We start from the raw sequence: 72,089 nt of genomic DNA, 5'->3' as shown, positions 1-72,089 counted from the left end.
GAGAGGGAGAGGAGAGGGGAAGAGGAGAGAGGGAGGGAGAGGAGGAGAGAAGAGAGGGAGAGTAGAGGCAGGGAGAGAAGAGAGGGAGAGGAGGAGGGAAAGGAGGAGAGTACAGGCATGGAGAGAGGGAGAGGAGAGAGGGAGGGAGAGGAGAGGAGAGAGGGAGAGTAAGAGGCATGGAGAGAGGGAGAGGAGAGAGGGAGGGAGGAGAAGAGAGGAGAAGGGAGGTGAAGCGAGGCAGATTATTGGATTACCCATCAGGGTTATACATCAGCGGCGCACCTCCAGGATCAGAACACATTCCCGGCGGGTTAAGGTCAGCTATGGGAGAGCATATTTCACAGCCAAGAGGAGTCCCTGTGACACGGGTCATACGTTAGCACAACATCAATGCCCGCCAGTGATGTATGGAGGCCATATTTCACCCGCCCATACAGAAACGCCGCAGCCTGAAGACATCTGCGGGGGAGAAAAAAAAAAAAAACCTCGACTCTGATTTGAATAATTAGGCGCTTTGTATTTGTCTTGTTTTGACACTCTTTTGGTTGGGAACTTGGCTAAGTTAACGGCTCATTGGGGCAGGCAAGTTGCAATGTTTAACAACAAGACTTTGATCATCGATCATCCACAAGCAGCACCATAATTCCTCATCTTGTATTTCTATACAAATGTGTGAATATTGACGATTTATCCTGAAGTTTGAACAAATCCGTTCAAGCATTGCGGATCAACATTTTTGTTTTGTCTTTTCTGTAAAGTTTGCAAAGTTTCTACATTGACTGATGCTGAGTGCCACCTCAGAGCTCCATGGGGTTCTCCTCCTCGTCTGTAAGAACAGTGTGTGTGTGTGTGTGTGTGCATGTGTGTGTGTGCATGTGTGTGTGTGTGTATGTGTGTGTGTGTATGTGTGATTGTGTGTGTGTGTGTGTATGCATGTGTGTGTGATTGTGTGTGTGTGTATGTGTGTGTGTGTGTGTGCATGTGTGTGTGTGTGTGTGTGTGTGTGTGTGTGTGCGTGTTGTGTTCTGATGTCTGACTTTGTCTTCTGTTCTGATGTCACACTGTGTCTCTCCAATGTGATTAAGTGCCCACTTGCCTGTTTAATTACAGCCAAGTAAACACACCTGTTATTCGGGCTGGAGAGTTAGTGTTTGTGTGTGTGTGTGTCAGTGTATGTTTCTAAGTATGTGTGTGTGTGTGTATATGTTTAAACGTTTGTGTGTGTGTGTGTGGAGAGAATGAGTGAGTGAGAGTGCTCCAGTCTTATCATTGGGAGACGGACTCCAGGCAAGTGGCGGAAGTAAACAGGAGAAGGAGGAGAGAATTAAAAGGACAAGCCATTCATTACCAGACTCGGTCTATCTGGGCCACTTTACAGGTTAATCCAACGAGACTGGGACAGGAAATTAATGACAGCGAGAGTCACTTCTGAAATGCATCGCTCTGCTGAGGAGTAATTCTAGCAACACACCTGGATAAGCTAACTCTTGTTGGTGGAGTTGGTGTTAATTCTGTAGACTGAGGAGCCTTGTTAATCTCTCCTATTGCAAATAAAGCCGTCGGGCTCTGAGGAAAAAGGAAAAAGGAACACACACACACACACACAATTGTTGGGAAACTAGCTTATTAGCCATCTACAACACCAGATTTAGATAAGAGGATACATACCCTTCTGTTCTCTGTGTGTGCTATAACCCAGTCTGACACCGTTAGCCTAGCTTAGCTTAGCATCATTCACTGGATTTGATTAAAAAAAATGTACTTAGGCTATGCCTTAAACTGAGGGGAATAGCCTGCAAGTGTAGGTTTTTCTACCAAACACACTGTGTGGAGTTCTGAGGCCTTGTAAGAATCGGGAGTGTGTGAGAACCACTGAACTCTTCACACACACCACATGGATCAGTCCTGTTCTGCTAATCTTGACTTCAGTATGGACCAGTTGTACAGTGTACTTAGATCTGTTTTAACCACAGGGGGGCAGTGTTGCTAAGCATTCTGAAAACCTTAACCGAAAGACCAGTTTCACAATCATTGTAATGTAGAATTATGGGTAACACTCCATTATAAGGTCATGGAGCCTGACAGAACAGCCTCCGGCTCCTCAGCCGATGGTCACGTTCCGCCGCAACATCCGGAACCTGTCTCCAACGCACTTCTCCTCTGTGGTTGCCTCCGGTCTACCTCCACTCAACACCTTCTCCTCTCTGGAGGTTAATGAAGCCACTGACTCGCTCTGCTCCACACTGACCTCGTGTCTAGACGAGCTGTGCCCTCTTACCACAAGGCCAGCTCGATCCAAACATTCTCATCCATGGCTAAATGATACCCTCCGATCGCAGCGCACCAAACTCAGAGCCGCGGAGAGGAAATGGCACAAATCCAAACTAGCTGACGACCTCAAAAACTACCAGACACTCCTGACCTCCTTCTCAGCCAGCATCACTGCTGCTAAGACTGCTTTCTACAATGACAAAATCAACAGCGCTACAGACACTCGAAAACTTTTCTCAACCTTCAAATCGCTACTCAACCCTCAGCTGCCTCCTCCTCCATCCAGCCTTACTGCAGATACCCTCGCCTCATTTTTTACAAACAAAGTGGCGGCAATCAGCAGTCAATTCTCTACATGCCCACTCAACGCATCTGACTCAGATACCGCACTCCTACAACCTCTAGGGACTGCTGGAACATCTTTTTCAGCATTCACGCCTCTCTCCGAGAGTGAAGTGTCCAGACTCCTGACATGCAGCCGTCCTACCACATGCTCGCTGGACCCTATACCTACGAGCCTACTTCAGTCCATCAGCCCGACCATCGCTCCAGCTATCACACATGTGATCAATGCCTCGCTAACCTCCGGCACATTTCCAACAGCGTTCAAAATGGCCCGGGTAACACCGTTACTTAAGAAAGCTTCTCTCAACCCTGCTCAAGTCGAGAACTACCGCCCTGTCTCACTACTGCCTTTCCTATCCAAAGGCATTGAACGAGCAGTCTCCAAACAGGTCTCTGACTTCCTTTCACAGAACAACCTTCTGGATCCAAATCAGTCTGGGTTCAAAAGCGGCCACTCTACCGAAACGGCTCTGCTGTCTGTAACAGAAGCCTTAAAAGAAGCCAGGGCGACCGCTCAATCATCAGTACTCATTCTGCTTGACTTATCGGCTGCCTTTGACACGGTTAATCACCGTATCCTTCTCTCTATACTCGCTGACATGGGAATCTCCGGAGCTGCTCTCTCCTGGTTTGAATCCTACCTCACAGGACGCTCGTTTAACGTATCATGGCTTGGTCAGCTATCTGCACCTCACCATCTCACCACAGGGGTCCCCCAGGGCTCAGTGCTGGGCCCCCTCCTCTTTGCTATCTACACCACCTCCTTGGGACAGATTATCCATTCGCACGGCTTCTCATACCACTGCTATGCAGACGACACACAGCTCTATCTGTCCTTTCCACCTGACGACCCCCTGGTTTCAGCACGGATCTCAGATTGCCTTTCAGACATAGCTACATGGATGAAGGCACACCACCTCCAGCTGAACCTCTCAAAGACTGAACTGCTGGTCATCCCAGCTAAACCTACCATACACCACGACATCAACATCAAATTTGACTGCCTGTCTGTTTCACCGACCAGGACTGCAAGAAATCTAGGAGTTGTTCTCGACAACCAACTAAACTTCTCAGATCATGTTGCCTCAGTCGCCCGGTCATGCCGTTTCGCACTCTACAACATACGGAAAATCAGGACTTACTTGACTCAAGATGCTACCCAACTTCTGGTTCAGGCAATAGTCATCTCACGACTCGACTACTGCAATGCCCTCCTGACAGGTCTCCCAGCCTGCGCAGTGAAACCACTTCAGATGATCCAGAACGCGGCGGCGCGCCTGGTCTACAACCAACCCAAAAGGGCACATGTTACCCCGCTGCTCATCCAGCTACACTGGCTACCTATGGCGGCCCGCATCAAATTCAAGTCTCTAACGCTTGCCTACAAAGTAGTCTCCGGTTCTGCTCCCACCTACTTGAATGCCCTCATACAGACTTACACTACCTCCAGACCGCTGCGCTCCTCTGACGAACGACGTCTAGCTCTACCACCGGTACGCTCAAGCCAATCCAAACTTTTCTCATCTGTTGTTCCTCGTTGGTGGAACACACTGCCAGTTCCTACAAGGGCAGGGACATCCTTTTCCACTTTCAAAAAACTCCTGAAGACCCAGCTCTTTAGAGAACATCTACTCTCATAGCAACACTTACAACAAGTCTTACTGATCCTAGCACTCACCAGCCGTTAAACTGACAAGTAACTGTTAAAATACAGCACTCACCGACGCACTTATTCTTACTGTACTCTAATGTGTTTTTTTTAAACTGTCCTAAAATTGTGAGAATTGTTCTAAAACTTACTGTTTACCATGTTGTTAGTCGCTTTGGTTAAAAAAGCGTCAGCCAAATGTAATGTAATGTAAATGTAATGTAATAAGGTGCCATAATAAATAACAAACTAGTAATTACCTAACCCTTTGTTAATATTTGTTAATTGTTACTAAAATATCTATTTGCCACAAGTTAATAGTGTTTTTATCATTAATAAATATTAGTTGTTTCCACAAAATCTGTATGTTTGAACAAATGTATTAACTAATATTGTATTAATATTTGTTAATAGTTAACTAAATGTCTTTTTGGCACTAATTAACAGTTATTTCTTACATCATTTAAATGTTAAATGTTTACAAACTATATGCAAATATAAAAGTTAATGACATATTATTATTTATCTAGCTTTTCTGATTAGCTTTGTGGAGAATTTATGGTTTATGGCTTTATGGTCTTGTGGGGTGTATAAGGCACCCTACTGCCAGTGGTTGGTTGTGTGAGAGTTTGCACACCTCTTCTTCCACTTCATCCTTATTGGATACCTTTGTGGTTGGCTGTCCTGTAATTGATGACCCTCTGTCTAGTGTTTGAAAGTAGTGTACTCTTTGCCTTTGGAAGTACTATTTGGTTGCTGCTTGAATTTGGTAAAATTCAGGGGGAGGGGGGTGTAACAGAGTTAGAAATGTAGTTTAGTGTTTGTATGTGATTTTCGCCGTAATTAAGCAGCTTTATTGAGATTGGTGTTTTGGAGCCCCCTTTGGAGAAACGGTATACTGCAGCTCTGCTGCGTTTTGTCCTTGTATTGTTACCATAGCCGATCAGAAGCGGTATGCTTTGCATTGGGTAGGTTGACTGTATAAAGCACTCCCCATTTTGTTTTCATTTTGTAACTGTAAAATGTCAACCTGTATTATATTACTTTACATGTATTGTTAGGATTTGGGTGCAATTCTAGCAACTTAGAGAACGTTTATCAATGTTTTCATTATGACCAAGAGTTCATACACACTGAGTCTTACAGTAGGCCTACATGACTAGCTGTAAACTCCGCTAGCAACTTTCCATGCATTTAGTGTAGTTTAGCTTAGTGTGCAGCTGCATGGAAAGTGCAATTCAGTCTAGCAGGAGATGAATGTACATTTAGTTTAGCATTATGTTTATGCATTAACTCCGTATGGTCTACGTCTGTGAGTGTTTAGTGAGTCTCAGAATATTAATTAACTGTTGTCTGTGCACCTGAACATTCCATGTCGCATGTCTCCCTTGCTAGCAGGGCTGACAGTGATGGTATAGGAATCATGCATGTAATATAGCCCATTCAACTACTTCTTTTTATTTTGCTTGTGCAGATGCTGTTTTATGTATGCCAGTGCCTGAAGGCATGTTTTGTTTGAACTTTTCCTAAAGGAATAAATGTGATAAGCCAGTTTTGGTCTCAGTCCCTTCACCGTCTGACGAATAGTTATATATTACTAATATATTAATAAAGCTTAACCAACTTTATTATAAGGGTCCCCCATACTGATAGTTATATATTACTAATATATTAATTAAGCTCAACCAACTTTATTATAAGGGGCCCCACGCTTATAGCTATATACTACTAATATATTAATTAAGCTTAACCAACTTTATTGCAAGTGGTTCCGGCGCCGACAACAGTGGCAGCATGTCAAGGTAGCTCTGTGTTTTTTTCTTGAATTTCCCCTTGGGGATCAATAAAGTATCTATCTATTGTAAGGGTCCTATGGGGAGTGGTTCATATTGGGATAGGCAGAAGCACAGTTTAATAACAATTAGTTAAATCTATAAAGCAAGAAGCGTCTGTGTGTCTGTGGCACGCATATCTCGCTGACCATTTGTCAGACTGATTTCAAACTTGGCAGGTGTCTTGCTATGGGCATGATGAGTAAGTGCTGTGCCAGATTTGACGTTGTTTGAATAAGAAATACAAAAGATATTGTTAAATATATCGGTAAAAGAAGCACATTGGCTTTCGCCGCTAGCCACTCCCCCTCCAACACACCACTGTACTGTAAGCTACCAGTGAGGATAGAAGCAGGGCTTTGGCAGAGCTGGATCAGTGTAGGTAACACGGGTAAAAACGTAACATGTCTGACCTCAACAATAAAGTGAACTCCGCGGATTTTGCAACAACGCGCCAAGACACACAGGTATGCAGTGGCTCTTTAAAATGACGTAAAAATGAACGGACACTTCGAATAGCCCTGGCTACTTTGGACTGTCTTTAAACTTTGAATAAGCAAACGACATTTCCAACCGCAAGTTCTTAAATTGAAACGAGCGATAATGTTTCCGAATTAAAGAACGTCTCAGAATGCCACACATGCAAAGCATAACCAGCGACAAGCAACGAGTGGCAGACAGAGTGTGATGTCATATATGAATAGCCCAGGCTACTTTGGACTGTCTTTAGACTTTGAATAAGCAAACGACAATTCAAACTGCAAGGTCCTAAATTGAAACAAGCGATAATGGTCCCGAATTAAAGAACAATCTCAGAATGCCACACATGCAAAGCATAACCAGCGACAAGCAACGAGTGGCAGACAGAGTGTGATGTCACTTATAGGCCACCAGAGACTGTTTTTGAGTCACACCGTTGCAAATTTCATATGATGCATCATTCCACAAAATGGTTTGTTTTCTCTATCATCAAGTTATTCAAAAGGCTAAGCATATAGCCTTGACTCAAACCAGCTGTTAGGATTATGTAATTTTGTAAAAAATGTCACATGTTTTGTTGATTTGTCTTTTAATCATTCTATGTTGTTTTTCATGTATTTTAATTATTCTGTGTACTTTGTAAACATTTTTAAACTATTGCCCTTTTATACTTAATGTACTATTATTCTTGCTTTTTACCCCTGTGTATAAAATGTGCTATAAATAAACTTGCCTATTACATAACGTTGCTTTCTCTTAGCCCATGTCACTGCCATACGGTTAGGTCAATAAGTATTTGGACCATGACCATATTTTTCTTTAAACTCCATCAGAACCGACCTAAAATGAAGTGATCAAGATATGTTTGAATTGGCTTCTAGGGGTTGAACAAAAATATTGCACTTGAAGTGTAGGAATTACATTTTGATACATGTCATCACCACCAAGTCAAAAGTAAATGTACAAACAAAAATGATCATATACAGTACTGTATATACACGCTTCCTCTTTCCCAACATTTATGAGTAGATGTGATGAAGCTATTCTGTGCACCCTCACCAACATATTAAAGGCTATTTCTTCACTTTCCATGATTTCCTGCCTGCATGTGCCAAGCGAGGCTTTTGAAACAGTGGCGCTTCTACAGCCAAACTGGTTTGATGCTTCGAAGCTTTTGACACACTACTCCACAACGCCATCTGGTGGTCAATAAAAATCCCTACACCAACATTACAGACATGCATGAATTTGCAGAAATGCATGAATACTCAAATACAAATGTTTTTATTTCAGAATATGATTTGTTATGCTGTGCTGGCGCCTAATCGGCTCTTTTTACTGAAGACATCACCAGCTTTGGAAAATATGAACTTTATAAAAATATGAACTTAGTATCTGCCTGCACCCGTCGGACTTGAACCCGCGAACAGTAGGCTATATCCTGGATCGGGAGTCGAGCGTGCAGTCAACCGAGCTAAAAGCTCCTTCATAGGCACTATTCTTGACGTTGTTTAGGCTACTAATGTAGGCTACATATAGCCTAGCATACTGGCTAAAGTTACATTCATGTGGAACAGATGTGCCCGTAAGAGCCTGATATATACTGGCCAGAGCATGAAGATGGGGGATACACAGACTTATGTTAGACATTATGTATATAATTATTTAATGCATTAACAGTTTACCTATTTGGGTGAGTCTGTGCTGTGTTTTGAGACCTGCATGACGTGTCAGTGAGGTAACGAAGCTTCGTTTCAATAGGTCACGTGACAACCTCATTTCAAGATAGGCTCCGAAGCGGTGTTTCGAAGCACTAGTGTTTCGCAAGCTCGAGACGTGTGTCGGGACTGTGTGTCGAGCGACCCATCCCTAGTGTGTTGTCCTGCTTTTGGGTCAATTTAAGTAGCAGCCGTAACAGACCGTGACACACGTAGTGCATGTTCTAAACTCCATAACTACGCCAGCATGGGGAACACATGGTGCATGTTCTAAATTCCATATCTCTCTACGTCATCATGGGGAACATGTAGTGCATGTTCTACATTCTATAACTCTCTACGCCAGCATGGGAATCGTGTAGTGTATGTTCTACACAGTGGTGTAGTCTACGTAGAACGTAGGTATACGCCGTATACCCACCTCAAAATTTTGGTTATTTCAGTATACCCACCTAAAATGTTCAGTGTACCCATATAAAATTCATTTTTCAATATTTAGAATAGCACAGCCACGTTTCATCAACGGCCACTTCTCAAGGAAGCCTTGTAATTTAACAACACAACGAGAATAGACTTTTTACAATATTCATTCGGAGATTGCGGCAGTCAATCTCCCATGGATTCTCCGTCAGTTGTTTCCAGATATGAAACCATGCAGTGTTGACCACTGGCACTGCTTTCTATGGGGACGAATGGCTGAATGTCAGATCACCGCCATGTTTAACCGGTATCACATATTGTCAGCATCAATCAGCCTTCCCCCCGACCCCGAGCTGCCAGGTTAAAGCTGCAGCACAGCAGTGTTCCAGGTTTTTAGTTGGGGACGACGAGGATGGCCAGGCGCAAAGGACAGCTGCAAGACCTTCGGAACTTTTTTAATAAGGTTGCCCGACCTGACGTTTCCGAAGGTAAGTTAAGAGTCAAAAACATCATTCACGCTTTTTATGAGACTTGTATTGCTACCAAGTTACTAGTGATGGCAAACTGAAGCTTTCTGAACCAGTGAAGCTTTTAATTAGCCTAGAAATCTAGACGCACCCTAGCGGCGGCAAATTAATTTGCTCAGCCTGTACGTCTAGTATCGAACCATAGGAATTTCTATAGGCTTAACACCGTGGATGTTCTCCAATCACAGCGCTCTATTTCGTTAGAGAGTCTTAAGGCGGGCTTAACAGGATAACGACATCCTGCGACGGTGAACAACAAGGAAGGTGGCTATGGCGAACGAAGAGCGGTTGTTTGAATCGGCGTTGGCGTCAACTTTGGAGGAGTTGGACTTGTGCTTTTCTTTGAAAGTAGAGCAACACAATGCACTTAAGTCATTCCTTTCGAAGAAGGATGTATTTGCCGTTTTGCCGACCGGATACGGATATGGTCGTAGCGCTGGCCTATTGCATGCCTAGGCAGTTTGAAAGACAATTCTCTGCCCGCCCCTTGGATTAAGCAGGTGAATGATTTGATTCCAGACTATACATTTCAATGATATAGGATGGCCCGCCAGGCTAGCTTTTAATCCAATTGTATCGAAAAAAGGTTCAGTACTCGAAGCTTCAGAACTCTATGAGGACCTCTGCTGGTGAAAGTTAAGGATAGCATTGTGTCACGAAGTGTTTCAGACATTAGCCATGAATGTCTTTGAGTCGAAGATGAATAAATGTTGAGCATGAATTAATAGATAAATAAATGTCATAAATAGGCCTAACTAAGCCTATTTTGTACCCTGTATAAATACAAATGTAATTGTCTTCTCTACAAAAACAATAAAGGTAGTATTTTGGCTGTGAACATTTCTTGTATTTGTAAACAAATACATACATTTAGGAGGGAGATGAATAAAGAATGGGCATGCACATTGTACACACATTTCTGTGATTATATTGAGCATGTAGCCTAGACCAATTGTAATCTGGGTTGTGTTAAAACTGTGATTCAGTACTGCACACGCCTGGACTCGAACCCGCGAAACAGACGCACCTTAGAACGGGAGTCGAGCGTGCTAACAATGGAGCTAAAAGCCCAGGCTCTAAGGTTTCGTGTCAGCAGCACTATTGACTCTGTTGGCTCTCCTTTTTCAACAACCCACAACGGCGCACCCTGTGTTGCGCAACTTTAAAGGGACATTCCACCAGTGGAGACATGAATATGTATTGAAAGTGGGTCATATATGTAGTTGAATAGTAGCATACATTTCTAATTTGGTGCCTAATTTGGTGCTGTTTATAAAGTAAATATCTTGTATGTTTTGGTCGCTTGCTGCCTCGCTAACTCCACTCGTCAGCAACGAGGAAGCAAAGTTAGCAATGTAACGTTAGACAGTTATGAATATCGTGTCCATTGTGTGTTAGCTGCATAAGTTTGCTATTAGCAATGTAAATCCACCATGTTTTACTGTGTTAGTCTAACGTTATTCAAATGTTTAACGTTATTGAACTTACAAGAACAGTTTGTAAGTAGCCTAAATAATATTATCTCTAATCATGGCTGCAGTGGAGGCTAATCGCAAGTAAACGCAGTTTATCCACCACTGAATTTCAGAAATAGTTTATCCAGCTCTTGATAGTTTATCCACCACTCAATACATTCAATGCACTTCCTAATAGTGTGTATGCACTCAGGGAACTATCTACTACTAGTAGCCATACCACTTGTAAACAGTAATCTTCACCATTATCATATATTCTGAATGTCAAAAAAAAAACATCCAGTAGCGCTTTTCCTTACTGCAGTTTAGCCTACCCACCTCTTATTTCACCACTACACCTACAGTATCTTTAGTATATAGACTACTGTCTGATTTAAATTAGTGGAATATAGTTTGAAAAGAAACCTCTTGTTTGTTTTATAGTCACCATGCCCAAGTACACCTGGCCTTGATACCAGTGCCAGCACCCTTGAAGTTGGTGAAACGGATGAAAGGCACTACAAAACAGATGGAAGTGCATTCCACACCATGTGGTCAATGAACATCGATAGACTGACACGGATTGAAAGCGGCATCACTGTGACCATGCTTTTCTAACAGCTGAGGAGCAGAAGAAGAGGATGTGGCTGAAGAAGGACTCGGTGGCATATCAGGACCTGATGTCACTCGTCTTTGATAAAAGGCTTTTGAAAGATCTTCAGAAGATGGCCCTCTTCAAACATACTGGTAAGAACTGACACCCTTTATACCCACATGTTTTGAACATATCCTATTGAACATGTTTAATTAGTACTATATAGTCTCCTTTTCACACAGGGCCACTGGAGATCTTTCACAGAGCTCTCCTGAAGTACCTCCCTAAATGCCAGGCCTTCTCCTACGAGGGAGAGGGCCTACCTCGCCATCATGGAACATAATGAGAACATTGTGGCAAGAGAACAAGCCACCACGGCAACAGGTGTGTTTTCATGTACTCTAAATACTAAAATAACCATAAGTAGCATGTTCACAGCTAACTCAAAATGCATACTTTGCTGAAAAGTTCATTCTATTCCTGTGGAGAGATATCTACTAGTCAAATCTTTATTCAGGCATCTGTGTAATCATTATAATCCTTGTCATTTATAGGAGAACCACGCATCAAGCAGGTCTTCTGCAAAAAGTCAAAGCAATGGATAGTCAAGAAAATCTATAAGCCCACACACCACCAAGTTCATCTAGACACTAATTGAGAAGGTCATAGAAAAAAGACGCAACCCAAACATAACATTCAAGGACTCAACCGCTTCACTCACCCAACCACAACCTCCTTTGCCACCTAAGATTGCCTCTGTCCCAAAGCCGTCAAAGAAAGCTGCAACATCATCATTCAAGAGCCGCTTCTGAGACGTCAGCTCTACATTAACCCATTCCTCACAAATATTTTGTAATATTACCATGTCTTATGTCTGTCTTATATGGTCTTTTGACCTTATCCTTGCACTACCTTACCTGTTTGCACTGCCATTGAGCACCTTACTATACATACTCAATCACAGGGTCAATACCTCTTTTTTATAGTGTGGATAATTTTATTTGTATGTTTTGATGTTCATGACACAATTCTTTCTTTGTGAATTAAAAACAAAATGTCACTCGTGCTCTCCTGTCTGCCTTCAACAAAGTTTAGCATCATAAACTTGGAAGGAGGTAACTGATATGCAACAAGCTTATAAGGCAATGTATACTTGTAATACTTAATAATTTATAGAAATTGTATGACCACCATTCTGTTGTCATCTGAGGCAACAGTAGCTAGGTAGTTCCAGTTTTGAAATGTTGGTCGTTCAATAACTCGAATACACTTGGAGGAACACTACTAAGAAACAACTACAACAACATACATTTTAAGCATTTAATTAAATAACTATAATATACAAACAATACAACTGTTGAATGACTATACACAAACAATGAAACTATAGCTCCTTGAGAGTCCTCCGCTTATTGGTGCCTGCAGTACTGGCCGTCTGGAGCTGTGTATTTCTGGTGGATAGCCAGCACGACACAAGCAGGTAACACGACATGACGACCTCTGCCCAATCTCTCTCCTTGTAGGACCCACTCAAGAAAGTGCCGGTAGGCTGTTAGAAGAAATTGTCTGGACAAAACATTGAGCACAAAGTGAGCGATGGTCTTATAGCCTAGCGTGCCACAGTAGCTAGCATAACTGCAAGCTATTTGTGCAATGAACATGCCACGTTAGCGTGTTAGCAAGATTACTCCTTGACATAGTAACAAAGAAAATAAACTTACTTTACAGAAAGACGTCCATTTGGCCCTGTAGGCTTTGGCTGCCGTTTCCAGTTGACCCTAGGTATTCTAAAGTAGGTCTCCAGGACGCCACTATCCATATGGGGTGCGAAACTCGGGTGATCAACAACACACACGTCCGTGTCATCCTCCGATACCGTGATTTCGCCCAGAAGAAATTGGCATCGCTGGAATTCTCGGCAGCAGACAGACTCTTGTCCATTGGCGCACAGTTAGAGCACAGGCACCACCAATTCGCCCCAGCTCGAGCCATTGCGGGCTCCTCGTCCGCGGCAGGCAGGTCGTCTGTCTCGGCTGTTGTGGCAGCAGCTTCAGCCGCCTCCTGTTCCTCCATAGCCCTCAGCTTCTCGTCGCTATATTGTGGCTCATAAAGATAGCCATATCTTCTTCAAAATCCCAGTCCTCCATATTGCATCCGTCTGCGTATTCGGTACCTTCGGCCATGTTTTCTGCAGGTCTCTGCAGCTCTCAGCCAGTGAATTCAAAAGCACTGGCACTGATCTGTGATAGGTCTGTTAGCGCATTAGGTCCAACCCCCTATGGGCGGGTTTGAAAGGGTGGGAACTAGCGCTTGTAGTCTCAACAGAAATCCACCCCTCTTACACTTCCTCCGACAATGACGCAAAATTACGATTTTTGCATCATTGTGGGAGGAAGTGTAAAGAGGTGAATACGGATTTCTCCCGTCTCAGGGGGAAATGAGAGAGTGTTGCATGACCATTCAAAAGTATGACTGGGTTTCTAACAATGCAAAGCCTAATGCAAATGGGTGGAGTGTTCCTTTAAAGCTTTGAATTAAATTTCGAAGCAGTCACTTGGGTGTGTGGGAAACGAAGCTTCGGACGTCACTGATCACGTGATTATCACAAAAAACGAATCAAGCTCCGATACAAAGCTCCAGGTTCATGTCTTTGATACACGCTTCGAAGCAGGGGGTTCACAGGTAACATCACTACAAGTTACCCTTCTAGGTTGTTTAATTTGTGGACATAACAGTAACACAGTAATAACACAGGCTAGTCATGCTGTAGTCTAGCTTTCGTTCTTCTCTCAATACTAGCAAGCTAACATACTCTGATCCACGTTACCCTACTTAGTTTTAATTTCTGAACGTTTGTTTATCTGGGATTCTTCTTTAGGAATAACTCCTAATCGCCATGACTGTCTGTAAACGGTCTACATGATGTGTACTGTGGCTGTCTGGATTAAGTATCTATCATGAACTTTATTTACTAGCCAGAACCATGCTATCTCCATGGTATGCATGGATGGAGAGATATATTATCTGTACTTATGGGTAATAACATTATCTACCACACTGTTACTGCGATATAATGCCAGATGCAAAAACCTTTAGTGCATGTGATGAGTTTACAAAACAGGCTATATTTCTATTGACCAACATTTAAAAATCATTTTTGTTTGGGCTTGACTTGCTGTAGGCCTACTTGATAGTAACATTTTTGATTGTCATAGATGAAAATGCTTAAAAATTAAAATTGGCCTATTTTTGTCATAGCTTTTAGAGGGCTTTGCATCTGAACTCATATGAAACAGAGTTGTTCATTGTTTTCTCCAGATGGCAGTGGCAGTCAGCAACAAGGTGCAAGGGGAGCTGGAGAGGACCTTGACACTGAGATGGTGGACCAGCAGGAGCAAGCAGGAACTTCAAGAGCTGGAGAGGGTATTTGATGATTATTTACTATTGGTTTTTAAAGTGAATTTATGCTGTCCCTCACGCATGCAAGGGGCAGGTAAGTGCAAATCTGCGACCCCCACAAACATTTTTGTCCCTTAATATCGGTCCCGAGGGGTCGAGTCCCCCAGTTTGGTAACCACTGAGCCCATTACTGGCCAAAATATACAGTATGCCCACCTTAAAAAAGTAGACTACACCACTGGTTTTACATTCTATAACTGTTTACGTCAGCATGGGAATCGTGTAGTGCATGCCCTTACACTTATGTAGTGTACAACATATGTACAGTGCATACGGAAAGTTTTAAGACCCTTTTAAGTTTTCCACATTTTGTTTTGTTTCAGACTTATTTTAAAATGGATTCAATTGTTTGTTTTCCTCATCAATCTGCACACAATATCCCAACACTCTACAAAAAAGCAGGTGTTTGGAGTGTTTTGTAAATTTATTAAAAAAAAAAATAAAAGACTGAAATATTTAATTTACATAAGTTTCAGACCCTTTGTTATGACACTTGCAATTGAGCTCTGGTGTATCCTACTTCTATCAGTGGTCCTTGAGATGCTTCTACAACTTGATTGGAGTCCACCTATGCCTAAATCAATTCATTGGACATTATTAGGAGAAACACACATCTCTCTATATACGGTCTAACAGTTGATGGTGTATGTCAGAGTGAAAACCAAGTCACAAGGTCGAGAGTATTGTCAGTAGACATTCCGAGACAGGGTTGTGTGAAGACACAGATCTTGGGATCTGGGAACATTTCTGCAGCATTGAAAGTGCCCAAGAGCATGGTAGCCTCCATCATTCTCAAATGGAAAAGTTCGGAACAACCAACCGTCTTCCTAGATCTTGCCGCTCAGCCAAACTGAGTAATACGGGACGAAGGGCCTTGGTCAGACAGGTAACCAAGGACCCAATGGACACTATGAATGAGATCCAGATGAGATCTTGAATTTCCCCTTGGGGATCAATAAAGTATCTATCTATCTATCTATCTATCTATCTATCTATCTATCTATCTATCTATCTATCTATAGGCATAACCCCCCCCCCCCTCCAAAATGTTACGTATCGGCATACATGTTTGTATTAATGTATGTGTGCAGCAAAACCATGGAGAGCAAGGCTGAGATATGCTGATGATCATTGCCAGTGCCGCACAAAGAAAATGTCACACTTGGTCGAGAATACATATCTACAAGCTCAACTGAAGAGGTCAAACATCTTCAATTTGCCTTATTCACACGGCAGCCATTGTAAACCCAAAGGTGTACACTTTGGGGTACACTGACTATATAATTTATGCATTTCCGCCACCTACTGGTGAATGCATAGAACACAACAATCCTATGGTTTGTGTACCCTGTAGCCAGGAATGGGCAAAAATACATACCGTATACGTATGTATAAACTTCAGAATACAGCCGCCATGCCATGTATTGAAATAAAATACTATATTTAGTTTAATTTTTTTAATGCTAAACAATATGTTTCTTTTTTTCAACAGAGTATGAAATCTATCATATCACATCTATACACTAGGCAAGTTGATTTAGTAGACAATGTCTGACTGCAACATACTTTCTCTACCTGACAAGGCATTCCATAATCAAATATACTGACCTCCCTGCTACTGACATCACAATATAACCTTGCAGTCTGCCAGATAAAGGTTAGTTTAAAAGTAGCGTATTTTCCGGACTATAAATCACACATTTTTTCATACAAATGTTTGGCTAGTCCTGCGACTTATAGACAGGTGCGACTTATATATCAAAATATATAATTTAACATACTGTTAAATGTAAATTCCTGCTGACTGACATGAATCTCAGCATGGACCAAGGTAACATTACTGTCTACAGCCACAAGAGGGCGCTCAAGGCTTGTGACTCGCTGGCTTGACATGTTAATTTAGCTTATTCATCCCAGAGACCAGGTAGTGAGGGTTGGCCAGAGGTGGAAATCATGAATGCCTACTTACCTTTAGATAGATAGATAGATACTTTATTGATCCCTAGGGGAAATTCAAGAATTTTATGAACTATTCCAGATAATACTGTATCTGACTGTTATGTTGTCTCTGACTTATCTTTGTTTCTTTACAGTTGGTGATGTGTATGGAGACTTGTCTTCTCCTTTCTCTCCATTTCTTTTCTTGTTTTACTTTGCCTTTTGTTTTGTGGTGGATGTGATGTGCAGCACTTGAACAAACTTTGGGGGGAGGGTTTTGATACTTTTTCATCCAGTAAGCAAGATTTTTTTAATTGTATAAAAATTTAATATTTATGTATAAATGTCTTCGATACAGCACATCTTTATATTTGTATGTAGATTTAAGAGACAATGTACTTAATTGCTCTACATGACGTCACTTACCCCTTGATAGCTCAGAACATTAAAGAAGAATTCTGTCGACTTTTCATATAGATCTCGGTCTTTCGTACTGTCGGTATGAAAGAAAAATGAAAACATTCGGTACCTAGCTCGAGTTGCTGCAGCCACAAGGCAGCTACAGTGCTACACTCTGGGGGCATGTTCATTAGCACCCATATTCATGCCCTCAGAGTGTAGCATATGTTCATTAGCACCCATATTCATGCCCTCAGAGTGTAGCAGCGTAGCTAGAATTCTCCTTTAAGGAAACATAGGTTGAAACTGGCCTATGGTTGAAAGCACAGCTCATGCTCATGAAATATGACATACTTTCTGGCTGACTACTGATACTTTCTGACTCTTTCTGGCTGCACACAAGTCAGTAGTCCGCCAGAAAGTATGTGTGTGTGTACACTTAACTAAACTTTTTATTGCCTTTTATCACACTTTTTTATCAACTTGTTCTCACACTTTATATTGGTTGCAGAGCCAAAGCCACTTGTGACAGCATGCTGCCGCCATTCTTTCTCTGTCACACACACACAAACACAGACACTCATGCTGCTGCTGTTCTTCCTCTGACACTCACAAGTTTTTTCACCAAATTCCACTGATCAGTCTGAATTCTAGAATGAAACATTTGAAATATGTTGACATTTATTAATTTATCTGACACGTTCACCCAAAGTGACTTGCAAAAGGAGAAGAGATGGTTTCCAACCAGTTTTGGGCTGGGGATTATTTGTGCCTGAGGTGAATCTAAAAACATTTACATGATGCAGGGGTGTGAAACGGTCTCAAACCAGGGCACTTCCTAGACAGTAGTCTCCAGAGCACTTTGTACACACAGTTTTTCTTCTCTCTCTATCTTTCTCTGTGTCCTTGCACTTTTTCTGGCCTTTGTTTTCACACTTTTAAAAACTTACCCACACACTTCAGAATGTTTGCCGCCTGTGACAGTTGCACATACACACACACATACGCACACTATTTCTTCTCTCTCTCTCTATCTATCTATCTGTATAAGTATACAGTATGTGTGTGTGTGTGTGTTGACTACACATTTTTTTTCACTTTTTTAAAAAAAAAAACTCACACTTCAGAGAAAGTAGAAGAAGAGAAGACAACAACCTCCTGCTAAATGTCAGCAAGACCAAGGAGATTGTTGTCAACTTTCAGAGAGGCCACAAACAACTGCCACCACTGTCCATCGACGGAGATGCTGTGGAGAGAGTGAGCAGCACAACATTTCTGGGGGTGCACATCAGCGAAGACCTCTCCTGGACCACCAACACAGCATCACTGGCGAAGAAAGCCCAGCAGCGCCTCTATTTCTTGCGCAAATTGAAGAAGGCAACCCACCCTGCACACGAACTGTTCAGCCTCCTGCCCTCTGGAAAGCGGTACAGGAGCCTCCGCTCCCGCACCACCAGACTGGCAAGTAGCTTCATCCACCAAGCAATCAGGATGCTGAACACTCTACCCACTCTCCCATCACTGACAGCCCCCCCCACCCAGCCAGGAACCTAGGATCCTGTCTACCCTAACCCCCCCCCCCCCCCCCCAACACCGCCCTGTGGAACTGCACTGTGACTGCGCAGCCTAACGTGTTGCTGCTTCACATCAAGCCTGATATACTTGAAATTACTGCATACTGCATATCAATGTAAATATACAGGTCACACAAGCACAAGTTTAAACTTCATGTAACTGTTAAGACTATATAAATATACAACACAACTACCTCTATTTTTTTTATATATATGTCCTATATTTCTATTTTGATACATACATGTTCTATATTTCAGTCTTGCACTTTAATTTAATGTTTATTGTCTATGTCTGTATTTAAAGCATGTCTATGTCTGCATGGGAAAGTAAGAAACGAAATTTCAATTCTTTGTATGACCAGTGCATGTAAAGAAATTGACAATAAAAGCCGACTTGACTTGACTTGAAAAAGTCGACTGTGACGGTTGCTGTTTCTGCTCTTCCTCACAGCAAGGATGTCCAGTTTATCAGTTTTAATAATAATAATCCAAATAATAATAATAATTTCCAATTCCTTTCCATGTATTGTTCAAAGGGGTGCCAAATGCTAACAAAGCAAGTAATCCACGTCATGTATAATTTGTTTCCTGTTCCTGGCCTTAGACAGACAGCAGCAGTAGTATATAAGAGTCGGTCTACAGTGAGGCAGTTTACACTGGAACAGGATCCTGCACTTTTACAGGACAAGTCTCCATACACATCACCAACTGTAAAGAAATTTAACATCTGTCATTCATCATCTGTTGTCTTACTGTGCCTCCATACAGGTAAGTCATGTCTCCTGGTCTTTAGAAAATACATCTTTTTTACTTTGATGTAATATGAAATATACAATACAAAACGTCCTCATCTGTGCACTGACCCACTTGCGTGTAACATGGTGTTGCGTGGTATTAAATAAATAAAAATAAATTAGCTCAATGTTTTGCCCAGTTCATTAAATTAGTATGCATTGTATTGTGCATAGTGTCTCATACAAATTAGATGGCACATTATTTAAATCAATTTGATAACTCAATGGATGTTTGTCATCAAGTCTGCCTCCTGTATTCACATCTAATTGGTGTGTGCGTGTTTGGGAGGGGTAGTGGGAAGACTGGCCATTGTAATAATTGACACACATTTGTCATTTTTCTTGCCTTTTAACCACACTTTTTAAAAACGTGTTGTTCTCACATTTCATGTTGAATTAAATGCCAAATGAGTAAGTAAGTAACTGTACAAGCGCATGCTAAAGCTTTACTTAAATCTAACAAGTTGTTTTAAAAGAGAGCTGTATGCTTGTTTTTAAACATCTTGTTCCTTTTGTTGACATAATTTAGGTAGAATGATGAACTCTGCTGTACTGATTTTCATCCTGACACCTGGACTTGCCATTGGACAGGTAACCACGAATGCCACTAACCAATTGCAAAAACATTATAACATATCAGCGTGTTGTCATAAGATGATCATATGTGTCTTGGTCCAGGAAAACCATGGAGAGCACGCCAGAGAGGAAGAGATGTCTGTTGGGCTGTTAGATATGGCAGCAATGTCTGTTGATGATCAATACGAGGGCTGCACAAAGGAAATGTCAGAGTTGGTAGAGAATACATATCTAAAAAAAGAATTTAAGAGTACAAAGAACTTCAAAGCAGCTTGGCTTAAAGGAAATGAGTGGTGCTCCAGTAAAAATAAAGGAAATAATTTGGGAGGAATTAATTACTGCATTGCCTTGTATGTGTATACATATGATATTCTTACACCACGGGTATATAAAGCTTTCAATGATGACACTCGTGGTGGGAAATCTCAATACACAGGACAGACATATCAGTGGTATTCTCTTCACTTTTTGTTGACACGTGCAGTACAAGTTCTGAAGGAAAGCGAGAAGCAAAACATGAAATGCAGATTAACATATCGTGGTACATGGGTTCAATTTGACAAAAAGACAAAAAACAAAGAGATTCGATTTGGCTTTTTCACATCCTCTTCTCTCAGACTTAATCAGACAAAGAGGTTTGGAAATGTGTCGTGTTTTGAAATCAACACATGCCATGGTGCATATATCACAGATTATTCCGCCTTCTCAAAGCAGGACGAGGTGCTTATTCCTCCATATGAGACCTATAAAGTCACAGAAGTCTTAGAGAAAAGAGACAATCATGGCCTCTGGTGCGACACTGTGTATAAGCTGCAGAGCACTGGGATCAAAAGTACGCTGAACTGTGCAGTGGCGCCAAAAAAGGCTTCTGGCTAATGTCTGAGACGAATTTATGTGGCCAATTGTAACTTGCATTTATAGTCTTTTCTTACACTGAAAAACAACATTTTAACCACTCAGTTTATTTCAAATCGTAAACAATCTGTAAAAGCTCAAAACCTGAAGCATTTCACCTTTCTGATCATCTTTAACATGCAGTGTGGTATCATTTAAACTGGGAGATGAGTAGTTCATGTTTGTGATGATGTTCCATGTACCCTGGTGCAGTCTCATTTAGACCTGTCAGTCTGCATGCCCTTTGCTCTCGGAGATAGTAACACTTAGCATGGGCAAAAACAATGTGCAAGTTAAAACTAATGTACAGTAGCAGTTTTGTTTCCCCTACAGAAATGAAGTTGTCTTATATTGTAATTTCTTATGTAGTACATGGGAACATCGGCCCTCCCTGAATTCTTTAGTCATTGATTCTGGACTGCTATCTTTATCTTATGTTTTGGCTTGTTGTGTACTTATTCTCTTTACTTTGATGCACACTGAGTCTTTCAAATAAATGTGCCATTATAAACTTGACTTGAGTCTCAAATGGCATTAACATTGAACATTGGGATCCAGATCATGCAACACACTCACTCCACCTTGTACATTACTGTCATCCTCTCTGTATATTTCAATCTCTCTCTCTCTTCGTCACTCGGCCCTCTGTAAATGTACGTTTGTGGTAGGGCTTTAGGACCCGGCAGGAACATGGTTAGAGCAACAAGCGTTTACCTAGGTCACATAACTAATATTTCTTCCTACAAAATACTTAATTAACAAATGTAAATAAACCACTCCTATACGTATATAATGATATAAAAATATACAATAACACACTTCAATCCTCAACCAGCCCCAACGCCATTATTAAGACAACTCTCTCCTACTAAAGAAGGAGGTAGGCTACACAATTACCATGATAGTTCTCTTCTGGTTGTAACAACAAGTATTTCATGTATAATTGTGTTTCAATGTTCATTTATGCCTCAAGATTGCTGGTGGTGAGAGCCCAGCTGCAAGTTGTGATTAGGAAAAGTTTGGGGTATAGAGAGGGGAAATGTTGTACTGTACGTGTTTTCTCTTGTAAACACCATTGCTGAAACTCTGTTGTACGTGTTTTGGTCGTGGTGTTATCCTTGATGTTAAATCTCTCAGTGCATATTAGGAACAGGGGGTCTGACCAGACGGCTGCTTGCTGTGGCACCTACACTGTAAAAAAAAATATTGTAATTTTACAGTAACTTACTGGCAGCCAGTTGGCAGTAATTTACGGCAACTGTAATTTACTGTAGCATTACTGTATAATGATTTACAGTAACTTTGCACACTACTGTATCATAATTTACAGTAGTGCTCTATTACTGTATTATGATTTACAGTAGTACACATACTACTGTATCTTTATTTACAGTACTTACTACTACTGTTTTATCATTTGCAGTAATGCTACTGCATTTCTTCCTACAATATTATATATTAAAAAACACACATTAACCAGTATGTATGTGAAAATAATATAATTTTATATATGGGCGATTCTACCGAATTCGTGCAAATTGCTGTCCCGGAACCAAAAAACTAATTTAAAAAGCATTAATGTAGGAAAATGTTTGATAATAAAAAGATATAAGCAAATAGCAATCAAAACCCAAAGTAATATTTGAGGTAGCTGCAAGCTTTATATATCAAATATCATCATTTATATGGTGCTTTCTATTGAAAGGTGGTTGTCCCAAACCCTAAGGTCTAAATTTCACCATAGAAAAAAAAATATGAAATATTTTTTTAAAAATGTTTTATCATTGTTTTTAGAAGTATCTTTTTGAATACTTTTAGTAATTAAAAGCAAAAATATATATTTATTGAATATTTTCAGGAAAAATCATGAATAATCATGTAAAAATAGCTGTCCCATATTTTCACGTCACTACCGAAACATTGTACAGTTTGGTCAATAATATGATACTGCTTTAAGCCACTCCCCTCCATTTTGGACCAGGAAGTTTGTCTGCGCCTCTCTCCCTCATGGTGGCATGGTGAGTAGATCAGTCCTACCGTTTTGAAGTAAATGTGATCGAAATTTTGGAAATCAGTGTGTGACATTTATGAATGTCACTACCGATCACACATTTTCAACTCTTAAATAAGTTTTTTTGAGTGTTTCTACTGGTCATTTAGGTTTTAGTCATGTTTCAATGTCCAGAACTGTGCTAGCTAACTACATACTGACTAGCATCTTAGTGCTAGGATCACAATTAGCTTATATCGTCACTACCGAAACAGTCACAACCGAAACATGTGTTGACATTTCGGTTGTGACGTGAATGTTTCAGTAGTGACAAAATTACACATTTCTTTATTTTGATAAATAAATAGAAACATTCAAGTGCACATATATTCTTTTTCAGTACAAATAATTTGTCAGTCATATTTCTGTAATGTTTTATGTGATTTGTAGAATAAAATGAACTATGCCAGATTAATTTAATCAATTCTTATAGCTTAGATGGTTAAATGACTCATTATTGAGATGAATGAAGGCTATATGGTTCTACCTCTGGCCTCTAGGAAAACTTTCTGTGCTAATTTAGCGGGACTTTGACTGATTGCTTTATATGATTGACATAACAGCACTTATCAGTATCATTGTAAATGTCATTGTTAAGTGTAGACATGGCAGGCACACACTAGTAATATAAATATCTATGGTTAATTTGTAGAGATAGCTACGGTCAGAGAGGAATTGCCAACATGCCTAGACGGAAAGATGAAAGTAGAGCTGACAGAGTGAGAAAATACAGACAAAGATTGAGGGAGGACCCAGAGAGGTACCAAGAATACTTAAGAAAGGAAAGAGAACGAAATCAGAAACGGAGGGAAGAAGGGAAGCTGAAAAGTATCAAAGAATTATCTGACAGGGAGCAAAGAAATGTCAGAAAAGATTGGAGGAAAAGACAGAAAAGACACAGGAAGATGGTGAAAAGACAGGAAGAGATGGAAGCATTTTTGAGGGCTTCCTCACCACCTAGCACTTCTAGTGAAGGTGATCATTCACCACAAGTGCATGTACACACTGACTACAAGATGAGGAAGAGAGAATGTAGAACCAGTAAATACAGAAAAATACAGAAGTTAGAACAGAAGGTCAAAGAATTACAGAGGAAAAATGAAAGACACAGAAAGCGCTTTCAGAGGTTAAATAAGAAGTTGGAATCACAGTCAAAAAGCTCTCCAAGATCAATGATTCAGAGTGAGGCAGAGATGCAGACTTCCTTCACGTGTCAGAAAGACCCTTCTTTTCCACAACACCTTAATGCACAAAATGAAGGAAAAATACAAATCTGTTAGCTACAAAGAGAAACATGCCCTCAGAAGAGTGCTCACATCCAGATTAATGAGAAAATACAGACTTGGCTCTATGATCAGAAAATTTGTTGGCATCTCTCCCTCAGTTTTGAACAAAACTGAAAAACAGCCTTGTCATCAGTTCAGCTACCAGAGAAAACATTCTCAAAAGAGTGTGGATATTGTGAAAATCTTTCTGAGTCGAGATGACAACAGTCGCGTATCTGCAGGAACAAAGGATACAATCACACGCTTTAAAACAAAAAAACAAAAGAGGTTCCTTTCTGATACCTTGGTTAATTTGTATCAGAAATTGATTTTGGAGATGCCTCATTTGAAGCTCTCTTATTCTCTTTTTTGTCGGATAAAGCCATTTTGGATTATCACTCCCAAAATAACGGATAGAGAGACATGCCTCTGCAAGGTGCACGAGAATGCCCAGATGAAGGCAAGCAAATTAAAGCAGCTTGGCATCATTGACTCCCAAAATGTGATAACACTGGCTGCAGAGTTGTGCTGTAACGCAGACAATAAGGTCTGCATGTACAGAGAGTGTATGACATGCAAGAACAAGTCACTAACCAGTCTGAAGAATCCATCAGAAACAGGAATAACATGGTGGTACCAGTGGGTCACAAAGAAAGAGGAATATGAAAAGGAAATAGAAGGAGAGAAAGAGAAAATAGCAGTGACAAAAACTGTTAAACAAATATGTGAGGGCAACGCACAACACCTATTTGAAGATTTGGAAAAAGACCTGAATGGCAGGGTGTGCAAGCACCTCTTCAACATCAAGCATCAATATGCACAGCTGCAATCACTACATAGAACCCTCAGAGATGATGAGGTTATTCTCCACGTTGACTATGCAGAGAATTGGCAGTGCAAATATGCAAAAGAGGTGCAGCAAGTCCATTTTGGTGCTTCTCACAGACAGGCAACACTGCACAATGTTGTTATGTACACCTCCAACAATACTCTTTCCTTCTGTACATTGTCACCATCTATGAAACATGATCCTGCTGCCATTTGGGCTCAACTGGATCCTGTCCTTCAGTTTCTGAAGGTGAACTACCCCAGAGTTGACAAGCTGTTCTTCATCAGTGATGGGCCAACCATGCAGTATAGGGGAAAGAAGAACTTCTACCTCATGAGCATAATTCCCTTCCAGGTGGGTTTCAGAACAGTTAACTGGAGTTTCCTGGAAGCAGGGCATGGTAAAGGGCCTGCGGATGGTGTGGGAGCCACAATAAAAAGAACAGCAGACACACAGGTAGCCAGAGGCTCTGATATTCCTTCTGCGAAAACACTGTATGAGACCCTGCGCACTCTTACAAAAGGTCCACCATTTTTACGTAGAGGATGATCAGATATCCCGTGTGAGTGCTCTCCTCCCCAAAGAATTGCCCACCATCAAGGGAACGCTAAGCCTTCATCAAGTGATCTGCACCACTCCAGGGACAATTTACCATCGAGTGCTGAGTTGCTTCTGTGAGAGAGAAGGTGTCTGTGGATGTTTCCAGCCAAAGGCGGTTGACTTGGCACCACAGACAGTAGGCTCTATAGAGCCACAAATCATAGAAGGCACCTCTGGACGTGGTCCTCTCTGCCCACTAGATGAAATCACAGAAGACCTCAAAGGGAAATGGTGCATTGTCATCTACGAAAATGATCCATATCCTGGTATAATTGAGGATGTGGATGAAGGTGAGAAGATGTTCATACCAAACACTACATTTTTAATGTTGCTTATGTCTTCCATAGGTATAATTTTACATAACAGTTAAAATGTATTTATTTGTTATCAGGTGCAGTTGAGGTCAAAGTTATGTGCAGTGCTGGACAAAACAAATTTTTCTGGCCATTGATTGAGGACAAAATTTGGTACACACAAGACAACGTCATGACATTAATCTCCCCTCCAGAAAAGATAAACAGCAGGCATGTCCAGGTTAACCCTGCTGTTTTTGAAGCAGTCTTGGAAAAGTTGAAATGAGAAGAGACAAAGTATCCTCCAATTGATGTAAACAAGTTTCACACAGGCACACAACGCCCACCCATACATAACGGATAGACGCGCGCGCACACACACACACACACACACACACACACATGCAGTTCTGTATATTTCTTTTATATGAAAATGTATTCAACCTAACTAAAATTTACCTAAAGTTTACTTAGACAAACTCAGCAACAAGAGAATCAGTTAAGGAGGTTTAGAGAAGTTAGAATGTGTATTGGAAAAACAGGCCCATATGTGTACACCAACGTTACAGATGGACATGGGTGCACACAAATCAAATTCTGTAGTTTATACTGTGGGCCTGAAGTTTTATATGGACATACTGTACATGTTTGTATTGTTCTGAAGATTTAAATGAGTGGTTCTGAAGATAACAAAATGAGTTACTAAAAATCACAATTGTGTTGACATTGTTCAATTGTAGCATATCTGAGATCAAAAGAAATAGTTTGGATGTCGGAATGTTTAAACATGGACATTAAAATGAGATCTCAAAATAAAATGTTTGATAATTCCATTTACATGATGAACATTACAGTAATATTGTTAGACGTCAGTTGTGTTAAATATGACCTTTTTCTCCATCCTTTTGATATACTGTTTATTATAACACAAATAAAAGTTTCTGTTTCTGAAACAGAGCACATTGTGTCATCTTTTTCTCAAGAGATGTGAAAATCAACACAGAATCTTGCATCCCTTCAAGGTCTGAACTATCCGCCAGCTCTTCAGCGTACTGTCAGTGCAAAGTGCTTTTATGTGGTGTTGCTTTAGGTCCTCTTTGTGCTGTATGTTTTAGCTGCATAATGCCAACCATTTTTGACTAACTAATTACTTTTTTTACACAAAATATGGACAGTGAAATATGGTCGTCACTACCGAAACATTACTGTCACTACCGAACATTTGAGGTCACGACCGAAACACATAATATTCTGGAAAAATAAAATATGTTTTGTTATCAGAAAAAAATGACAATTTTATTTAGTTAGATAAAAATTTAAACTAATGAATCCTTGAATTTTAAATCTGTATCAGTGCATGTATGGCATTTACAGAGAAATATTGCTTTCAAAATGCATTTAATTCGATGAACCACCCTTACGGTTTTGTTAAAATTATACTTTTAATCAATATAACCATGAAATTGTCTTTAAAAATTTTTTAAAATATATATTTATAAGGTTAATGCAAAGGAAATCAGAATAGGCATTTAAAAACTAATTTTTATATCAAATGTTGTTGCGTTTCGGTAGTGACACATTTTGGGAGAGAGAAAACATTTCGAAACTGAATAAAAACACAGTAGGAAACTAAAGTGTCCAATCAGTAGAATAGTGTTCTTTAGATGTTCTACTATGTTAATGACTACAAAGCTTTCAGGAAAAAACACACTTTTCTCAAAAAGTTTTGAAGTGTGAATTTGCACCAATTCGGTAGAATGGCCCATATATAAAAAAACTCATCAATACAAATATAATGGCAACCATAGAAAAACTAACTGTAAAACACCATGACTGTCTTAATGGTATAATCCAACAAGTTCTGCACACACAGGGAAGGGCAGGGCATGCATCATCTTAGCTAACCAAGGGATAGATGACAAATAATCTATTTTCCCTAAAATGTGATGTTCCTTTAAGGCCTGTGATGTGCTCAGAGCCGGACAGTAACGGAGTACATTTACTTGAGTACAATTTTAAGGGATCTGTACTTTACTATCATTTTTGGGGAGTACTCATGGCTTTACTTAGGCCAAGCAGTCTTAAGGAATTGATGAGGGGCAAATAAAGGTAGCCCATATTAGATTGAATTTAGGTGCAATTAATACAGAGTAGAGAAGCCTAGGCAAGCTTAGCAATAGAGTCATAAAAGCAACCAGAGATGCAATTAGCCCATTTCACAAGATGGGGCCGCTGTGTAAATCAACTTCCTGTGGAAGAGCACTGTCCCATACACAGCAGAACAGAAACAGGAAGACGTTTTACCCTGCCAATTAAGGTATCATTAACATCAATGAGGCCGGACACCTGGACACTGTGAAATTGGTCTATTTGCAATTGCAGAGAGGTCATGCTAGAAACCGGAAAGCCTACTGCTACACTACCTACCAAATAAGGGTACGGGTATGATTTAAGACCCCGTTTACACGAGCATGTGCATTTTTATAAACGAAGACATTTCCCTACATTTGAGCTTTTCATTTAGACGCAAACGGAGAATTCGCCCCGTAAAATGGTTATCCAAAAAAACTCCGGCCAAAGTGATTTTTTTGGAAAACTTTGTTTATGCGTTTGGTTGTAAATTGTGGTAAACGGAGTTTTGGGCAGCCAACATCACAGTATGTGACAAAAGTACATCAAATGTGCGACCAATGTTTACATTTACATGTTCTCACGTGCGACTTTTCAGGGTTCTGATTGGTTAATGTGAGCGTGAGCTTAGCTGCCACTGTGGTTTGGCGTGCTCATGACAGCATGTATGTACACGGGTTCGTGTAAACACATTTAAAAAAAAAAAAAACGGTCTTGTGTAAATGCAGTTTTATTTGCAAACGTAGATAGCCAGATATTCGTTTAGGAAAATACCCTGCTTCGTGTAAACGTAGTGTAAGAGTAATGGGGCAAAGTCCTGGATTAAGAATATTTACCTTTAGGCCTACTGCTGATTATTTGAGGTGTTCAGACATCTTGGTTTCAAAATTGACCAGGAACACCTGTAAAAACATAGTTAGGCTACAGATTAAAACTAGGTAAATTACAAACACTACCATGAAACGAACTTGAATGCTCTGTCAAACACGAATAATTAAAAAAATCTAAATCTATCGCATAAACCAAGGCATATCAATCATGTAGCCTAAGCTTCATAGCACTAGCAGTGCTAGCAGCTAGTAGAACACCAGGTTTAATTCCCCCTCTAATAAAAACATTCTACTTCATAAAATGCATGAAAAAGATGTCTCCACGATTAAAGAAAAAAACTGCTACAATGTGAAGTGTGACCCTTTTGGGAGATTTTGACTAACTTAGCCTAGCACCATCCTCCTTTCCATAGTGAGAGGTAGCCTACACCACATAGCATATGCTATATATATAGCATTGCTATAATATTAAAGAACATTGGTGAACTTTAGGCAAACCTTGCTTAATAAAGAACATACTTTCTTCCATCATAGTTTGTCTAACTTTAGTGCTAGCCAAAGCTGGTCAATAATCCCACAAACAGAAAGCAGACGAAGGTGACCAGACAGTCCCAGTCTTTGGTTGTCCTTGTCCCCGGGAAAATACAGAAAAGCTTAGTTTGCCACCCCTCCCTCGCCCACTCCCTTTTAATAAAAAAGATAAACTGATAGCCAAACTACAAGCAAGCAAGCAAGCAAGCTAGCTATCGCAAGCTAACAAGCTAGCTAGCTAGCTACCGCGCCAAAAAGAGATACCACTGTAGTGCTATCGAGTTGGCTAAATAAAATTCAGTTCAGATTTGGCAATGGGATTAGACACAACAAATGTCCACAAAAGACTCACCTTGTGAATTGTTGGTGTGCTTGTTGTTGCAGAGTAGATGGACTATTCGTGCAAATGTATTTTTTCAGTCTGCATGCCCTAAGCAAGGGGGCAGGCGAATTCCCGGAAGTAGAAGAATCGACGTAGGCTGGAGGGTCCACCTCTCTGCTAACTCCCATAGAAGTCCATTCATTCTAGGATTTTTTTGAAATACCATAACTTCATATAACATATATCCTGTGCCGATACTGTAGCTTCTGTGTAATCCACATAAACACTACAAAGGCAAAACAGACTCCACTACCTCGTCCGTAACGTTGGTTACCCGTAAGAAGAATGGTTAGCTTGTTCGGTTGGAGGGAAGCTAGCTTTGACGTAATCTCTCTTTCGCGCCGTAGGGAGATAACCGTATTGTTTGGATAAGAAGCTCAGTCCACCTTATTGTCTATGACGGTAACTCATAAGCAAAACCTAGCATACACGACCGTATGTTAAGGTAAATCATTACACAGAGGCAACCTAATAATAATAAAAAAGTAAACCTATTTTTTTAAAAAACGGCACTAATCATTACAGAGGTTTTCGATGGATTGACCGTAGGTCGGAAAAGTGGAAAGAAGATTAGCTTCAAGGCTATAACTTTTTTGTTTTGTTGACTGTTTTTGAAGATGATCATGTATGGTAGCTTCAACATTAACACGACTTGGTGAGGATGATATTAATAATAATACATAAATAAATGTTTAACTTTGATGACTTTGAAGGCGAAGGAAGTGTGAGAAGAATTTCTGTGTATCTATCATATGAGTTACAAGATTCAGTTCGATGGCTAACGTCACGAAGTTAAGTGTGAGTCTGCGCAGTACTGGGGGGACCAACTGAAAAATCGTTCTATTTGACTCAGTGCCCTCCCATTGAAAACGACGGAGTCTGTTCGTCCATTTCTTTTACTGTCTATGGCCCTAAGTGCTCTGTAAATTCTCTCTTCTCCTTCGTTGTCTCTCTCGTCAACCGTCGACTCGACTGACTCGTCGTCTCAGTCATCCACCCCGCCCCCACCCTTTTGAAAAAAAAAACTTAATTCCAATTGGCTATTCTGTCCCTGCCAAATGTATTACCAGAGAATGTCTAATAAGGGGAGAACTGCCACTCTCGGAACACTTCCGGTTTCTGAACTGGTTGCAGTTCCTTCTGTGGTTCCACATGAGGGCGCTCGTCCACGAGTGCAGAATGCATGGAGGTCTATGGAGCTGTACCCCTCAAAATCCACTTTTCTCGGGATATATTTTTTTTCCAAGTAATTTGAGTATTGTATTCGAAAGGGGAGGCAAAGAAAATACATTTGGTTGAGTATTATATTTTTTAAAGTCACTTAATTGTTCTTAAAAGCCTTTCAAATGTGTCAATGACGTCATTCATTAGCACAATGCTAGCGTGTATGTGCAACAACGACCCAACCTGTAAGAAATCAAAAGGACATAAGTACTCGTTCATTCAACTTTTGACCTATAACCCATGTTGAAGTTATACAAACTACAATCAAATCTAAGATTTGTCAACGACAATCAGGTGAAAGAGACAAATTTAGCTGTCTAGCTCCATTGACTCCCATTCATTCTTCACTCATGGCGATCGCACCCAGTGGAACTCTGGTGGAACTGCATCCATCATTTTAAGGAATGTCAGGAATATGAAAAAAATTGTACAACTGCCTAGAGCAGGCGATCACCACAAACTGAGTGACCGTTCAAGAATTAATGGTGGGGGAGGCCACCAAGGCATCTATGACAACTCTGAAGAAGTTTTTCTCAGTCGCTTTGGTGCTATTCTCACATCACTATTAACATTTGCACAGCAGTTAGTGCATTTCTCAAAACAATTAGTGCAAACTGCAAAACCTAGTGGATGACCTGCAAAAGCACTTCACTTGCTCAAAATGGATAGTCCATTCCTCAAAAGCACGTATTCAATGTCAATGAAACTGTCATCAAAATGAGAAGTCTTGACACCATCGTTTATGAACAAGATAGTCAAATGGCTTTGTCATGTTTTCATTATGACAGTTCTCTCAGTGTTTTCCAATGCAAAAAAAAGGGCAGAAAAAAAGGTGACACTACCTGAACATGCTCAAGACAGCACTATACAGTACTTGTACAGCCATTTGAAAACTACAGTAAAGTTACACATTGCTGTAGTTAGGGGAGTAAGTGAGTACAAGACACTGAATACGTACATTTTTACTGTATGCTCTTTGCAATTCTACAGCATTGTGACAGAATTTGATAACTACAGTAGTTCAACAATTTTGTATGTAATGACTCAAGCAATGAAATGAAGACTATTAGTTTTATAGGGAACGACTATTCAGTATCCATAAGTATAGTTCATTTTGACTGACATGACATAAGCAAATGATAATGTTAAAAAACAGCAGAGAATTGTATGAAAGCAACTGATACATGTCCAAAAGCATTTTCAGAATTTCAGAATTTGCTACTATGATGTGCACAAATGACTAAATGTTGTGGAGGTTGAACTAATAGTTATGAGAATTTTCATTCTGATCTGCAAAAAGCACCAAAGCGACTGAGAAAAACTGTAAAAGCTTCAGCAGCTGAGATGGGAGAAACTATGCATACAGCAACTTTTGCCGAAGTTCTTCACCAGTCAGAGCTTGTTCTGACTCCTGTTAGTAACTGGGAGGGATTTAGTTTCCCCTGGTGGTGGTTTATTAGGCATGGGCAGTTCGCGACTGATTCGGTCAGAAAGAATGAATCCCGAAGGTGAACGATGAGAACTGATTCCCAAAACAAGAGAACTGGTTATTTTTTAACATACAAAAATATGGTCATGTAATAAAATATACTAACAAATAGAGCTTCATCTCCCTCGACCATATATCGCAATTGAGTGTAAAACGTGAATGAGAGTACTACAGCAGGTAGCAACCACGTTGCCATGGGTAAACAAATGATAGGCCTGGCTTTACTTACGTGCCTGCCTGCCAGCGCTAGAACTTAGATGACGCCATTTGATTCTTACTGCATTCCATTCAGTATATTTATGAAAAAAGGCTTGTATGTGCTTAATATTATGCTTGATATTTACATAAATGATGTAACAGACCATATGACAACCAGATACGGCATTCTAAAGGATATTTGACTTACCGAGACGGTGTTCTAAAGCATATTTTGACTCAGGGAACTGAAAGAACGAATCAAACGAACGATTTGTGAAGGTGAAGGGAACTGAAAGAACTGATTCCCGGAATAGAATCATTTGGCCCATGCCTATGGTTTATGTTACTGCAGCTTTATTTACCAGGCACTTCCAGTGTGCAAGCATGGTTAAGTGCTCCTCCACAGAGTTTGTTGTTTGAACCTTGGAACAGAACCAACAGTGAGTTTTGCATGTAATTTGTTATTTTAGTTGTTTTATGACACTGTAATGTCCAAGGTGGTGTTCCAGACATTTATTTTAAGTTATAAAACCGTGCCAACTAGGCTATTGCTAATCTCGAGTTAGCCAGCGTTAGCAGGATGCTATTTAAACTGCTAGGTCATTGTCAAGCCTCATTCAGGCTATAAGCTATGTTTATGTGTGAACCATTGTTAAGTGTTGCTTACTTGCTACTTACCTGTGTGAGAATAAGCTACTGTGAGAAAGATGCGTGTTAGTTAAAGTAATAGTGTGTTGTAGCCTACTTACCTGATTTATAACCTGAAAAGGAAGAAGGAAAGTGTGTACAGTGTTGTGGCACATATTTTATTTTTATGGTAACATTGTGTACATTTCATTGTGTTGCAGTTTTACAAAAAAGAAGATTTCAGTAAAGCACTCAAACTGGATTCAAGCCTACTGGGTCTTTTTTGTTAGCTATCTGTCTACATATACAGCTCACGTATTAGCCAGGACAGAATAGCTCAATGGCTTAGTGGCAAAGCTCTCATTAAGTTCATCAAGACATGTGGGAGACTATAAGGTAAAATGGAAGGTTTGTTGGTCTGATCTGATGAGACCAAAATTGAGCTTTTTGGCCATCAGACTAGATGCTATTTTTGGTGGACACCAAACACAGCACATCACCAAAATCGCACCATCTCTAATTTGAAACATGGTGGTGGTAGCATCATGCTGTGGGGATGCTTCTTGACAGCAGGTCCTGGAAGGCTTGTAAAGGTAAAAGTAAAATTAATTCAGCAAAAATATATGGAAATCCTGGAGGACAATCTGATATAGTTTGCAAGAGAACTACGACTTGGGAGAAGATTTACTCTCCAACAAGACAGTGAGCCGAAGCATACAGCAAAAACTACATAGAAATGGTTTAAAGACAACAAGGAAAACAAGTCAAAGCCCAGACCTCAATACTATAGAAAATCTGTGGCTGGACTTAAAAAGGGCTGTTCACACCCGATCCCCTTCCAACCTGGCAGAGCTTGAGCACATCTAACATCCCCGCAACAAGATAGTCCTATCTTGGGGGTGATGATGGGACGGTGACACCTGAAAGGCGTTCCTTATGTCACTTTTAAATGTGCATCTAACATGCACAATATTCAATAAGTAACCTGATTTCTGACCCAGCTGTAGAGTCAGTGTTAAGGTAAAGGGCCTTATTTTGGCGATCTAAAAGCATGGTCACTGGCGAATACCTTAAATACATGTAGGGGTTTGTCTAGTCCACATTCGGGGTGGTTTTCCACTAAACCATGCTTTACTAAAACCTAGCAGAGCCTACACGCATCTGCACTCGATTGAACTTATTTGAACTCATAGGCAAAGTGAAACTAACTTCACCGTGGTGTTATAGTCAATGACAACACTGTTATGTTATCACCCGGAGAGAAGAAATACTCTTTTCTGATTGGCTGGCGAGGCGGCTTTTAATTCTGAAAAACGGGACACCTATGAAGTAGATCTAGTAAAAAAAGTTCAATCGCCGTTCCATATCAATGCTTATGAATGGTAACTATAACAACGATAGTAGGACGAAGGTTGAGCCTGGAAGCAGGCTTTGCAACGATGGAATCAACTGTAAACAAGCTAACTGTCCATGCTATCGCTGTTAAAGGGCCAACGAAAGTTGTACAACAAGCTGAACTAGTGAGCTACTTTGTAAACGGAACCGTGTGTTTCCTTTGCTTTACAGTGGCAACCGGGTGATAAGCGGGATGACTGCCTTCGAGGTGTGTCCAGTTATACAGAATTAATGGACTCGGGCGGAGGGGGGTTCTTTGCCCCTCGCCCTCGTCCATTAATTCCGTATAACAGGACACCTCGGCGGCCGTTATCCCTTACTTAATTACTTTCACTATTGCCTGACAATGGGTTACCATCGAAAGCAACACTTACCCCAATAATGTTCGAATGACTGAATGAAAAACCTAAGGACATTTATCTTGCAGAGGAGTTCCTTCTTACATCTCGTGACAGTGCATCTTCAGCTGTGCTTCATATGCGCCTTTTGCCATTAGGGGTGTCATCAGATCTGGACATCGCCATATTGGAGATACTCGCCTCATTAGAAAGCATTAGGCACTGAAGTAAATCCCTAACATCGTCAAGGAAAATGGTTAATTATTGCCGTGTTTTAGGTTGTACCAATAGGTCAGACTGAGAAAAACATCTGGTGTAGGTATCGACTTCCAAACGTTATTAAAAAATCAGGGAGAAGGGACAATAATGCCAGAAGTTATCAGAGGAAGGGGGGGCGCTTGTGGTTGAACTTGGTACTTCGTCTCCCTCACCCAACTCATATGGATCTGCGCTGCCAATAATCCGTAATTTTTCGAAATATCGCGCCTTTTCTTGTGGTCAAAGTCCTGCCCTATATGCCTTTGCATCTTATCAAAATGCGTCTGAGCTTTTCTGTTGTTTAGACATGCTACAATCTCATAAGATATCCAAAGTGCATAATACTCCATTGTACTTCATTCACTGAGTATCGCCAATATGGCTGCGCGTGCTGGGTTACCATAGTTACCGGCCAGAACGTGACGTCGGTGCAAACCCCTAATAGACCAGGTTTTTCTTGGTCAGTGGTGTAATACTTTGTGTAATAAAAAAGAAGCACATGACGAAAAATTTTAGTGTAAGACAGGAATAAACTTTCCGTCGTATTAAGAATACGCTATGCACTGTGTTTCTGATCGTCAAAATAGGGCCCAAAGGCTATAATCTCCAAGCAGCTTGATGTTTCGGTGACAACAGTTGCACACATTATTGACAAGTTTAAGCTGCATGGGACTCCAGAACTATTGTTTCTGTGTGACTGTGTGCATATATGAGAGAGATACTTTGATTCCTACAGGTATGGGACATATAATGTAAAGTCCACCAGAGGGAGAGAGGGTAAAGTGCACATATACAGGATGACAGTGATGTAAAAGGTGGAGTGTGTGTGTGTGGGGGGGGGGGGGGGGCACTGGGGACCCCACTGTTAATGCAATTTGAGAATCAAAACTCAAGTAAAGTTTATTTGTATGGCACATTTAATATATTTAGACTCAGTGCTTCAACATACAGAGAAAAAGTACACAACAAGCCAAAACATAAAATAAACATAGCAGTCCCAAATCTGTAAAATAATAGAAAACTGATCGGCATTTATAAACCAAGATGGGAGTTTTCAGTCTAATGACCAAAGAATTCAGGGAGGCTCGATGTCCCATGAACTACACAAGAAATTACAACACAATACACTTCATTCATGTATGGGAAACAAAACTACTAGCTTTAACTTGCACATTGTAATTGCCCATGCTAAGTGTTACCATCTCCCAGAGCAAAGGACAGACAGATTGACAGGTCTAAGTGAGACTGCACTAGCATGTAAGATGATGCCACACTTCATGTTAAAGATGATCAGAAAGGTGAAATGATAAGGCTTTTCATATTTTGAACTTTTACAGATTGTTTTTCAGTGTAAGAAAAGGCTATGAATAAAAGTTATGATTGGCCACATAAATGTCTCTGTATTTCTGATAAATCATGCCTTTTTTGGTGCTAATGCACAGTTCAGGTCACTTTTGATCCCAGAACTCTCCAACTTATACACAGTGTTGCACCATAGATCAGGATTGTTTCCTCTCTCTGAGACTTGAGAGACTTTAAAGGTCTCATATGGAGGAATAAGCACTTCTTCCTGAGCTGGGTTGGCGGAATATTCTGTGATATTGGCACCATGGCATGTGTTGATTTCAAAACACGTCACCTTTCCAAAGTCCTCTGCCACCTTACGTGTAATGGAGGAGGACGAGAAAGAGCCAAATCGAACCTCTTTGTTCAGAACATTTTTATCAAATTCAAACCCTTTACCACGATATGTTGATCTGCATTCAGTTCCATTTTCCCTCTCTCTATCCTTCAGAACTTGTACTGCACGTGTCAACAAAAAGTGAAGAGAATACCACTGATATGTCTGTCCTGTGTATTGAGTTTTCCCACCACGAGTGTCAGTATTGAAAGCTTTATATATCGGTGGGTCAAGTAGAGTATACACGTACAAGGCAGTGCAGTAATTAATTCCTCCCAAAGTATCTCCTTTCTTATTACTGGAACACCACTGCTGGCCTTCACTCCAAGCTGGGCTGAAGTTCTTTGAACTAAGTTCTTTTTTTAGATATGTATTCTCTACCAAGCATGACGTTTCCTTTGTGCAGCCCTGGTACTGATCATCAGCAGACTTCTCTGCCATGTCCAGCGTCGCCGGTGGTCTGGCCTCTCTTGGGAATAGCTGCACACAGACACATACAATATTCTCAAATATACTGATACGTAGTCATGTTTTTGCAAGTGATCGGTGGTGAGATTACCTTTTCAAAAGCAGCTACAGATGTCAAGATGAGAATCAGCACAGCAAAAGTCATCATTCTGCCTAAATGTCAAAAAAGCAAGATGTTTAAAAACAACCGCCACAGCTGTAAAACAGCTGTCTAGAATTATACTTGCTCAGCTGACAGCCAGTGAGCACATGTTTGTGTTGCGAACCTTACTGAAAAAAATCACCTCTCTCCTGCACCCAACATTTTTTCTGCCAGCCTTGAGACGGAACAAGCTGATGACATCAACAACTCGGCTAAACCAAAACACGCACATGCTGAAAGATATGCCAACGCTACTAATGTATGCCAACTCGGCTAAACCAAAACACGCACATGCTGAAAGATATGCCAACCACGTCCACTAGACACGATAAGGAGGGTACAGCTGAAATGACTCAAAGTCAGTTACTGTTAGGTTAGATCCCCTGATATAACAAAACAGTCGAACTCTATGCAAATGACAAATCAGTTCACCTAGCTCTTCAAGAAAGACTAGCTGAAGGTTTTGGAGGCCTGTAAATAGTCAGTAATAAAATCTGAGGAGAAGATACAACAGACACAGTTATTCAGATGATGTAAAGTCACCGAATGATGACTGATTGCATTGACAAGACGTTTTGGAGGACAAATTCAAAAACACGGTCACCAATTCATCTGGTTTAAATGAGCTATGTGGCATTTTATTTAGTTTAAAACATCCAATAATTACCTACAATTAGCAACAGAATGGGAAGCTACAGCCGTTTCAATATGTCTAAAATGGCTGCTCCATATTGTCCCGATATCCACTGAAGTTAGCATGCAAACCTGCTAGGCACTGAGCCGGCTCTCTTGTAATACCACTTTGTACCATGGGTGACGGCTATTTTAAGTGAGACACTATATGAGTCTGAATTACAGAGCAAATATGACACATTAGTAGTTTAGATTTAGTTTGTTAGAATATTACCTGAGCAATGGAGAGTTAGAATATTAGTAACTATAAGTAGCCTAATTAGTATTAGCACCTAAGATGCTGTCTTACCAAATTTCCCTCACAGGATCAAAAGAGTATATATACTTATACGTATACTTACTTCTGAGCTGCTGAGTGTTTGAATATTAGTAACTATAAGTAATTAGTATTAGCACCTGAGCTGCTGTATGTTTGAATATTAGTAACTATAAGTAATTAGTATTAGCACCTGAGAGCTATCTTCTTAGCTGCTGGGTGTCGGGGTGAAGTGGTAGGAAGATTAGCTGATGGTCTAGTTGATCATGATGAGTTGGGAGTAGAGGAGCACTGATCTCGCAGCTCAGAGGAGAGTGAAGAGAACTACTCAGAGTAACAGAGTGTCTGAAATACTCTACACACCCAAACACACACACACACACTCACTCTGTCTCTCTCTCTCTCACCCACACAAACACACACACACATAGGCCTATGTCTTGACTGAGATTGATACACATAATCGGCACCACTGATAGTGAGACACACACAAACAGGACTCTCAAGTTTTGAGGTCAGCTTGGAGTGAGTTTTTTTCTCCGGCCATGGTTGGGGGGTGTGTTCATAGATATACATAATAAAGGCTAGATGACTTATGGTGGAGTCTCTAACGGCATCACCGGCGGCCATCTTGTCACAGGCAATCTATCTGGTGGGCTCTGTGGTACCTGATGTAAGGTCAGTGATCTGCACGAACACAAATATGCTAATATCTCGCTGAAATCTTTGACGGATTTACAAATGGTTTGGTTTCGCTAATGTACCTATAATCTGGATGCTTATAATTGAAGTTATAATTCATAAGTATGCAGTGTCATAACTACATCAGCTGACATTTATAACCAAACTGTTTGAAAATCAGTAGAAAATTGAGCAAGGTTATTTAAAAAGTGCACCATTGAAACACAATTTTATGAGTTAGCGAGCTGACTGTGGCAAGATGGCCTCCAGGTGCGGACGTCGACCTCCATTGGCCAGCAGCACGGACGAGACATCTAGCCTTTATTATGTATATCTCTATGGGCAGTGATGCCAGTAACGCGTTACGCGTTAGTCTATTTTGACCACTTTTTTCGGTAACGAGTAACTAACGCATTACTATTTACAAACCAGTAATCAGATTAAAGTTACTTATCTAAGTCACTACTATCTTTGTCATTTTCCTTAGTAAAATATATATTCTTTGCTTTCTTCTTGTCTCGGGGATTAACATCATGTACAGTAGGCTATGCTCACGTTTTCAGCATGAGGACAACTCACATGTAAAACCACGCAGCGACACAAACGTAAACAACAATGGAGGGAGGAGAGAGATGCACATTTTATTTATACAGTCATTATTTTGAGTTTGTGTCAGCTAAACATGACAACATTAAGGTGCATTGTACATTCTGTGCTGGTGACAAAGTGCTGTCTACTGTAGCTAGAAATCCCAAGTCTCCCGAAGTTTTGGGAGTCTCCCACATATTGATAGCGGCTTCCTGACGCCCGCAATACATACATAAAATCTCCCGGAACCTAGAGCGAACAAGAGCACGCAAGCCAGACCGGACTTCAAATCGTGTGTGCATCTGAGTTTAACGCGCACACAACGGAGAGGGAGAGAGAGAGGAGTGGTGCGTGTGTGCATGAAGAGCATCCTGGTCTGGTTTGCTAAACCAACCAATCAATTTTCAGTGTATGTGGGCTTGATCTCTTTTCTCCCGAACTTAATTAATCAGTTCAGTCAGTGTACCTAGGAACAGGAGTGTCATGGCAGAGTCAGTTCCCCCTTAAAAAAGGAACATTTAAGACCCATTTCACATCAGACTAGCCTACACAAAAGTGTACCCAATTGTCTCATAAGAGTAAAACATAATGATAGTCTTGCACACTGACTGCACTATTTGTAACAGTGACGGCGGGTTAAATGATTGCAAAAGATTTGTTGAGGTGAGTTTAACAAGTGTAATTTCATTTGCATATTACTCAGGCCTATACTAGATGGCTAGTTGCCAAGGCTACAAGAAAAGGCCAAACTACCAAAATCTACATATTTTACTATCACAATTTCTATCAATAGGCCTTCCTTATTTGGTGTACTGACTGGACATTATTGAGCAAACATCTGAATTTCAGTATCTAAGTAGGTTAGGTTGGGATGTCTGCTATACATTGTTGACATTACTGTTAAAATGCACTTCCAGTAGTGAGTATTGGCAAAACTGGTTATCATTTTTATGTTGAGGCGGTGGGGGTGTTGTCGGCAGCTGCTGAACTAATAAAGTAACTTGTAATCTAACTTTTAAAATCAAGTAATCAGTAAAGTAACTAAGTTACTTTTTAAAGGAGTAATCAATAATCAGATTACTTTTTCAAGGTAACTGTGGCAACACTGTCTATGGGTGTATTTGTATTGGGCCTTAATAATAGGTCATTAGACATTAAATACTATCTGTTGGCAAAAAAAATATTATTAAATACAATGTCTGCCATTTTTTTTTATTTGTCACATACATATATATAGTTATAAGCAGTAAACAACTTTTAATGAAATGTGCAAGTGTGAAAATGTGTCACAGAAAATACTGGAGGGGTCACAAGCTATTTGCATGATTTGCCTGGTCATTTTGCTAAAAGATTTTAGTCAAAGGCTGCCACTGACATAATGCCTTTGGTGTTTTTCTTGGTGGTCTTCTACTGTCTCTATTGTACAGTGGAGTTTGGTTATATGTTTACTTATATTTACCATTTCTGCTGTAAGTGCATATTGTGTGTGATGTCTGTATGCTACTGAGACCTTTGAATTTCCCCTTGGGGATCAATAAAGTATCTATCTATTTATCTATCTTACAGTATTACAGTAGACATTACAGGAACCCTAACATAAAAATGATAAGTTTATAGTATATTTCCAAGATAAACTATGCTGTCTGACATATATTTGCCGTCTACTGATGACTGTGGGAATACTGTTCCTCACCATCAGCATAATCAGCTTTGCCTCTATTCTATGTTGCCTATATTCTATTCTCTTACATTTTCAGGCCTTTTAGATTGAGAGAAAACTGAAGAGATGGCAGGAAATGAGTGGGCTCGGAAAACGACCCCAGACCAGACTTGAACCTCGGTTGCTTGTCAATTGCTCGTTACATACTGCCAATAGCTATTTGCAAGAAACAGTGTAGTCACTGAAAATGTGAAAACCATAAATTCTGTTAGCAATATACATAATGTATCGGAATGCCCCCTATTACCACCAGTCCCGTGTTTCCGTTCTCTTGCATGTATGAGTCACTTAATATTAATTTCTATACAAACCAAAACGGGGGATTCCTAAAGAAACGCAAGCACCCACACCATTGGTGTATCTAAATTAGCTATGTATCAAAAATGACATTTTACCGTGACTCGAAGAGCTGTAAACAGTGTTGTAAGGCTGCATGTACAAATCCGCTTGGAGCTCAAGTGGAATTTTGAAGTAGCGACGAGAATTCTCAGTCTTACCGTTCATGTGCCGTTGAAAGGGTGGAAGTAGACGACCCACCAGGCCAGCGGATATCGGACAATCGGATATTTCAGGCAGTAAACCTAAAAAAATTTTAGCAGACTTTCTAATGAGACACAGCACTCAAAGAATCTCCCATAGAAATATATGGGACGTTTGTAATGCAAACATGGCAGTCATCTACACATATTTCGTCCACTCCGCTGCCAAAAGTTAACATACGATACACTTTATTTGTCAGTTTGTGTTGAAATTCTTTTTGCATCCCTGGGCAGCTCATTTAAGTATAGAGGACAGCATACAAAGGACAGAAACAATACATACATGTAGACATATGTAGGACATAAAGCATGTAGGACATGTGAATACATCGTGCCAATCATGTGATATGTTTTCATACACCACGCCAATCATGTGATGTGATCTCGCAGCTGGAGCGAGGTTGGTGTGTCGTGATTCGTGAAGCCTTGCACACACACAGTTCTGCCCGAAATAGATGCCTGATAAGTGCCCAAAAAGCGTTACAATATGGCCGCCGAGTGGAGGCACTTGCCTTAAAGGACTTTGGTTTTAGCATAACTATGAATGGAAGTTCAGAGCCCCTAAAGGGACATGTGCAACAAATGTTTTGATGTTGGTTACTGCTCTGTAACAAAATATAACCTTATTTGTATTAGGCTCACATAGCTACAGTAATTACTTTCTGACAGCTAACAAAGCACTGTTGAGGTTGACTGCAACATTCACATTTTAAATGCATTTTTATCATACTTCTGCACTGTAGTGGTGAGTGATATACAATCCCCAGCAACAACGCGCTGTAAACATTAACTTTTTTATCGAAATAACAGCCTTACAAGGGTTTTAAGTGAGATTATGCATCTTAGATGCACTAGAATCACATCAACACAAAAATGATCTTCCAGTAGTTGTTAATTGTTAGTTGCTTAACATCAATTTATGAATAAATTAAAGGCAACAGTAAACATATCAAAACTAGAAAAAAAAGCATCATTACCTTTTTTACAAAAAAGGTTCAAATGTTTTGTCCTCAATCAGCGAGACTCTCTGCTGACAGACAGTTTGAGTGTAATTAACAACGTTGAAAGACAATTTGTGCCTCCAACTCTACGCGTTGGCGGCCGAGTTTCTCGTAGTGCTATATTGACCCTGGGCGAACCACTCCCTGCTCCCTCTAGTGTTGTTCTGAATCCAATCCACCACACTTTTGTCCATGGCCAGCCCCAGGAAGTTGTAAATCTCTGTCGTCCTCTGGAGCGGGTCGAGAGCCAAGTCCTCGTAGCACACCAGCATGTAGCATCCCCTAAGCCAGGGTGGCCTGCTCATGGCCGTGGATACGGAGCTGAGGAAGTCGTCGCAGATGGTGGTCAGCTGCGTCAGGTCCAGTTTTTGGGGCTTCTGGCCTGTGCCCCCCCAGACAAACCAAAGCCAGTACACTTTCCAAAATGTGACGATCCGGGAGGCGAGAATGCCGCGTGGGTCCCGCACCAGCTGGATCACCTTCAGGTTCAGCCGCGGGTCCTCGAACAGCGGGCAGAGATCACCCACCTCCGGCACACGCACCGTCTTGATGTTCACATACTGGTGCTCCTCGCAGCTAGCAGCGGCCAGCATCAGATTGAGCGTAGGGCACTTGGCTGCGCAGTCGCCCCCCTCAATGGTGGTCGATGTTGGGCTGGACGCATTGCAGACGTGCGCCAAGCACAGCGCGCGGCTAGTGTTTTGACGGAACAGCTTGGTTGTGGTGTGGTTGCTGTACACCTGCTTGATGTAGCTTTCCAGGGAGTAGAGGTCGCAGCTGTACAGGCTCCGCAGGAGGCCACGGCTGGTGCCCAGCAACAAGCGCTGGTCAGCTGGCGGCATGACTTGACCAGGCATGTGGGCCAGCAGGGTGGTGTGGACGTGGTAGAGCGGCTCAAACAGGTAGAAGATGTCCAAGTGCTGGTTGAACAGCTGCCCCACGAAGGAGGAGCCGCTATGCGTGTTGGCCAGGATGAGGATGTGAGTCTTCCCGGAGACGTGGAACGTGGGCGACATCTGAAAAGGTTTGGCTATATAAGTCCTGATCGCTGTGTACTGGATCGCTATAAACACCAGCACAAGCAGAATCACAGCCTTCTGGGAACACTGCATGGCTGAACAACCTCATTTAGGTGATGCAGTCTGGTTTGATCCTATCAGTACATGTGCAGCTGAAAAGAGGATAACAATCACAATGAGAGAGTGTCTGATGTGCACGTAGCAAAATCAAGTGCTGTATTGTAAATTATTTTGTAGAATCATATAAAACCCAACGTAAGACAAGCCATATACATCAGATTTTCAACTCAAATTTCCATGTGATTATAATGGACTAAATATCCTTGGGAAATCCATTTATATTGTAAGATTAACATGGTTGGCTCTTTGCACAGTAAATTCTGAGATTGTGTCATTTCATTTTTGTTTGAGAATGGTTCGTTGAGATAGGACCAGCAGAAAATACAATATAAAATACATGGCTAGGCTAAGGTAGACTGATTTTTGTGTAATAATCTTAATTTAAGATACAGTATGAGTAGACTAAATGCCTCAAGAGTAGTCCACTGTTCAACTGACTGTGCAGCAATGCAACTTTCACTACAATAGCAAAAGGTAGAGTAGACATATTTATATGGAGTTACATTTGTTCCACTTTTATGAGCAGTTTATGAGCAGTAGCACAATTTGAGTGAGCACACAAATTATATTTTGAGGAAAAATGAAACTCGAGCACAAAAAAACTTGCAGTTGAGCAAACAGGAATCTATGTTGTGCTCCACAAATGCCTTTGCCTGTTTGCTAATATCAATATGTATGTGCAACATCAGCCCCCTTTCTTTCAGTTTCACTGTACGTGCTCACATAAACTGTTTCTCCGCTCGCTAGATAGATAGATAGACACTTTATTGATCCCTAGGGGAAATTCAAGTTATGCTAGGCTAGAGCTAAAAATGGTACGGCTGGTCCCTGACTCAATCTTTCCTGGATCAACACCACAGCGGTGCTCAGATGCAGAAAGTACAAACACACACACACACTGTTGTATGCATGGAAATGGACGACACGACAGGTGTGGTGCAGGAAACACCTGGCCACTGTGCATACACCATGCCTGGATCTTCTCACATAAATATGAAGTTGTGTGTGTGTTAGTGTGTGTCCCACGGGACCGGGTTGGCAGAGTCTGATGGGAAAGCTGGGTGAGGTATCTGATTAAAGGGGTGGTTCGGGATTTTGGACATAAGACCTTATTTCCAAGTAAGCAAGTGTGATATTTATCAGTGGAGACCGTTTTTAATGCTAACAAACACTCTCCACTCACAAGCCATTACCAGCTCCAAATCCAGCCCATAAACAGGGCCACAGTTTCCACTTTCCATCCGTGGGACACTACACATGATCGACTGGACCACGCTACACACAACATGAAATCACACACACACACACACACGACATGAAACCATACAGTTTAGCGTAAAAGAGGACAAAAGACAACGTGAGAAAGTGAAGACTCCAGACAGAGAGAGAAAAGAGAGAGTACGCCTTGAGAAAGGTAAACATCAATTGTTTAACTCAAGGGGAGGCGGAAAATGAGTGTAATTTAAGGGAATGGGAGTGCGAGGACAGGCCGTCAAATCACTGGCAGAAGCTGCTGAACGAAGCAGCAACTGGTTATGGATCAAGATAAAGGAACCCAACTGGGCTGCAAAATGACCATCAAGGGGTAAAAGCAGAGGGGGGCGCACCTGGGACACCATGTGTTGCCGTTGAGCCCTTTGGAGGTGTCGTGGGCCTATCAACGAAACACCAATGAAGGAGGGTGCCCATCTGAAGACCCCAGTGAAGCGTTTACCCCTTTACCCCTACCTCACTCAATACTAAGCACTGATTATCTAAAGGATTGTACTATCTAGTCCTATAAGCTCAACTTGAATGAATTTTCAGTTTTGTTTGAACGTTATAGACTTGCCTCTATGGGGGAATTAAATAACCTCTGCCTACCTTAGACTATGTTTTATTAACTGTATTAAAGAGAAACTATGCAGCATTGGCAATTTCTTCGCTGTTTTCTCGGTTTTTGCTGGCTCTGCCATGACGAATGTCTGAGAAACTCCATCGCTACCTTGTTCTAGCCGGTGCCTGGCGTGTATGTGTATTTAAATGCAGTAAAGCAATTCGTTACACTCGTTATACTTCCTGACACTGAGGCCGGTGGCTCGTCGGCCCAAAATTGCAAGGGTGGTTTTTCCGCTCACAGGCGGAAGCGAGACAGCCACCATTCCAATGACTTCGAAGCTGTTAATTAAGGTAAATTAACCTAAAAAACCTTCATATTTAGCTAAAAAACCTGCACAGTTTGCCTTTAAAGCACACACAATAATAGGACTGTGCAATATGTCGGTATTACAACTCGCAGCACTACAAACTTTCAAACATGGTGGACACAGATTTTTGATTTTGAGTTTGGTACTACTGCTGGGTGCCCTATTTCAGCGGCACACACACACACACACACACAACACAATGGTAAGACCGAGAATTCTCGTTGTGAAATCAAAATTTCACTGTAGCTCCAAGCAGTTTTGTACACGCAGCTTTACAACACTGTTTACAGCTCTTCGAGTCACTGTACAATTTCATTTTTGGTACATAGCTAAGTTAAATACACGTATGGGCTGGGTGCTTGCATTTCTTTAAGAATCCGCCGTCTTAGTATAGAAATTAATATTAAGTGACACATACATGCGAAAGGGCGAAACTAGATCACGGGCAGAACTAGGTGACCTTCCGACTGGCGAACATATCGTCGAAGCTCTGCACGATAGTGCACGATGCCCTGCCTAGCTAGTTGGGGGCTTAACGAAAAGGGACTCGTTGCCATAACAACGGACAACGGGAGCAACAGCACAGTCTGGGATACAGTCTGAAGTCACAGAGACCACAGATAGTGGCTGCTCCACTAGAAAAGAAAGAAAGCGAAACGTCGGGCATTCAGGTCCGACTGGAAAAGCAAATTCCCCTGGCTAAGGTGTGACATTAGTCAAGTCAATTCAAATGTATTTACACAGAGGTAATTCAATGTGGTTTACCAAGCAAACAGTATAGCAAATAGCAAATAAAAGCACAGAAGGGAATTTTTTTCTACAGTAAATATGGGAAAGAAAAATGTTTTGCTGCGAGAGATCACGTAGACATAATCAATATACCAATTTGAGAATCCTATCTGTAGTTGAGCTGTCAGAGCAGAGTATCCAAACAGTGCAGCGGTTTAGGCCTACACACATTGCAATGCACACAAATAAAACAATAACCAAAAAACAAACAAATGAAAATGAGTGGCCTAGCTTGCTGGCTGGCGGCACGAGCATTGTTCGTAACCTGTACCTTAGTTCTATCCTAACGTTTTCACGCATTTCCCGAAAGGTACTTTGCTACGAATGTCTTTTGTACGTCGTTTGTTGGTAGGAGTGGTCTGGAGCACTCTTAGAACTCAGCAGCAATCTTTGGAAATCTGTTTTGCATACAACACATATGGTACAATATCTCTGTTTGGTTTGCCAATGATTTTATGTAAGTAGGCTAATTTAGAAAATACCTTCTGGAAATGTTTTCACACAAAATAAAATGTGCATGCATTTGAAAATGATTAAAAGCTGTATTCTCTTATTTCTTGCTTTTCCCCCTATCATCTTCTACAATGTAATGTGGGGGATTGCCTGTATGTTTAAAGGTCCAGTATGTAGGAAATAATGGAAAATAAACTGTAACCATTCAGAAAATGATCACCATATGTTGTCAGAGAGTAAGGAAACACGATGAATTGATGTAATGGCTTATTTGACAACATTACTCTAACCCGTAAAACCCATGAAAAAAATGAGTTACGGGGCGGAATCTCTTGGAATTTTCGTTTATGTTTTGAACGATTCATTCTAGAATAGCGTATTAATAATGGGCTAGCACGTCCTCCTATTTGGGTTGCCAAATTAGCAAAGGCCAACTGTCAACAGCTGTCAGTTGTAGTCATGAACGCCTACGAGAGGCAGGCAAATTTACAAAATTAAAACAAGAAACAAATTAAGTGGACATCGGAAGAGCTTCCTGATATGGTGACGTCGTCGTCAAATGAAGAATATCAAGTCTGACGCAGAGCTGGCCATATTTCTCCACAACAGGTAGCCTAGGCTAAACTTCATCTGCATCGCTGACTTCAGCTAAATATGTTACGTTGGTTAGAGAGGTATTTTTTGTTTTCATTGTTTCCTTAATGTGTAGCTGGGTCATGGTTGGAGAAACGTTAAAGCAGCTGCAGGTCAACTAACGTTAGCTAAGTCTTCATTACATCTGGCAACCCAGAAGAGGCTCGCGTCTGGTAGTCTTGAGAACGTTCACCAGAGTTTTGATTTTGGCCTACAGAACGTTCGGTAACAATCCTACAAATCGCACCTTTAATGTTAACCAATGGCACAAAATACTGAATTAAATGAGGCTGCTGGTCATCAAGCTCCGCTTACCTTGCTGAAAGCTCAGTCCCCGTTTTGTGGGTCCATTCAAGGTCCTGCGGAGGATCAACCCAGTGTCCTACCGTTTACAATTACCGTCTGATTATAAAATCTCACCTACATTTCATGTCTCCCTTCTCAGGCCAGTGATTCCGGGTCCCCTGGCAGAGGCAGTGCCACGGGACATTCCACCTCCCGCTTTGGATATTGATGGTGCACCGGCATATGCAGTACGGGCAATCCTGAGTTCCAGACGACGGGCCGGACGTTTGCAGTATTTGGTGGACTGGGAGGGATACGATCCTGAGGAGCAGTGCTGGGTCCCCCGCTCTGACATCCTCGACTCGACTATGCTGTTGGAGTACCATCGCAACAATCCAGACCGTCCAGCACCTCGTCCTCGTGGTCGGCCCCCTGGAAGCGCTCCACGTCCTCGTGGTCGCATCCCTCATCGATGTCGCTCCACAGCTGGAGCTGTGCCTCAAGGGGGGGCTACTGTAACGACTTCAATCACATCATCGACCCACTCTTTAAGCCCAAGGACATTCCGACGTTCAGCATCGCCCATCTACTGATTACTTGTTTGCCTGCACCTGTATTCACTAGATTGTCAGCACCTGTTTTGTTTACCTGCACCTGTATCCACTTAGTTTCAGTTGTATTTGAACCCCTTAGTTTGGCTTGCACCTTGCAAAGTCTACTAGTTGCTATAGACTGCTCTGGTGTTGTTTGTGACTCTTCAAGTGTCTTTGTGAAGCCAGTGATTAAACTTCTCAGTTGCTTCGCACTTGCGTCTTGCCATCCTTGAAGTGTGACAACTGGAGTAACATTTGACCTGTGTATCTCTACTTTCACTCAAGTATAGGATTTGTGTACTTCGTCCACCACTGGCGACCATGATTCAAATTCCCACACAAACGTATTAAAAAGCAGACCATATGTTAGTTTAGTCAAAATCTCAAAAAGCATTTTCACACCTTTTCAAAATACTTTTGCACAGCAAAAATATTTGTGCTAGCAGGCTACAGTTACACCCCTAGAATTATATAATGCTAAACTGCTAATTTGCATTCGCGATTAGCGGTAGCTAAGATGTAATCATTAGACAGCTTGCATGACACAATATGAAGCTAATAAACAAAACAACTAAATATACTCAACATTAACTCCTTTCAGACATACTTTACACTGTGTATTACCAAGCATATATCTTCTAAACAGCCATATATTTCTAAACTATAACACTGACTATCAATACGTTAGGTTTCACAGATTGCTGAGCTAAACTGAGGCTTCTGTGGTAGAAACCTTAACCAAGCACCCGTTTTAGCCACAAAAGCCATCCAACACTACCACCAAATTCATTGTTATAGTGTGTTATAGTTACAAAACTTCAGTTTTACTCTCTCATTACAGTTGACTATTACCAGAGTTGTGTTTACAATGTTTACCTGACAAAACCGTTCAGAAGGGCTCTGACTGACACTCATGTCCTCCCAACGATTTCTTTGTTCTAGCGTCACCTTCTCAAGTACAGTGCATAGAGCGCCATCTGCTGGTAAGGTTACACCAGAGATCTTTGGTTACACGGATAACTTGACTATCAGAAGAACTCAGCTTGTATCATTGCATCTATCTGCTCCCCCCCCCCCCCTTTTTTTTAAGAAACTGTCTAAAAGATTGGAAATGTGTCTTCCCTGTGTAACGGGAGTGTTTTGCTCTCCCTCAATATAGCCTACTCTGTGTTGTGTTTTTAAAAGAAAAGTTGACATAATGTGATGTGACATTTGAACTGGGTCTTACTGAATTTATTGTTCGTACACAGGCTATCACATGCAGATGCTCCTGTTGCATGGTATCAGAAAAGGGGATCCTGGTGCTGTGGGATACTCAGTTAAAGTTTATTTTCATGTCACACCTACACCACACCCTCTTATCCCTACATTCCCATGGGAAAAAGAAAGAAAATACAAAAACTCAAAAAGAAAAGCACAACTCATGTGGGGAAATTCAGGGAAACAACATTAACCCTGCTACACCTGGTAAATTTAGACATCTAACATTGTATCTTAGAATAATTTGTGTGCAGCTAAGCTACCTTAACATGTTGATATAATTTGTCAAGTAGTTACTCCAGTAGTGCCCCCCACCTCCCCCCAAAATGCTAAATCAATTGTACTGTATGCACCTTATTGCTATGTAAAAAGCTTGGACTTGGGAATCCATATATCTGACTATGTCTCAATTAAATTTAATCAAAAATGCCCTCCTCCCCTTCCTCCACCTTGGTGCTTCCCTACTTTCTAGCTGCAGTGTATCCCAGCAATAAGTAGATGCAGGATATTGGGTCTTGAACAGGAATCCAGAAATTGAATATTCATGTTGTTTTATCCAATATTATTTGTGCAGATGTATAATCCCATTTTATGCACACCCATTGAACCAAGAAAGAAAATGCAAAAATAGAGACTTTTGTGTAATCATTCCATATTTTGTGTAGTAATTCTATATCAGAAGAGCCCCTGACATACATTCCAAATAGTCTACAAGAAACCTCCTACTAGAAAGTCTACAAGAAAGTGTTACCTTTCCAAATAGTCTACAAGAAACCTCCTAGAAAGTCTACAAGAAAGTGTTACCTTTCATTTGAGACCAGGATTATGCTTCTACACCAAGAGGTTGCCACACAGTAAGCATTTTTTTGTCAGTATGCATCTTGGGTAGCCAAAAGTCCTATGGGGAGTTTCCATAGGGCATTTTACAAAACACATGAGCATATCTTGGCAAATAATGGTCTAAAGTACTCATATTTCATTCTATATTGATCTACGTTGAGATACAGATTCACAAGACCTGGTAGTGGGCCTCAGATGTGTTTCCAAGACACAATAAATGACCATGAGGGCAGAATGTGGTAATTTCCACAGATGTACAAAACCGCCTAAAAAGAAAATCATCATTCTATCCTTTGCCACTCTCTGACAGTTCAATCTATTTACACAGTCAATCTATTGGTACCAAAAGAATCTACTAGGCCTCTGCTTTCAAAAGAGGTCAAGCACTTGAATATAAGTCAAAGTATGTTGAAACAGGGCCATTGTTAGTAGGCGGTGTGCAATTTGGAGCAAAAACTCAAAATGGGGGGGGGGGGGGGGTTAGGTTTATGGGGTATTTTGGTGTTGAGGGTAAGGATCAGGACGTCCAGTCTAAATCTAAGAAAACAAAGGACAAAGATTTTTTAATAAAAAGAATTATTCAAAAAAAGAGGGGGGGGGGGGAAGATGAATTTTAGTAGGCACAAGACAATCCACTCAGCCACCACTGCTAGTGGGAAAGGGGGAATACAAATATGTATGAGACTATCTAAGGTGAGCAAAGGGAAAAGGAGAGGGAAAGGGGAGGGGGAAGGGTTATGGAAAGGCCTAATGTAATGGTTATGTCTTGTGACAAAAAATGTCATTTAAAGGATGTTCCTTATGGGACTCGAACCCTGGTCTCCTGGGTGGTAAGCAGAAAGCAATCCCCTCAGCCACCAGTTGGCTGGCAATGGGCATACTGTAGTAGGCTACTCAAACATGTCCTAAAACAACCCTTAACGTTCGTTTTCAAAACTGTGCAACTCACCGAGTGGTTAGTGGTGTTTGTTGATGTTCCAAAACAAGTAGCGTAGCGAAATACAGTTTCTGTCTTCTTTTATTTGGCATTTTGTAAAATCCCATTGATTTCTGTCATTGCACGTTGATATTACTGCGCCACCGTCTATGCTTCAGGTTCAAATACGAATCATACATTGCGCCGATATATTTGCTTTTAATAGTCAACGAACTCCACTAACCACTCGGTGAGTTGCACAGTTTTGAAAATGAACGTTAAGGGTTGTTTTAGGACATGTTTGAGTAGCCTACTACAGTATGCCCATTGCCAGCCACCCTGAGAAGTGAAAAGGCGATTCAAAACGAGTCAGAAAAGTCGAGACAGGACCAATCGTCAAAATTTCGGTGTCCACCACTCTAGTTCATCCAAAACAAACCAGAAAAGGGCCTTAAAGTGCTAAAAACCGGAATTTTCCTTTAAATTATCTAAGGTAAGAAAGAGGAGAAAGAAAGAGGGGATGGGGGTTAGGGTACAACCTAAAAAAATAAGGGGGGATGGGGGGGGGAATAAAAGAAAGAAAAGGGTGTAAATGCAAGTATATCAGATGATATCATACTATCCCCATCAAGTATGGGTCCCTGGTTGCTTAAATTAGAAATAAAAAAGGAAACCATTCAGTTTAGTGTGTTGTGAACCATGGTCCTTTTTTCACCAAAAGTCTGTGACTCAGTATGCCTAACCTGAAGTTCAGGAGTAAAGTTATGATTAGGGCATACACATTTTTTTTTTTGTGTATGTTACCCAAAAGAAAGGGAAATCCCTTAAACCTTTAAATGTCCCAAGTTGTATCACTACAACCATATAAATCACATTGTCCAGAATTTAAGTCCAGTTGAGGGCAAGGAAAAAGATCTAGCTAAACAGGGCAGAATCTAGTAACACAAAAAAACATATGAAGTTTTAGGCTAAGACAATTATCAGGTACAAAAGGCAATCCACACAGCAGGCACAGAAACAAGGTGAGCACCACATTTTATTGTTCTGAAAGCACAAATGATGGAAATACCATTTTTAATGATGTTGTAATTACAATATAATAACAATGCAATAAGGATGTAACAAGGAGAAACAATTCAAAATACCACTACCATTTATCATTAAGACCCCACGGTGAGATGGTATTTAATCTCAGCATCCACCCTCTTTCACAGTTAAGTCTCTGTGTTTTGTTCCATGATGCATTTGATTGAAGACCTAGAAGGCGCAATTGCTCTATTGGGTGTTGTTGGAAATGACGGTACAAAGGTCTTTGTTGATTCTAATGTAATACATATGTTGTTTCAGACGCACCCTACCCGAATGTTTAGTTTCCCCAATGTAAAGTATTCCACAGGTAGAGCACCTGATGGCATACACCACATTGGTTGTGTCTGGTGTGATGCGGTCCAGAATTGGAGCTCCCTTCCCAGTAAGGGGGTTAGTAATGTATTGGGGGAAGAGAAAAGGTCCCTGTTCTGTTCGAACTCTGTCAAACCTTGTACGTATGAGCACATCCTGTAAATTCCTATTTCTGCGGAATGCAGAAATAAGATGAAATTCTTTGAGCTGTGGGATTCGATCTTGTAATTGTTCATAATGAGACTTTAAGTGTTTATTCCAATTGACTGCCTCGCTATGAAAGGTCTGAACCAAGGGAATGAGCCTGGTGCTCTCCGGAGGTTGACGACTAATGTGTGTGTACTGCTGGAAAGAGTGTCTTACCTGGGCTTTGATACCCCCAATAAACCTTTGGGAATAACCCCGCTCCCGTAGAGCTTTGAAGAGGGTCCTAGTGGCCTTTTCAACATCATCCTCAAAGCTACAAATACGTCTGAACCTAATAATTTGCGACTTGACAATGCCCTTAAATGTATGTCTAGGATGATAGGAACTTTTGTGGAGTAATGCATGTGTATCTGTGCTTTTAAAGAAGACTCTTGTTGCCAAACGTTTTGACCCGTCAGAATCACCATCTACAAAAAACACCTCAGTATCTAGGAATTCCACCGTATGGGGCTGAAGATTACTAGTGACTTTGATTGCCTGATGATGAGTATTCAGAACGTGCACAAATTGGTTAAAAGCTTCTACACCATGCTGCCACAGACCAAAAAGATCATCCAAATATCTATATATCTAATAGATGAGGGGTAAATGGGGGCACCTGGCAAAGGCTGCTTTTTCCCCAAGATGCCATATAAATATTTGCATAGGATGGGGCGAAAGTTTTCCCCATTGCAGTACTGTGAATCTGTAAATAATATTGACCATTAAAAAGAAAATCATTACGAGTAAGGCCCAATTTTAGTAGCTGTAAAAGTTCTCTATCTGGTCTGTTTGCATCAGGGTACTTCTCCAAAGCCTCTGCCACTGCCTGCAAGCCCAAGTCTGTATCTATATTTGTGTAAAGAGATGTAATGTCAATTGTAAAGAGAAAGGCGTCTGTTGGTACTATGACCCTACGGATCTTCTCAATAAAGTCATATGTGTCCTTTAGGTAACTATCATGGCGCTGGGAGATGGGGTTAATATAGTAATCTATGAATTGAGCTATGTGGTACGACTCGGAGTCGCAGTCACTGATAATGGGTCGGCCCGGCCTATCCCTGGTAGTGGCCAAGTCTCTGGTTTTTTGTGTACTTTAGGTAAAAGGTACATCAGTCTTGGTCTCGGTTCATCAGGGCCCTGAAGGAATGTACGTTGGCGCTCTGTTATAAACCCTGATAGTTTTAAGGAATCCAGTATGGGTCTCTGTAGCTCTCGTGTAGCCACCTGTAACGAATGTTCTAAGGGGGTATAGTGCTCAGCAACCGAGAGTTGCCTTTCGGCTTCTCTCAGGTACTGAGCCCTATCTAGTAACACCATCACTGAGCCTTTATCTGCTGGTTTAAGAATGATCAATTCATTATTACTAAGTTGTCGTAGGGCTATGCGTTCTTCCTCAGTTATGTTCCCTTTAAAAGGGGCTTTGGGTAGAAAATGGGCTTGTCTAATGGCAGCAAGGTCCTGATTGCAAAGGTCCACAATGTGTGGAGAGACCTGATCAGATGGTGGCTCCCATCTAGAAGGATATTGAAATGGGGTAGGTTCTCCCGTGTGATCAAAATTAAAAAAATCTAAGAGCTTAATCCTCCTATGGTAGGCGTGCATGTCTTTAAGTAAATTCTGACGGTCAAAGCGTAATGGTGTGGGAATGAAGGTGAGGCCTTTAGAGAGTATGGAAATTTGTGCAGAAGTCAATTGAAAGTGATGTGATAAATTTAAGATGTTATCTGTGTGGGGGCTAGTGTCAGACTCTGACCCGGTTGGCAGTTTAAACAGCCCAACCAAAAATCGAACATGGCCACCGCAGTTTTCTTAAGCCAGTCAGTGTATGTTGTCTCTGGCATTCACCTTGAAATATTGCGTGTCCAAGGTGGGAAAGAAATGTGGTCAACTTTTCTCCACTCTATCGTTGAAATCCCTGGCTCGGTCCCTAATACCTTTGTTCAATAATGGGGAGCAGGTTATTTGGGCAACGTAAATGAGGGCTTTTGGAAACTCCAGCTCTTTGAATTGTTTCCACGTAGTGTGGGGTTCATTTAAGTTGGAGCAATTGATGATGCCTGCTGAAATGACCACCAGTTCAACCTGGTCCTGTATGTGAATGGTACTTATTAATTGGGAAAGGTGATGGAATGCTGCCCCTGGGAAGCCGTCAATCTGGATATTTGGTTGGACAAAGGATGGAATTCTATAGAGGTTGGAATCTCCAATAAAAACTATGGGTTTAGTGATGGACAAGGACCAGGGTGCGTTAAGGTCATTGGCCCTAGTGTGTCGGGTCGGATGGAAGGTAGGGGGGACATCCATCGTGGAAAGTGGAGTATCAGGCCCAGAATTTAGTAAGGACCGATTGGGAAGTGAAGATTCTGGTGTCTTAGGGACATTGACCAGGACCCGGTGAGATCTAGGGACAATGGGTATGGTGGGGGAGGAGGTCAAGGGGAGATTCTCAACTGGAGCAGAGAGGATCATTCCCCTAGCCATCTCTAGGGAGGACCTGGTAAATTTTCTCTTGTACCGTGTTTTACCCCAAAGAGTCGCCTTGTTGAAGGCCTCAGAATGAAACGGTTCCTGGTTCTCTAACAGAGTGGAGATACTGAGACTATAGTGGTCAATTAAAATGTTTCGAAACTCTCCCATCCAATTGCATGTCATAATTGAAAGCTTACTAAAAGTGGTGGGATTTGGACAGGCAGGTTTAATAAAAGCTGTGAGCTTTTGGACCCGTTTGGTCATGCCAGGTGGCAAGCAATTATTCTGTCTAGTCAAATTCAAAATTTCCAAATGATGTGCAGCTTGGAGAATTTTGAAATATTTTTTAGCTAAAGACAGTGGAAAAGGTGGAGGACTAATGTGGAAATTCCTGTGTGTGTCATACTCACCCTGCTCCTGTAAACCTGTAAGAACCTGAAAGCGATTTTGCAGCCTGAAGGTCATGGTTAGAAGGCAGCAAGCTAGGTGGGAAGGAGAACAAGAGAGCCAGGGGGAGGAGGGGAAATGCAAGGATATGGGGCTGGGAGAAGTGCTATAAAGAAATAAGAAAATTAAAACAGAAGAGCAAACAAACAAAAGTTAAATAGGAATAAACTGGCCAATGTTATGTAAGTCTTCACTTACACACAAGATCACATTAAGCAATAAGTAGAACAAGAAAATTCTTAACCTGAGTAGAGTCTACCTCCCAAGTAAAAATCATTAAAATTTAAAAGGAGGAAAGAGCCTGTAAAGTTTTAGGAAGGATCTGGAGCTCCAAGAGTCTTTTTTATCCAGATGGGGAATCACATGGGGTGAGAAGATCTGATAATCCAGCGTAATACAAGGGCAAGGCTATAAAGGCCAAACCAAATACACTCCAAAGGACACAAACGTGGTATGAGTAAACTTCCAATGAATCACTGCAAACAGTTCACAATAGGGTGTTGAAATCCAAATCCAAACGAATCAAACACTAGAGGTTGTAAGAAAGGAAGCCATTACCCATGTTCGACTGGTAAGAGATCTCTCCCAGGAAGGTCAGCCATGTGCTCAAGAGTGATTCCACAAAAGGGAGATCCATTAATCCAAAAAGTCTTCAAACAGTGAAAGTTAATCCTCCTTCAATATTAAAACCAAGATTGGTGTAAAAGCAGCAAAAAACCCAACGTTTCATGTCATTCCGACATTTCATCAGGGGTAGAGGGTAAGCTTCTTCTTCTTCTTCTTCTATAATGTTTAGTGGCAGTTTGCATACTTCGTGCACTACCGCCATCTTCCAGGCTGAGGTGTGATCCAACGGGATGCTATTTATATCCAGTTTTTAATTTAAATGGAAAAAAATCTCTTTTATGAAAGCTATAACAGCCTTAGCTGTGGACTGTGTGCTAGATATACTTAGTAGGTTTTCCATGGTTAGATCTTTTTTAACCGCTCCCTTCATGTTTTCTCTTTCTCTGTTATAATGTGTGCAGTCTATGTATGTGTTTAACACTTTCTATTGCGCCACAGTGTGCACATACCCCCGTTTGATGTTTGCCTATAATATGTACTCCACTGTTTAAACTTGTGTGTCCCATCCTCATTCTGGTAAGCCATGTCTCCTCCTGCCTTTTTAGTCCACTGATCTTACTAGATGTTACATCTTTGTGTATGTTGTATAAATGTCTGCCTTTTCCCTCCTTTTCCCATCTCTCCTGCCACATTCTGTTGATTTTGTCCTTTAATCCTTTGTCCTTAATTTCTGACTTGCTTAAAGTGACTTCCAATTCAACCAGTTCTGATTTAATTGCTTATTTCGCTAGTGTGTCTGCCTTTTCGTTTCCCTCCACTCCCCTGTGTGCAGGAACCCATACCAATTCTACTCTTATTCTCTGTTGGGATATTTTAAAAATGCGTTGCTGAATCTCATCTATTAAGTCCTGTCTACATGTAGACTTTCCACTCTCAATGGATGTTAGTGATGACATTGAGTCTGAGCAAATTACCACTTTATTAGGTTTTGCTTCTTCCACCCACTGTAGAGCCAGAATTATTGCTAGTATTTCTGCTGTAAAAATGGCCAGGTGGTCTGGTGTCCTTTTTTTAATATTAACATTGTATCTCGGAATGTGGACTGCAGGCCCTGTTTTCCCTGCCTGATCTTTTGATGCATCTGTAAAAAATTGAACTGCGTCATCATACATTATATCCATATATTGCTGAACATTTTGGTATACCCCTGATTTAATTATATTCTTAGCCTCCAAATCTATCCTGGGAGAACAAAACACCCAGGGTGGAATTGTCGGTATGCTAACTACTTTACTACATGCAATGCTGTCAATTCCCATTTCCTGTCTGTTCCCATGCCACCCAAAACTGCATGATGGGCGCCCATACTCCCAACACTCTAACAGCACCTGCTTTGTGGGATGTGTTACTTCATGACCCTTTAGATTTGTCCAGTAAGACATTGATAACTTTAACCGCCTGAGGTCTAAAGGCATTTCCCCTACTTCCAATTGTAGAGATGGGATTGGTGTTGTCCTAAACGCACCACAACATATTCGAAGTGCCTTGGCCTGTATCCTATCTAGTTCCTGCATTGAGGTTTTAGTTGTTGAGCTATATACTATGCTTCCGTAATCAAAAAGAGAGCGAACCAGTGCAGTATAAATCCTTTTCAGGGACAGGCCTGACGCTCCCCAGCTAAATCCCGCTAAACACTTTAGTATATTTATTCCTTTTTTACACTTATCACTTTCTGAATATGTATTTTAAAATTTAGCTTAACGTCAAACCATACCCCCAAATATCTTATATTATCAACATGCTTAAGTAGTTGCCCATATAGTTTTAGATCTAGAGTAGAGTTCGCTCTTTTTTTGGAAAAACATATGAACTGTGTTTTTTCAATAGATAAATGAAAGCCCCACTCATGTGACCACTTCTCGACCTTAACAATAGCTGATTGCATTTTAACCTTCAAGTTGTCAGTATTCCTACCTCTCACCCATATTGCCCCATCATCAGCATATAATGCTCTACCCATCCTCTGGTCTATTCCATTAAAAATGTCATTAATCATTATATTAAAAAGCAATGGACTACATACACGGAGTGGGAGTACCATTTTCTGTTGGATAAATGTTTGAGAATTCCATCCCTACTCTTACCTCTATTGTTCTGTTATTCAGAAAATCCTGAACCCAATTAAACATCCTGCCACCTATGCCCATCTTATTTAACTTGATTAAAAGCCCTTCCTTCCACAACATGTCCTATGCTTTTTCAATATCAAACAGTACAGTCAACACAGATTCTTTACTTACTTGAGCTTTCCTGATTTCATTTTCTAAACAAATAATGGGGTCCATTGTAGTGCGCCCATTACGAAATCCACTCTGGTAAGGGGAAAGCAGTCCTCTCTTTTCAATTACGTATCTTAGTCTTGTAGTAATCATTTTCTCCATAACTTTACATAAATTGGATGTAAGAGCTATTGGTCTATAACTCTTAACCTCTGTTTTATCCTTGCCTGGCTTACCTATCGGGACTACTACAGAATGTTTCCACATTCTAGGCAACTTCCCTTGTTCCCATACCTTATTATACAATTTTAAAACAACACTCAGCCTCATCAGATAGCTGCTCAATCATTTTGTAGCACACATCATCTTTCCCTGGTGAAGTATTCTTAGCACCTATTAAAGCTCTTTTCAGTTCAAATAATGAGAAATTTGTATCAATTGCACAGTCACTTGTGCCTTTCCTCCCCAATATGTCTCTATTTTCCTCAATTACCTTTACTCTCCACACTACCTCTTCACCTGTTCGATTCTGTGAGCTGTGTACCTTAACAAAGGCCCTAGCCAGTACCTCCGCCTTTTCTGCATTAGTTACCGCCTCCATATCATTCCCCCTTATTGCTGGTAATGAGAAGTCCCTTCTAATGCCTCCCATTTTCTTTATCATTCCCCATACCTCACTAACCTTGGTTTCTGACCCAATATTGCTGCAAAAATCTCTCCAGTATTTCCTTTTGGCCTCACGAATCACTCTCTTGGCTTGGGCCTGTGCTTTTTTATATTCAATTAAATTATTGAAAGTGTGATTTGATTTAATGACTTTAAATGCCTTATTCCTTGCCTAGACAGCTTTTTTGCACCTCTCTGACCACCATGGAGCCATTTTATTTTTCCTCATCCCAGTAGACTTACCTATAGTCTCCTCTGCTGATTCATACAATATGCCAGTGATCATAGAATTGAACTCAACATCACTTGGATGTGACATGATTCCCAATAACTTCCCACTCGCTACAAAGTCCCCAGTTGGCCTCTTTCAATTTCCATCTAGGGAACCAATTACCTTCTAAATGTACACTTTGGTCTCTCATCTTTATCCAAATAGGATAATGATCACTTCCCAAACTATTATCACTAAAAACCTCCCATTGGCTTCTCCCTGCTATTTGTTCTGACACTATAGTCAGATCAATAGCTGACTCCGTTCCTCTACCTACTGTACATCAAATCTTGTACCCCTCCCATCATTCAAACATACTAGATGGTGCTCATCCATATACTCCTCAATGATACTCCCATTTTCGTCTGTTCCCGTACTGGCCCAAAGTGAGCTGTGCACATTAAAGTCTCCACATATTATTACTTTACCATTTCCCCTTTCCCATATACCTTCTAGCATAACCTTTGTTAGCTTTTGACAGGGGTTGTAAAGATGAACTACTTTAATTTTAGTTCTATTAACCCACACTTCAATGATGACCACTTCAGTCTGTATATCAGTATTTATAGCCCTAAAATTAATACCCTGTTGGATGAATGTAGCCACTCCACCCCGTTACTTGACTTCTGTCTTTGCACACAGCCATGTACCCATGGATTATAAAATCAAGAGTAGGTTTTAACCAAGTTTCCTGAACACAGATAATGTTTGGTTTGATGGATTGTTCTTCAATAAAATATTTTAACTCTTGTCCATTAGCAATTAAACTCCTGGCGTTCCATTGCAAAATTGACATTCCCATCAGTACCCACCACCACCAGATGATGACTGACTTTCTGCTACCTCTGTTCTAAGTACTTCATTGATAGACTCAGGTGTTAATCCCTTTTCACCTAGGTATTTCTCTGCTGCTTTTAAGATTATCTTAATTCTCGCTGTTCTGCTGTCTGTTTGTGCTGCGCAGTTAATGACTTCTACCATAAATGCAACAAATGTCTTCTTTTCCACAATCATTGTGTTATCACTTATTCTACAACATTTATGAACAACGTTTTGGGCCGATGTTTGGTTTACAGATATGCCTACTATGCCTGCCCTTGGGGCTACAACGTTCCTAGTTTTAACATCAACTTTTTTGATTGCTTCAGCATATGTGATCTTCTCTTTCATTCTCACATTTTGAACTTGAACCGCTTTATGTGCTTCACATCCCTTATACGCTGCACTGTGCCCTCCCCCACAATTACAACATTGAATTTTGGTCCCTTCAGTACATTTACCATATTCATGGTCCCCCCCACACTTAGCACATCGGGCCTTAGCCTTACACGCTACAGCAATATGCCCAAAACGTTGACATTTAAAACATCTTGTCGGTGGGGGAATGTATGGTCTCACTGCATAGCTAACATACCCAATTCTAACCCGCTCAGGTAGTTTGTACTCATCCAGGGCCAACATAACAGACATACTCAGTTCTTTAACTCCTCCTCTGGTGTATGGCAATCGTTTAACCTTATTAACCCGGACTCCTCTTATGTTTACTCTAATTTCCTCTTCGGTCACATCAGTCGATACTCACAGCCTTCCCCAGCAATGTTTTACACATCATTAAACCTTGCTGTTGATCTCTATCTTTGCAAACAATTAGCAAGTTTCCATCTCTTAAAGTTTTAACTGTACATACCTCACCTACGAGCCTGTACACAGCTTCGCTAACCTTTAAAGGATTCAATGCACATGGGGTTTGAAATCGAACTATAACTTTAATGTCACCTTCTTTACTCTTGTCTCCTCTGTTTTCAATGGTTTTCCTTTTCTTGCTCCCTTGTCTCACCTCCTGCCATTCTCCATCATTTGAATTCGTACCATTAGAAATGTTTGGCTCTTCAACACCTTCCAACTCCTCTAGATCATTCTCACATTCACTTCCTGTGTTCACCTCACTTCCTATCCATCCCGGATCACCCCTCAGCCCTGCTGGCCACGGTTCCGTCTCTCGCACCGGTTCTCCATCGCCATTCCTCGCCTCTTTCCGTCCGTTAGAGAGGGTAAGCTGCTACAGCTTAAGTCTTTTTATACTCAGGAAGAGGAAGTAGTATCTAAACAGGAAGTGATCTACAAGGTGGGGCCAGTTCCACCAAAATAAAAGTGTAATATATAAATAATAAAAAAAAGAAAATCAAAGAAAATGGTGCTATGTTAAAGAAAAAAAGGAGTGATATATAATACATAATATTAAAAGAACCTTGAAAGACAAGTAAACAAATTCATTCTGAGAATATTGTAAAGGAAAGCAAAAAGGCAAAGGATAAGAAATAAGAAAAACCTGAGCAACCTGATACCTCATCCCCAACTTCTGGTGTATCAGGGCTTAAAATTCATTTTTCAAAATGGGGGGGAATTCCCCCCTTAGGTTATTCATGTAGGGGGGATTTACACAATTTGGGGGGGAGGGGGGGTCGATTCTGATACCAAGTCAAGAATTGCGATTTCAATACTTCGATACTTTTAAAAAAAAAAGTGTTTGATTTTGGGGCCCCCACCACCCTGACGTCATCAGTAATATATACTGTAGTGGGATCATTCACAACAGTGGACATCCTAGATTCTGCTTGACTCTCTCCACACACACAAACACACACTAAAAATGATAGCTTGTGATATGTTTCTATCATATATTTTTGAATTCATATAGAGTGTATTTATTTAATAATGCATTTTTTAAAGTATAGCATTTTACTAGTAATTACTATAGTAGCTAAACATATTTAGTAATTTGAATGCCTCATATTGACGTTTAACCTATAACACTTAGGCATATCTTTAATGTGGTGTGTAGGTCCAATTGAGTGCACATTGGTGATGAGTAGGTGTAATTCAGTGCCTGTCACTTTAAGAAAATACCTGAGAGTAATTCTATGGAGTAATTAGCCCCCCTTCAACCTGACGGTTTTAGGCTGTAGTCGCTAGTGAATAAAAGTTGTGCAGTGCGGTATGTGTATGCAAATCATTATGTTTTCTATGTCATTAGATACAATAAATGTTCAAAAAACTAACATGTCGAAGACATTCTTTCTGGGATCAAGTGTTGACGTGACCTGAGCTAGCAGGATAGTTACCAAGGAGCTCTTTCCAGATGTAAAAGTTTGCCATGGTAGCGTAGCCTATTTGCGTAAGCGCAAAGTGGTTCTCTCTCTCTCTCTCTCTCTGTCTCTCTCTCTCTCTCTCCGTGTGTGTGTGCGTCTGCATGAGGCTATGTTCAATTCAACTCGGTAGTTGATCAGTCCGGTCAATAGCACCGCATTCACGCCACTTAATGATTAGGCTATATTAACGACATCAGACAGGCTGTAAAAGTGTATGCGGGAATTTCTCGCATTATGATGGCTAGAGTTGCGGGACTTGAACAAATTATGCGCAATACCCGCAATGAAATTTAAGCCCTGTGTATTCCCGTAACGCATGTGGCCAGATATTCTTTTTGATTTTAAATGTTACCTAATTAGTATTAACCACAATTCAAATCCAAGGCACGGACTAGGTTAGGTTTAGTATTAGGAGTAATGTACAGGCTACAAGGATTGGAAATGTGGTATATCGGCTAAACATTCATCGGGAATTGAACCCTGGCCTCCTGCATAGCAGGCCTGTTCTTATCTTTTACGCCATTGAGGTATGGGGTATTTCGGTGTTGAGGGTAAGGATCAGGACGTCCAGTCTAAATCTAAGAAAACAAAGGACAAAGATTTTTTAATATAAAGAATTATTCAAAAAAAGAGGGGGGGGGGGGGAGAAGATGAATTTTAGTAGGACACAATTGACCTGCCACTAGTCAACTTGTGAATTGTCACCTAAGAGATGTTCCTCCCAGGATACGAACCCTGGTCTCCTGGGTGGTAGACATAAGACTACAAACTATTTTAAAACTGTTTTGTTAAACTATTCAACCGTAACACTTGCCATCACGCATGCACCTCTTAGTCTCTCGTGCACTCACACACAATGGCAAAGCATCCTCTTTGTGACAGGTCCCTTAACACAGGGGTTCCCAAACTTTTCCACGACAAGGCACCCCAAATACCACTGTGTTCTGGCCAAGGACCCCCGTGATGTGTTATTAAACCCATCGACAATACTACGGCAAATGTAAAAATACATTAAGCTAATCCTAATAATAACACTTCGCGATGGAGCATACAGTGTGTAAAAATTGTATTTGGGGCTTTCTGCTATATGAGAGCTATCGCTCTACTATTATTCCCAGTCATTATCATGGAAAATATAATGTTCAGATACGCAGCACATTATTATAATGGCATTGTATAACAACCCTCATAGTAATAGGTATATGTTAACATTTTCAAATGTATTTATTTGTTGCTTTTATTTTTCCTTCCAACTTGCTGAGGCCCCCCTGGCACCCCCTCGCAGCCCCCACTTTAAAAACCACTGCCTTAACAAGCACATAGCCCATTGTGTAGGCCTACTCTATGAAAATAATTGCTATCACTCAGCTCTTGGATTAACATGAGGATATACACTTGCAAGTTGATAGACAATTGTGTATCAAAAGAAGAAAGAAAAGTTTGCATAATTAAATGCTTTTGAATGAAATTTTTGCAGCATATCGCCTTTACTATCTACCCCCCTTTTTGACAACTGACATATCGGTTTTACATATCGGTTATCGGCCTCCTGTTTTGGTAATAATTGATATCGGTATCGGCTCTGAAAAAAACATATCGGTCAATCCCTAACTAGAATCTCATGCATTTACTCCTGTGGACTACTTCAGACAAATAACTGCACCCGGAACAGTCTTGGCCTCATTTACATTCTCAAGGGATCAAATTAGATCAGTTCCAGAGTGCCAATGGGGCAGGAAACGGTCAATATCTCTAATTCTCCTTTAGAGAATTGATGCTATGTTCATAAGCGGCTCATTGGTGACGACGGACAACACGCCCAGAATAAAACTCACCACCAGGGGGCATCGCAAACATATGGTTGGCAGTCAAGAACAAAAGCCGACAACACAAGTGGCTTTTTTGGTGGGAGCAGACGACAAGGAGTCTTGACAGGCTCGTAGCGTCCAGGCTACTCTTGGGCAAATTTTAGTTGAGCAGTGGTAACCCGCTAGGCAGTTGGTGCTGACGACTCAGAGTGGTCAGTGTAGCAAGTCGTTGCCATTGCTGACATAGTCAGTTGAAGCTCTTGTGACACCGGTGAATCAATCAGCAAACACCAGCCACTCTGATGGTTGCGGGCAGCTTTTGGGCCGCAAGACCACGCCAACGTTCTGTGCACCAGATGAATGAATTGCAGATAGTGACCACTGATGTGTGCGTGCCCACAACAACAGTCTCCTCACCAGGTGGCAGAGCTGAGGTGAGCATAAGACACCCTGGTGGTTGATGAACGCCACCATCGCTGTGTTGTCTGCTGTGATTAAGACATTGCAGGAAGCGATTACATCAACGTTTTTTGGTATATCCAGTTTTTAATATTTTTTTCCGAAGTGTTTACAACTTAGTGTTAACTAATAATTGTTACAAACTGGACTACAAACAAAATATTAATGCATTCCTGGATCTACATCCTTATGCATGCTTCCTGCCAGGACTTTTACGGACTTTTCCCAAATCACGGAAGAAACGTCGACGCAGCGGTATAGTAGCAGATAATCAGGCAAGTCTTATTTAAATAAACTCCTGGTGCACTTACAAACTTTCTAATGCCTCGTTATTGGACTAAAGGTCATAGTTGTACTACTGCAGAAGTTTCGTACCATTCAGGGCATTATTAGTGGGGTAATTTACGAGATAAAAGTTGATTCCATCACGACTGCAGAACATCATTAGTTTCTGACAGCGCTAATCGACCACGGTTCCACCAAGGGAAAAAAGGTTCTGGAAGGGTGTTTGGCTTGGGGTCATGGTGCAAAGGACCCTAGGGTGAAATTACTCCGAACCATCGCTTTAATGGGAATAAACTGGGAATTTTTAATATGGCAAGTTAGTCTATAACAGGGAACTTAAATGTAGTGGACAAAACCCCATCTTGCAGTCTAATATTAGTTAAAACAACCTGATTTAATGCAATTTCAGTCAAATTTCTACCCTTCACATGTCAATCACATGCACATAGCAATCGGCATAGGCTGCTAGACATAAAGGAAACCTATGGTGCGTTCATATGCATGGGGAAAAAATGTTCCAACCAATCAGATTTTGTTGTTGAGTAGTATGGTGTATCTTGGGCAGTTCAGTGTTGCTAGTTTAGCATGCTAGTAAACCATAGGCAGAGAATGGGATTCCCGCTAGCATGCTAGCTAGCTTTGTATGCTAAGCTAAGCGAAAATATCAACATACAAATCATATTGCTTATTACGAAACAAAATGTTAATGTTTGTATACAAAACAGTTTGTATGAATTACCCAAAATTCCCAGTTAATTCCCATAAATTCCCATAATTTCCTTCAATTCCATGACAGTTTCCAATTTGGAATATTTCCAAAATTCCCCAACTGAAATTTTCCGCCCCTTTGCAACCCTAGTTTGCGTGCTGTCGCCGGTTGGAAATTGTTCAAATGGCATTTTCACGCTGGTTCGTGCATTGCTTATACTGTATATTATTCAGTGAGGCGCGGTGGTTTAGGGGATGAAGTAGTTCCTTCGTTCGGAAATGAAAATATGTACACAGTCTTGTACCGAGTGGCACCGGCAGGCGTAATCCTGTACGCACTGTGCGTACAATTTTTTCACGGGTTTATTTGTGAAATCATTCAATATTAGCCTACAAAAAGAAAAAAAAAGTTGTGTGACAATTAGCCTATACTTATTGACTCATGTGCAATCTGAATATTGCCATTTTTCCGAATAAAACTGGAATATGGTGTGCATGGAAACCATAGACTATAAAATATGAAAACGTAGCATTGTCATGACATGATAACGATTGACCTGTGGCGGTTTTCGGGCGTGGCTTTGGATGGGTCAATTCTTGCGCTTAAAAACACAACGTTCTATTAATTCATAGGATAATAGCCTAAATCATTCAGTCATTAAAAAAGAACAACAGCAGCAGCTTAATATTTTTCAGGCGTTTAACCATAACGTTAAAAGACGTACTGTTCTTAGCAGTGATGCTGACACTGACAGCAGTGAGAGATTGTCCTCTACGGCCACGGTCTACACATGTTTAAAATGTTGAATTGTTTGCTTACCTCTGTAGGCTTATTTTAAAAAAATAAAACACTGTTTGGAACAGGTATTCAAGTAATATTTTGGGGCTAAGACACGTCATGACGAGTCAGGTTGGTGCGGGTGTTAAAAGTCCTTGACTGTGCGTAGGCCTATCATCTAAAAGTTTGGCACAACCAAAACAGCAGTGCAATGTATTTAGAGTGTTGTGAGCAAATCCTTATTGTTAGTAAGTTAACATAACTGTGTTTTTCTCTATCGCAAATCGCGACATAAACTCATTGGTTTATTTTTTCTTTTCTTTCTCTTTTTCGCGGGTTGGGCATTGAAGTTATAATGCGCATAAGGTATGTTCACCTAATTTGAGTCAGAGCCGCTTGCTCTGTAAAGGTATTTCTGTCCTTCCCAAACTGCGTTAAAATAGTGTGTTTAGCAACCAGAATTTTAAAAAATTCCCGGGAGAGAAATCTCCCTCATCCCAGAACTTAAAAAGCCTGAAACACCTCTATAAGCCCACATAACCTACAGCCAGTGTTGTAAAAGTTAGACGCTTCATGCGGTAGGCTAGATAAGAGATGACATGGGTAGGTTGACGTGATTGAGAGGGGCTTTCTGTTCCAGGTTATGTAAAGGTTTTTCTCAGGCTCAATAAGGAGAGGCCTACATTTACCAAAAGTGCAAATTTTGTAAATAAGGTCGGTATCTTTTTTTTTTTTGGTGGGGGGCACGTATGGTGCGTACTATGGAATACAACCCTAGCGGCGCCCCTGCTTGTACCTTTGACTTTTTTTGGACTTTCTCTTAGTTTTTTCACTCGAAATGATATGTTGTATGCTTATGAGTTACGCCGTAGCTGATTAGCCTAAGACATGCTCTAAAACTCTTTAGATATGGATTTTTTCAAAACGTCAATGGGAGAAATGAATGGGGAATTTACTTCCGGAAACTAAGCTCTCTCGGAGGAGGGGCGGGACTGTGATGCTCTATTGAAGACAGTGCTTAAGAGGTGCAAAATCAAACCAAGGGACCTGGAGAGCATGGCTGCTGACCGCAACATCTGGCAGCAGTTATGTCTAGATGGGACCCAAGCACTAGAGGAGGAAAGGACAGTCAGGAGACAACAAAGAAGGCTCAGGAGGAACACACCCATGACTGCCAGCAGCACCACCATGTTTACATGCCCCATGTGCAATAGAACCTGTGGATCCAAGATAGGACTATTCAGCCATCAGAAAACTCACTGTTAAAAGACAGAAGTGGACGTCATCATCAGATTCGATGGACAACCACAAGCAAGCAAGTGTGTGTGTGTGTGTGTTTGTGGGTCCGCGAGCCACGACCATATTGTTGCACTGTCAGTGAAGGAACTCTGCGATAATGCCAACTTTACTGCAATCTATCACAATGAAAAGATCAAGACAGACTGGTTCTTCCCCCCACACAAACAGTGTGCTGCATTGGAAACTATCATAAATAACTTACCAAATACACCCGACCAGAGGCGATTGCTCTAAGACAGGGGTGTCAAACTCAAATTCACAGGGGGCCAAAATTAAGAACTGGGAGTATGTCGCGGGCCAAGCTCAACGTTTATTGAATAACCAATGTTTTTATTGAATTAAAACTGTATACACACAAGAAAAAATAGAATGCAGGCATTTCTGAATATAGCCTAATAGAAAAAATATATTGAATATCTGAATAGAAAAAATATATTGGCCTATTTTTTGCAGGTGAACTATGAAAATTGTAAATAACATTTAACAATTATCAAAATTGTAATTGTAACTATTAATAGTTAACAAACTCTCCCTCTGAGAATGGCCGTGCTGTTTGCGCGATATCCTGTGCAACAGTAAAACTCACTTTTACAGCAGCATCACTTTGTGACTTGGCTTGGGTAAACATAGTCTGCCTTGAAAGCAGACTTGCTTTCAATTCTCCCACCTTCTGTAGCTTAAGCTTCGCATCCAGATCTTTGTATTTGTCTTCATGTTTAGTTTCGTAGTGCCGTTTTATGTTGTACTCTTTAGTGACAGCTATGGTGAATCCACATACCAAGCAATCGGGTTTGTCCTTGAATAATATCCATGTGCTTTTAACCAGTTCTTGCCATGATGAATTAAAGGCTTTTTATACTTTTGACCTGCACTCACTGTTTCATTACACTTTGTTAAGTAAAACCTTTAAACCTCTCTGCACATATCAGAGACTGAGACTACCTTCATAAATTAAAGTATAAAGCATAAAATAAACTTTGCTCGTTGGTCAGGGCCACAGAGGCCAGGATAATGACCCCTAGGCAGCCCTCGATCTTCATCTTCCCCAGCAGAAGCTCTGAGTTTGGGGCTCAGCAGATAGCACAACCCTCACCTCTGCTCTCCCAGACGACTCACTGACACAACTGTGCCCTCCTCTCCACACCTAGACCATATGCGGATCCCTGAGCCGCCAATCACACTTGATGTGACCATATTAGCAGAGTGATAGGAAGTCATTAAAACACTTCAGTAGCAAATCAGAAGGTGCTGTTTAGACTGCTCTCCATACATGTGAAACTGGTAGAGAGCAGGGAGAGAGAGAGAGTCTCCACAGTCAGCCCACCCCCTGTGCACCCTCACCAATGATGTCACACAGACGCATCCTTGTGGTCAGGAAGTCACTGCACCTACTGGAGATTTGTGCTTGCCAAAGCAAAACAGTCTCAGTCAGCAACCACAAACATGATCAACACAAACTTGCGGAAGGATGTAAAAAAATGTGTGAATCTTTACTAACACTAATCTTCATTCCGAGGTGTATATGATGATAATGATAACACTAATAAACCCTTTATAAGACTCATCTCATGTCTTTAGTGGCTACTCAGGAGAGGTCACATGTTCATATTTTTCCCTGCAAGTCAAGTGGAATCTGAAAGCCAAAACCAAAAGCTTAATGCTCTGTGGAGTCTTGTGTTGCGTAATTTTATATGAATTAGTAAAGAATGTCTTTTTACATTCTTTGTACAAAAATGTATTTTTATGTTTTACAAATTATTTACATTTAATGTCTCAGTATGTGTGGACTTCTACACATTATGCAAGTTCATGTGTAGAGACACTGATGATACTTCGATCAAAGTTTCATGTTGTGTCGAGCCTTCTTGGTGTTTTAAAAATAGCTATTTTGATGCCATCATGTATCAAAATAGTAGTGCCCCTACGATTTCCATTAAAAAAGCCATTTGACCCGAAAACGACGACAAGCTTTTAAAAGTGGCGCTTCGGACGTAGGCTATAATTATGCTTTTAAACTAAAGTTTGACTAGGGCAGGCGCGCGGGAACCTATTTTTGACCAGGGGTGCTGAATAACAAAAATAATAGATGTCCGACGATATCCCCCCCCCCCCCCCCCCCCCCCCCGTTTAGGATTTTGACTGCTAAATAGGCTACGTCATTTTAGTGCGGTGTGCGGGTGATAGCGAGAAGTTTTAGAAAAGTCCTGGGCAGCCACAAATTCCAATGTTTCGTGACAGCACTCCGAGTCCACTGCGCCCACCCTAACCCCACAGAAGCGCACTTGACATCGTTAGCCTATTTCAGTATAGCTAAGGAAAATTACTTTTCTGATCGTCAAAACCACACCAGAGATGTTAGGCTTTAAATATAGGCTAATAATCAGGCTGCAATGATCTCGCAAATAATTTCTGAATAGCCTAGAGTGTGTCGTCTCCACAGCAAGTATGTGTCTTAATAATTTCTATCTTAGCGACTAGGATAGTGAAATGATTTCACTAGCTATGCATTTATTATTTTTGCAAAACTGTAAAACATAATTAAAGTTTCTTTCAGCTTATCCATGTTTTTTTTGAATGTGTAAATCGCATAGAATATGTAGGCCTATATCAACCGTAGGCCTACACACTTGATGCTATCACATAGATGAAACCACGCTTCAGTGGACTTCAGTGATTCGGATTCCAGCGATTCTGACTCCAAGTAAGTAAAGAAGCATATGGCAAACCCCACATACTTTGCATTGTTTTGATAAATGGATCGATGAGCGAACTCTTTTGTTTTTCCAGAATAGTTCCATGATCTCAGGGAACCGGAGCAGCCCACCCCCGAATTCCTTGTTGGTGTTTTTTTTTTTTTAAATTATTAATTTATTTCTTTGTTTTTTTTTTGTTATTGTCAATAAATATTATAAATAATAGTATAGAGTCTTTATTGTCCTATAAGGACATTCTTTTTCACACATATCATTGTTACATTCCATGCAGGATGTACACAGCCTCATACATATAACATATAACATTATTATAAATAATATTAACATTTATAACATATTGCCTGCCTGTCTTGAATTAAGCAACAAGCCCCGAG

At 40.9% G+C, this 72,089-nt stretch overlaps 1 protein-coding gene, 1 long non-coding RNA gene and 1 pseudogene across 2 annotated transcripts; all 3 read right to left on the bottom strand.

Annotated features, from left to right (window-relative positions):
- Nucleotides 1-36,551: 36,551 nt before the first annotated feature.
- On the bottom strand, nt 36,552-42,158 carry LOC121697769 (erythroblast NAD(P)(+)--arginine ADP-ribosyltransferase-like). Its single transcript, XM_042079450.1, has 3 exons — nt 42,090-42,158; nt 37,604-37,665; nt 36,552-37,524 (listed from the first exon to the last, which is right to left on the bottom strand). Exons 1-3 carry the CDS (start codon nt 42,094-42,096, stop codon nt 36,778-36,780), a joined length of 816 nt encoding a protein of 271 aa, XP_041935384.1. The 5' UTR covers nt 42,097-42,158; the 3' UTR covers nt 36,552-36,777.
- A 955-nt stretch (nt 42,159-43,113) lies between these two features.
- LOC121697880 lies at nt 43,114-44,244 on the bottom strand (annotated as a pseudogene).
- Nucleotides 44,245-50,604: 6,360 nt separating this feature from the next.
- On the bottom strand, nt 50,605-64,433 carry LOC121697370. Its single transcript, XR_006026434.1, has 3 exons — nt 64,421-64,433; nt 60,484-60,487; nt 50,605-50,674 (listed from the first exon to the last, which is right to left on the bottom strand). It is a non-coding gene; the product is annotated as an uncharacterized LOC121697370 (long non-coding RNA).
- Between the last annotated feature and the right edge of the window lie 7,656 nt (nt 64,434-72,089).

Source organism: Alosa sapidissima, chromosome 22, assembly GCF_018492685.1.
Source record: "Alosa sapidissima isolate fAloSap1 chromosome 22, fAloSap1.pri, whole genome shotgun sequence".
Taxonomy (NCBI): domain Eukaryota; kingdom Metazoa; phylum Chordata; class Actinopteri; order Clupeiformes; family Clupeidae; genus Alosa; species Alosa sapidissima.
Note: the sequence above shows the minus strand (reverse complement) of the source record. Positions and strands in the feature narration are given on the sequence as shown.

Coding starts and splice junctions, on each gene's coding strand:
- LOC121697769 (XM_042079450.1), bottom strand. Junction 37,525..37,603: donor CTGTAGCTGCTTTTGAAAAG/GTAATCTCACCA, acceptor GTCTGTGTGCAG/CTATTCCCAAGAGAGGCCAG.